At 36.8% G+C, this 70,565-nt stretch overlaps 8 protein-coding genes, 1 non-coding gene and 3 pseudogenes across 10 annotated transcripts; 5 read left to right on the top strand and 7 right to left on the bottom strand.

The window, feature by feature from the left end:
* The first annotated feature begins 459 nt into the window (after positions 1-459).
* LOC143583441 (uncharacterized) lies at positions 460-3,598 on the top strand. The gene is made up of 4 exons (XM_077065744.1): positions 460-605; positions 1,675-1,736; positions 2,759-2,957; positions 3,123-3,598. Exons 1-4 carry the CDS (start codon positions 474-476, stop codon positions 3,486-3,488), a joined length of 759 nt encoding a protein of 252 aa, XP_076921859.1. The 5' UTR covers positions 460-473; the 3' UTR covers positions 3,489-3,598.
* A 7,045-nt stretch (positions 3,599-10,643) lies between these two features.
* On the top strand, positions 10,644-11,952 carry LOC143583440 (protein transport protein Sec61 subunit gamma-like). Its single transcript, XM_077065743.1, has 3 exons — positions 10,644-10,814; positions 10,912-11,029; positions 11,833-11,952. Exons 1-2 carry the CDS (start codon positions 10,721-10,723, stop codon positions 11,025-11,027), a joined length of 210 nt encoding a protein of 69 aa, XP_076921858.1. The 5' UTR covers positions 10,644-10,720; the 3' UTR covers positions 11,028-11,029; positions 11,833-11,952.
* A 916-nt stretch (positions 11,953-12,868) lies between these two features.
* On the bottom strand, positions 12,869-14,610 carry LOC143583449 (large ribosomal subunit protein bL27c-like). The gene is made up of 4 exons (XM_077065750.1): positions 14,548-14,610; positions 14,179-14,473; positions 13,256-13,357; positions 12,869-13,164 (listed from the first exon to the last, which is right to left on the bottom strand). The coding sequence occupies exons 2-4, from the start codon at positions 14,467-14,469 to the stop codon at positions 12,970-12,972; spliced, it is 588 nt and encodes a 195-aa protein (XP_076921865.1). The 5' UTR covers positions 14,470-14,473; positions 14,548-14,610; the 3' UTR covers positions 12,869-12,969.
* Positions 14,611-29,794: 15,184 nt separating this feature from the next.
* Positions 29,795-30,646, top strand: LOC143583439 (arabinogalactan O-methyltransferase 1 pseudogene; annotated as a pseudogene).
* Positions 30,647-31,833: 1,187 nt separating this feature from the next.
* On the bottom strand, positions 31,834-31,916 carry TRNAL-AAG (transfer RNA leucine (anticodon AAG)). The gene has a single exon. It is a non-coding gene; the product is annotated as a tRNA-Leu (tRNA).
* Positions 31,917-34,053: 2,137 nt separating this feature from the next.
* On the bottom strand, positions 34,054-36,241 carry LOC143583438 (ribonucleoside-diphosphate reductase small chain-like). The gene is made up of 2 exons (XM_077065742.1): positions 35,728-36,241; positions 34,054-34,642 (listed from the first exon to the last, which is right to left on the bottom strand). Exons 1-2 carry the CDS (start codon positions 36,230-36,232, stop codon positions 34,158-34,160), a joined length of 990 nt encoding a protein of 329 aa, XP_076921857.1. The 5' UTR covers positions 36,233-36,241; the 3' UTR covers positions 34,054-34,157.
* Positions 36,242-37,348: 1,107 nt separating this feature from the next.
* Positions 37,349-41,745, bottom strand: LOC143583426 (uncharacterized). The gene is made up of 10 exons (XM_077065735.1): positions 41,614-41,745; positions 40,900-40,977; positions 40,081-40,193; positions 39,615-39,668; positions 39,494-39,518; positions 39,289-39,411; positions 38,879-39,045; positions 38,700-38,769; positions 37,885-37,983; positions 37,349-37,758 (listed from the first exon to the last, which is right to left on the bottom strand). The coding sequence occupies exons 1-10, from the start codon at positions 41,743-41,745 to the stop codon at positions 37,702-37,704; spliced, it is 918 nt and encodes a 305-aa protein (XP_076921850.1). The 3' UTR covers positions 37,349-37,701.
* A 3,671-nt stretch (positions 41,746-45,416) lies between these two features.
* On the top strand, positions 45,417-48,972 carry LOC143583425 (uncharacterized). The gene is made up of 4 exons (XM_077065734.1): positions 45,417-46,055; positions 48,279-48,337; positions 48,414-48,635; positions 48,762-48,972. Exons 1-4 carry the CDS (start codon positions 45,417-45,419, stop codon positions 48,970-48,972), a joined length of 1,131 nt encoding a protein of 376 aa, XP_076921849.1.
* A 2,703-nt stretch (positions 48,973-51,675) lies between these two features.
* On the bottom strand, positions 51,676-53,133 carry LOC143583437 (pentatricopeptide repeat-containing protein At5g56310 pseudogene; annotated as a pseudogene).
* A 1,241-nt stretch (positions 53,134-54,374) lies between these two features.
* LOC143583436 (sulfite oxidase-like) lies at positions 54,375-57,767 on the top strand. Its single transcript, XM_077065741.1, has 12 exons — positions 54,375-54,475; positions 54,685-54,800; positions 55,324-55,386; positions 55,471-55,507; positions 55,606-55,687; positions 55,771-55,889; positions 55,977-56,072; positions 56,163-56,273; positions 56,370-56,471; positions 57,151-57,198; positions 57,269-57,484; positions 57,556-57,767. Exons 1-12 carry the CDS (start codon positions 54,401-54,403, stop codon positions 57,670-57,672), a joined length of 1,182 nt encoding a protein of 393 aa, XP_076921856.1. The 5' UTR covers positions 54,375-54,400; the 3' UTR covers positions 57,673-57,767.
* A 1,554-nt stretch (positions 57,768-59,321) lies between these two features.
* Positions 59,322-61,241, bottom strand: LOC143583424 (SWI/SNF complex component SNF12 homolog pseudogene; annotated as a pseudogene). Its single transcript, XR_013144164.1, has 2 exons — positions 59,750-61,241; positions 59,322-59,558 (listed from the first exon to the last, which is right to left on the bottom strand). The product of XR_013144164.1 is annotated as an SWI/SNF complex component SNF12 homolog pseudogene (transcript).
* A 1,757-nt stretch (positions 61,242-62,998) lies between these two features.
* Positions 62,999-64,523, bottom strand: LOC143583435 (F-box/kelch-repeat protein At3g27150-like). Its single transcript, XM_077065740.1, has one exon. It carries the CDS (start codon positions 64,375-64,377, stop codon positions 63,139-63,141), a length of 1,239 nt encoding a protein of 412 aa, XP_076921855.1. The 5' UTR covers positions 64,378-64,523; the 3' UTR covers positions 62,999-63,138.
* Between the last annotated feature and the right edge of the window lie 6,042 nt (positions 64,524-70,565).

The raw sequence follows: 70,565 nt of genomic DNA, 5'->3' as shown, positions 1-70,565 counted from the left end.
GCTGTCGTGTCTTCGGGCGAGTGTTCACGAGCATTGACCTTAAGTGAAGGTTTTTCCTTGATCGAAAGACGAGTGTATCCCAATGTGTTGAATTTAGTCAGTAGCCCATTTAAAGAATTTGTAAATCATTCAAAAAGAAAACAAGACACATAAACACAAACCGACAAAATATGTGTCCATACGACTTACTTGTACAGGCCTATACGAGTCATTACGGATAAAGGCCGTGCCGCCGTGGTGTTCAAACATCTCGTGCCGAATCGACTTAGGTTATGTGGGATCCCTAATCCAGTTCGTAATCAATATAACCTGACAACTGGATCGCACAAGTAATCTCGCGAAAAGAGCCGTTAGACGACTGGATTTTTTGGCCCGACCCACAACACCCGTTCCCAATAATAATAATAATAATAGGCGGTTTGAGGCATCAGTTTCTTCCAATCTAAAAATCAATCCAAAATTTCAGTGCAACGATGATGATGGTAGACAATCATATGCAAACGCAGTCAGAATTCAAGTACTGGCTTCCAGTTCTTCGTCGATTCGGACCGGACGATCCTTTTTTCGCTTCTGGAAACATTGAACGCGAGCTTCTTGCCAAACAGGTACCTTGATATCTATTTCTTAACTTCCCCTGGTGATTTTAGGATTTGTTAAATTTAGGGCTCACCAATAATTAATTAGCTAAATGTTTAATGACCTGGCAATTTCTGTTACAATATCTGAAATAGTTTTACACTTTTGATGCTTAAAGGAAACTCATTTGACATAACAAAATTGATAGCCAACTTATATTTCTAGGAGGATGGTATGTTGTTGTTGTTAGTATGGGCATGTATGCTAACCGAACGAACACGAACAAGGGCGTGTTTGTGGTTGTTTCTGTAACTTTAAATGAACCGAACAGTTAATCGAAAAATGAGTATGTGTTGGTTCGTGTTCATTGGTTTAAATCTAACTGAATGGAACATAAATGAACAAACATAAACGAGCATATATGAACAAACGAAAACAAAGATAAATGAGCACACCTAAATGAAAACAAATGAACAAATATAAAACATGAAGTACATGATTCATCCAAAAAAAAAAACAAAAAACACATCAAAATTGGTTGTTTAAAAGTACATGGTTTATTCCAAAAATGGATCATGATTCTATCAATTTCTTGCTATTGGCATTAAAACAAACATAAAAAATGGATCATGATTCTATCAATTTCGAGTTGGCCACAGGGAAACAACCCTTGACGCGCAATACTGTTGCGACAGGAGGAGGTAATTAAAAGAACGTTCATGAACATAAATGTACGAACTAAGCATGTTTGTTCATGTTTATTTGTTTTTTAAATAAGCGAACCTCCCGTTGAATGGTTAACTGAACGTTCGGTTCAATTACAAGCCTAACTATGGGTGCAATTGTACTGATCAAGCCCAATAAGTTATAAGATGAATACTTTCTGGAAACACTGCCTCTATATATCTGATTATATTCAGTCTACAATCCAATGCTTAGATTGATTGTATCTGATTGTTTTCCCCTGTTTTGTAATACAAAGTCATAACTACCCATGTATCTCTAGTTACTATGTAGTTAGTTTGCCATCTTTCATTGACCTGCTTGATGATAAAATGAGCTTTGATTAAGATAACACTCTTTCTTATTGATGTCCAGGTTGCATTGGATTTTACTGAAGAGCAAAAACAGGAGCTTAGAAATTTGGATAATGAGGACAGGTACTGTCGGACTTTTATTTATTATTTGTTATCTTGCTCTTTACTTCAACTATACTGGCATGTTAGTTAAACGAAAAATTGCATAATAAGTTACAAGTATGATTGACAACTGCCAAGTCTTGGTTTAGGTCGTCTCTCACTGGATTGATGGAGTTCGTCAGGTGTAATTACAAAAATAGTAGAAACTATGATAAAATGGTGATTGGGCCAATATGCACAGGGGATTATTTCCCAGCCCTACACCTCTTATAGTCTCGTATGTGTTTTGAGTGTCGTCTATATATCTGTTTATTCCTAGGTGACCCACACATACCTGCCTATTATCACATGAAAATCGCAATCTGTTTATGAATGTCCAATGTCCTGTAATTACTAAGAATTGATAGCAGCAGGTTCAGGTCCAAAGATTCTGTTATTTTCTCGTTATTGTGGAACATTTCAAGCATTTGATTGATGGCCAGATGTTTTCCTTAAACTATGTGCACATTAAACTGATGCAATATTCTGGGATCTATGAATCAAAACTCGATTAAAAGTTGTAAAGTGTAAATGGTTAATTCATTCTTGGTAACACATGCTTAAGCTGGCACAATTGCACAACCGACCCATGAGTCCATTAGCTTAGGATACATGACAAATTGTTTATCATTAGTAGTTAATATAAATGTTTCATGAAAGTTTCTTTTCATCCACATCAGCAAGTCAAGGAAAATTTTTAATTAAATGATCATGGCTTCTTTCAATGTATTGGACTTTGTAGCACAAATGCGAGTCTGATCATGGATATATAAATAAATATTTATGCATGATTATAGTTTTATACATATAATCTTTTCCGTAGGTGTAAAAGAGCAGTAACCTTGGACAAAAGAAGATATGGATTACAATTTATTCTCATACATTCATTACACACTTTCTTAACTTTTAACTGTTTCACACACTGCTACATCCGCTAAATGATGCATAAACATCAATATGATTATCTGAGACATTGTTTTATCTACTTGTTTTGTTTGGCACAGTGAAGTGATCTGTCCAATTGTTGGTTGTGGAGCCAACTTGAGATCCTTGACAGAGTTTGAAGATCATTACAATGCAAGGCATACAGCGTCTTGTTCTGTCTGTTCAAGAGTATACCCTACATCTCGCCTGCTTAGCATACATGTGTCAGAGGCTCATGATTCTTTCTTCCAAGCCAAAGTCGCAAGAGGTTATGCTATGGTAATTATTCATCTTCTGTTACTGTTCACTATTACTGTTTTGGGTCTAAACGGGCTGGGGCGGGTCAAGCTGATTTTTTTGCCCATTTTTTGATTTGCCCATATTTTGTTTCATATAATTTGTTTAAAGCTGTCGCCTCTAAATTGTGGTACTTTTGTGGAACAGTATGAATGCCTTGTTGAGGGATGTGGTGTGAAGCTCAAAAGCTACAAAAGCCGGCATCAACATTTAATGGATAAACATAGCTTCCCATCATCATTCGACTTCTTTAAGAAGGCCCAACCGTCAAAAAAGGAAAGATCAAAGAAAAACCAACATAAACAACGCAATGCAACATTTACCGCTGAAAAAGAAGGATTCGGTGCAAGTGCGATGCAAGTAGAAGAGGGGACCTTGAATGACCTTGTTTCAGGTGTTTCCAGATTGACTACTTCTGATTCCACCACTCCTTCGACTGTCAGCTTTGGTCGGCGCCATACTCGTGGCTTGACGTTTGTTCCTCGCGCTGTTCAGCGTGAGGCTAAGAAATGATGTTTTATAGTATGTTAAGCTAGTTGTTTTGGTAGGGAAATTACGGTTGGTTACAAGGGGGTGTTTGCTTCACCGAATGTTTTGTAACGAATGGAAGATCAAAGGTAGCGGAACTGGAATGAAACTCAATGTGGTGTGTTGAAAAGGATGTTGATTTACAATGCATTGTTTTTAACCATTATGATTGATGCATTGGTAAACATCCGAGCCCCTCCGGTAGATGTCTCGGTTTTGGATCTTGCCTTCACTGGTTTTCTACCATAATCTCTTGAAGGCATATCGCTATGCCCATAATTATCAAACGCGATAAGCGCTCGAAAGTGTTGACAAAAAAAGCGCCTGATTTATAAAAAAAAAGCATGCATTATAAAAACAAAATTTTAACTAAAGTAAAACATCTTAATAAGAAAACAAAGATTCATTCTTGAAACAGTTCATAGTATTTAATTATATTTATCATAATTTGATATATAGAATAATAATAGTTATATAAGTATATATTATGTTATTTATATACTTATTAAAGCGTATATAAATAAAATATTAAATGATAAATAATAAACTAGTTGAGCCTTTAATTAGGGGGGAGTTTTAGTTTTTACTTGAGAATAAGAAGAGGGGGGTTAAATGCCGTTTAATAAATAATACGCATGCCATTTGAGAAGTGGAACATGTGGGCGCTTTAATATAAATGCATTGAAATCACATTTAATGCGCTTCGCCCAATAAATGCGCTTAAGCGTCTTAAGCGGTCGATTTGATAACTATGGCTATGCCTAGCAAAAACTACAATTTACATGATTCTGTTGGTTAGCAGGGTATTGGTGGAAGATCCCATGAATTTTCTAGTAATGAATTCTCGTGGTTATGAGAAAAAAAGGAATGGTAGCTTACATGGGGTCAAAGGGTTCCGACTTCCGTCCCTTGGACTTGTTTTGACCGATTCGTTTTTGGCCTTTACGAATATAAACCCTGGATTTGTTGATAAACGAGTTACACGTGTTAAAAAAAAGTCTCTAATTGGAATATAATTCGATTAATCCTTTGAATATAAGCTAAATTAATTCTTTATGGTCACACGTTCAGCCCAGTAAGTAGAAAGTATGGGAAGTACCTTAACGATACGGTCTGGTTTTTCTTAAATAACAATAACAAAAAAACAAGGTAGCAGTCGTTAATGTGGTGAGTGTACATTTTAATCCATTCAGGCATTGCCAGCTAGGATAGGATGACGATACTCCCATCCACGTTCAACACCCAAAAATATCAAGTGACTTTCGAAAGAGTCTCTTACTATTGAACATTGGCAGTTTCGGTCCTCTATTTAAAGATGTTGGTTTGTAGTGGAAAGTATTTATTAAATGATTAAATTAATATACAAAACACTCCATCCAAATCCTAGACGAAAGCAAGCGTATGGAGATTCAACATTGATCCAATATTTATAATATAATATAATTACCTATAGACTTGTATTATATCATTCCCTAAGTTTCTAAAACTCGTAACTATATTAGTTTTAAAAATTCTAATGTGTTATTATTCAATAGGATTATTTTAATCTAGTCTATTTTTAAACCTTATAAATAATGGTTCATGGAATCATCACTGATAAAATATACAAGAATGGATTTTCCTTGTTCAGTAAAAGCAGATAATGAAATACCACTTTATAATGATGAAGTGATTACAACCATAAGAGCTTATTATATTCAAGAATGTCCACAACAATTCCACCCTCACTCTTTTCTATTCCTCCTCTGTCTCTCTTCTTACTCCCTCACCGTCCACTTTCTCTCCCCACTCTTTCCTTCACACAAGCTCCAACTCATCCGATGACATAATATAAATCTCAATTTTAGATCGACTATAACAATGTTAGATTATCATACTCTAAAATAACTTTGGTACAATTTACTACTTTAATAGTTACATTTTTTTTAACTACTTCATGTACTTGTATTTAGTCATGCTCAAAGGAAATTTAGAGTTTAGACTTTATTTAACAGGGTGTAACACAAAATATAATTTTAAGTCCACAAATCTACATCTATCTACATGAAAAAAATTCATGTAACAAGCAGATTCTTATTTGCACATTCGATACTTCAAAATTTGAACGGGCATGAAGAAATCAACGATACTTTTTTATCTTTTGAGTTGTTATTCCGGATCGGTCTGTAAGTTATTTGGTAAATGAATGCTTGCCTCCTTATTCTCATTCCATTGAATATATAGATACAAAACAAATCTCCTATCATAGATGGAGATATCATCAAATCAATCATACTAATCTATACCATAAACATCTCCTAGTATTATGGATGGAGATATTAACAAATCAATTATACCAATCTATACTATAAACAATATTATCTATTACACCCCCGCAGTCGAAGCGGGAGGAGGGCGAATGCTTAGACTGGAGCGAAAATCTTCGAAAAGAGTCCGAGGTAGTCCTTTGGTGAAGATGTCAGCCACTTGGTTTCTGGAAGGGACATGAATAACTCGAACTAGGCCCTTTTGAACATGCTCACGGACAAAGTGAATATCCAGCTCAATGTGCTTGGTTCGTTGATGTTGAACCGGGTTTCCGGAAAGGTAGATGGCACTTAGGTTATCACAATACACAATCGATGCTTTGGATAGGGGCCGATGAAGTTCAAGAAGTAGATTCCGAAGCCAACATAATTCGGCCACGACATTAGCAAGTCCACGATACTCAGCCTCAGCACTGGAGCGAGAGATGGTTGACTGACGTTTAGAGGACCAGGAGATCAAGTTGTCGCCCAAATAGACACAGTATCCGGAGGTAGATCGACGGGTGTCGGGACACCCAGCCCAGTCAGCGTCGGTATATGCTCGAAGATATAGAGATGAAGTGGAGGAGAGATGAAGTCCAAACTCGGAGGTGCCTTGAAGATACCGAATGATGCGTTTTAAAGCGTTCCAGTGAGAAACCCGAGGAGAGTGCATATGTATGCAAATCTGTTGAACAGCATAGGTGAGGTCTGGTCTGGTGAAGGTGAGATATTGCAATGCACCGGCTAGACTTCTATAATTAGTAGGATTATCAAGTAAGGGCCCAGATTCACTGCTCAGTTTGCTGTGGGTGTCAACGGGTGTTGTGGAAGGCTTGCAAGAATCCATGCCGGCACGATGGATAATATCTTTAGCATATGCTTGTTGGGATAAAAATAAACCGTCACCCTGTCGTGTGACGGAAATGCCCAAAAAATGAGATAAAGGACCTAAGTCCTTCATGGCGAATTCCCCTGCAAGGATGGACATTAGCTGCTGGCGAAGTGAGTGAGATGAGGTGGTGAGGATTATATCATCCACATATATGAGTAGATAAGCAATGTTACGGCCGTGGCGGTATAAAAATAAGGAATTGTCTGATTTGCATTGAGTGAACCCTTGTTGAAGAACGAAGTCAGTGAACCGCTGGTACCAAGCTCGGGGAGCTTGTTTAAGTCCGTAGAGAGACTTCTTCAGACGACAGACATGATCTGGATAATCCCGGTGGCGGAACCCCATTGGTTGATACATAAAGATTGTTTCTTGCATGTTCCCGTGAAGAAAGGCATTAGTTACGTCCAACTGATGAATTGGCCAAGAGTTAGAAAGTGCTATAGTAAGGACGGTCCGAATGGTGGATGGTTTAACCACGGGACTGAACGTTTCACCACAATCGACCCCAACCTGTTGACCACGACCATCGCACACCAGTCGTGCTTTGTACCTCTCCAAAGTGCCATCTGACCGAAACTTGTGTTTAAACAACCACATACTACGTATTATATTCATGCCTGGATGCCGAGGAACCAATTCCCAAGTCTCATTTTTAAGCAGTGCACTAAACTCAGTTTTCATGGCATTGTGCCATTCTGGTATGGACAAGGCAGTTGTCGGGGATTTGGGAAGGGGGGCGATAGTATCTGTGTGGAGGTTAAGAACCTGTTTTGGTTTAGAGATGCCATCCATGGCACGTGTGCGCATGGTGCGGGTGGGGGCCGGCGGGGCTGGGGGTATGGTAGGAGAGATAGGTGGGTTCGGTTGTATAGGTAGGGAAGAGGTGGCTGTTGGTGGGCCAGAAGCAGGTGGGCTGGCTGGGGGTGGGCCAGAAGCAGGTGGGCTGGTTGTTGGGGTTGAAGATTGGCTTTCAGATTGGAGACGAATAGGTGGGCCGGGGGAGGGTCCGGTATGCGGTTGGCCTGGTTGGCCTGGTGAATTGTCCGCAGGAGAGGGAGGAATAATATGAGACCAGAATGAGGGGTGTAGAGGTGGTGTTAGGAAGGTGTAGTCGGGAGGTGAGGTTGGTTTTTGAATAGAGAAAGGATATATGGATTCCTCAAAATAAACATGGCGAGATATTAACATTTTGTTGGTGTTGAGATCGAAGCATTTATACCCGCGGTGGTTCAATGGGTAGCCGAGGAATACACAAGGTTGGGAGCGGTTAGTAAGTTTGTGGGAGGTGGTGGGAGGAAGAATGGGGTAGCATAAGCACCCGAACACACGAAGGTGGTCGTATGTGGGTGAGACATTATAGAGGAGGGTGGTGGGAGAGAGGAATTTGTGAGTTTTCTTGGGAAGGATGTTAATAAGATAGGTTGCGGTTTCAAGGGCGTGATGCCAAAAGGATGGGGGAAGAGATGCTTGGGCCAAAAGGGTACGGATCATATTATTAATGGTGCGGATTTTGCGTTCCGCTTTACCATTTTGAGATGACGTATGTGGGCAAGAGAAACGAAATTGTAAGCCATTTATGCGACAAAAGGTCATGAAATTGTTGTTAGTATATTCAGTGCCATTGTCACATTGAAATTGTTTTAGCTTACGTTCAAATTGAGTGGTAATCATGTTGTGAAAATTTGTGAAGGTAGCATACACATCGGATTTATGGGGGAGGGGGTAGGTCCATAGAAAATCGGTGTGATCGTCTAAAAATAATATATAATATCGATGTCCACCGGTACTCATAACCGGTGAAGTCCACAAATCACTATGGATAATGTCAAATGGCAAACAAGATTTATTAAGAGAATCATAAAAAGGAAGTTTGACACTTTTGCCAAAAACACAAGATTGACAAAGTGCATTGTTTGTTTTGCTAAAATTAATAAATGAAGACGACTTCAACGAGTGCAATAAGTTGTCGCCCGGGTGTCCAAGGCGTTGATGCCAACGGTCTTGGGTTGTAGCCGTGAGAGCTGTGGGGGAGTGCAAAAACTTGGTAAAGTTGGCGGTGAGGGGATATAGGTTGCCCGAGCTATTGCATCGTAGGATAGGTGCTTGCGTCTTCAGATCCTTCACAACAAAACCAAACGGGTCAAATTCAATAGAAACGAAATTGTCCGTTGTAAAGCGACTAACGGATATGAGATTTTTAATCAGGTTGGGTGAATAGAGGACATTATTGAGTTTGAAAGGTGGGTAAGGTGGGGGTAAGGTTTGATTGCCTTGTCCAAGTACCGGAATGCTCATGCCATTACCAACTATAATAGATTTATTAGTGCAAGGATTAAAAATAGACGGGGAAAGATTACCTGACTGTTGCATATGCCCGGTAGCGCCGGTGTCCATGAAACCAATCGGATCACCTTGTTGATTCAAAGACAGTGTATATAGAGCCTGCGCGATGTCCGTGGGGGATGGTCGGTAGGAGGCCAAGTGAGCCTGAGCAGGGGCCGGTCCTAGAATACCCGGGGAGTTGTGTGGGCGTGGTGTGGAAGGGTAGGGGCAGGGTGGTTGGCTATTGGTGGTCGGGTTTCCGGGGTGGTGAAGGAAAGAGGACCATTGGTTAGTGGCCCAGTTGTTGGGGAAGATGATGTAAGGGTGTTGGTGTTGGTTTTGGTGAGGTTGCGCGCTACGGGAGCGGTTGGCTTGAGAGTGCGAGGACCGGCCGCGGCCTCGTCCCCGAGATCTGCCACGACCACGGGAGAAGTCCGGGCTGGTTCGGGCTGAAGGGTTGTCAGGAGATGGTGAGGGAGAGCGAGTTTGAGTGTGAGTGTGGAGGGCTGTGGCGGCTTGGGAGGCATGGTGCATGGCTTGGTTAGCTTTGGTTGTTTCATGCATGCATAATTGAGACCTGATTTCAAAGAAGGAGGGTAGGGGTTTGGTATTTTGCAGGATGGTGCTAATGGTTTCATATTGTTCCGTGAGACCGGAGAGGGTTTGGAGCACTAAGTCCTGTTCATCGACAGGGGCATCCACGTTGGTTAACTGATCGGCGATGACCTTGATGGCTTGGCAATATTCCTGCATAGAAGAAAAGTTTTCAAGACGAGTGGTTGCGAACCTTTGTTTGAGGAAGAGAGCCCGAGTGGCTTTGTTGTCTTGAAAAATATTCTCGATGGCCGTCCAGGCTTCAAACGCAGAGGTGCGCTTTTTGATGATGGTTTTCAAGAGACCGGGAGAAATTGTGCCATAAATCCATTGTAGGACAATGGCGTCGAGGCGTTCCCATGAGTCGGCTGCAGGGGGAGGGGGTGGTGCTTGCGTGTCTGTTGAAGTTGAGGAGGTTGGGTTGGTGGGTTGCGGGCGTGGTGCCAGGTGGTCGGCCACCAGGAAAGCCGTGCAATGGTTCCGAAATAGCTCCGACCAGATGTTGTAGTCGGAAGCATCGTTGTCCAGGGTAATGGGGACAGATGTTCGGATGTTGGAAACTGTGGCAGCCGGGTGCAGTTTCTGATCGGCCATGGGACAGCGCCGAGGAACGAGAGAGGAGAAGGGTGGAGATGATGTAGGGGAGGCGGCGGAAGGGGTAGGGTTAGGAGGATCGGGAATAGGTTGATACCATGTAAGTTATTTGGTAAATGAATGCTTGCCTCCTTATTCTCATTCCATTGAATATATAGATACAAAACAAATCTCCTATCATAGATGGAGATATCATCAAATCAATCATACTAATCTATACCATAAACATCTCCTAGTATTATGGATGGAGATATTAACAAATCAATTATACCAATCTATACTATAAACAATATTATCTATTACGGTCTCCAAACAAAAAAATGCAAAAACTCAACGTCTAAAGATCACAACCATATAATGTTTAAACCTTAAGGGTTATTTTGTAACTAACAAAATAAACAAGGGATCAAATTGCTTCTACATTCAACTCTTAAACGCGTATAACCCTTCATCTAGTCTCACAATTTCATCAATTCAAATCCCTAATTCTATTTACAGATCCGATTCAGATCCAGTATCTCGTGCTAATGGACGCTTTGGATTCAGTTTTCGAGCCATTGAGAGAGTTCTCAAAGGACAGCTACCGTCTAGTCAAGAGGTGCCACAAGCCTGATCGCAAAGGTACAAATTACACAGTTTCAGCTTCAATCGGATCGATTTAGTTCGTGATTTTGATGTGAATTAGTCGATCTAATATGTTTGATTTGGTTGTTTATAGAATTCTCGAAGGTTGCGGTTCGTACGGCTATTGGATTCGTGGTGATGGGATTTGTAGGGTTTTTTGTTAAGCTGATTTTTATTCCGATCAACAATATCATTGTTGGATCTGTTTAGAGGTAAGTTCGGATTCTATTGTGTAATTTTACATCTTATTTGTGTGCATTTGATCAGTAATTCGTGTTAATTGCTGTTAATATTTATATCTGATTGTAAGGTGATTTTGATTGTAGCGTTAATGCACTTAGGAACCATGCTATTGTTTAACAGGAATTAGATAAGTAGATTGATTGGGGCATAATATGATAGATGTGTTATTATATTGATCTGTATATTGTTGCATGTATATATTTGTGGAAACAGAGAATCAAATTACAAATTTAATTTAAGGGGATCAACTAATTGAGATGTTGATAATTTAAGGCAAGTGTCTTGTGAGTTGTGTATGTATTAGGGTTTTTGGTTGTTTGGAGAGCGCGACACACTCCGTGACAGCAAAATTTATATGCATGTTATAGTTTATTTTCATATATACCAAAATTTGTCATCAAAGTGTTGGCCCTCCAAATTGGTTCAAGCTCTGTAATTGTACAGTCATTTGGATTTGTATAATTTCTGTTGGCATTTGTTAGTGTGGTCTCAAAGGTTCTTTGACCTAGCGATCTATGGTTCACCGTTTGAAGTAATTGTTGCTTTTACTAGAAGTAATTGTTGCCTACATTCGATGCATTTGATTGTTGACTTATAGTTATATTACATGTTACCACGTTGTGTTCCAAAGTGACATTAAGAGTTTTGTGTTTAGGATCTTTGGTGGAGCATATGATTTCAAATATTTAGTCGTCTATGTTAGAACCGACTGTCTCTTATGCTGGATTGGTTGACGGCTGTGAATTTAACTAGTGTGTTTTGGGTGTATCAGGTCATACAAGTGCAAGGAATCCATGGAGGCGTGTGCAAAATCGTTAAAGAGAAGTATGATGTATTGTAGGGAACTTTGTTTTTCTGGTTTAATAGAATGAGACTTGTCCTTTGATACTTAAATGTTGAACTTAAATTAGATTTACATCCTTTGCCTTTTGTTCTACTTGCTGCATCCTTCTTTGTTTTTTTAAGTTTTTTTAATTTTATACCAATTCTTTGTAAGCTTGTTTTTATGGCTAGTAAAGCTACTAAAATACCATTTGGGTTTGGTTCTGTTCATGCTAGTTCTAATCATGTTTAGTATTCAAAATTGAATAGAGGATAGCTGATTTTCTAGCCTTTGAAGGTGGAAACAAAGCAGCTATGGTTTTCAAGAAAGATTAGTATTTACGGACAGAACAAAACCATTTTTAGCTTGTTCGTGTTTTGTCATCTTGCTTTTGTTTGGTTGTTTTAATACATGAGCAGATTATTCCCTATTACTTAGGGAAGGCAAACGAACATAAACTCATCAGGTAAACCTGTGAAATATTTGGGATGGGTGTACGGACATGGAATCATGTAAAATTTTAGTAGTTTTAAGTTTTTAACGCTGGGATGACTATGAGTTTATGATATTAGCAATACCAGAAGTAAATTACTTGAATATGCATGTTTACAAATTACACAAACTATGCAATATTAATAACGTACACATTTAGTTTTTCTTATTTCTAATCCCAAGAGGGTAATCCTTATGTCGTTAATGTGTATCACTATAAACATGCGATTGGTATATGACACTGTTTTACAATCTGTAATGAGACAACGAATCTGCGATTACCAATACCTTTCCCAACCCCGTTCGCTGGTGGCTCAACACTTTCTATTGATTTAGAACTTCCCAAGAAACGAAACTCGACCACCATAACAAGTCATAAGAATAAGGATTGTATAATAAAAACAGAATATGCCTACAACAGGTCAAACATTCATCGTGTACATGACAAGTTAATATGCCAGCTTTGCTTCAAGGTAGAAGAACTTAAGTACTTACAGGCACATGTAGACAAAAATAATAATAAACATACAAAAACAAGTAGTGATGTTTCTAAAATCTTAATTAGCCCATTGATGAAACATTCGTGAAAAGGAATCAGCAATCCGGGTTTTCAACAGCTGCTTCAGTAGCAGTAGCTGAAGCCAACACCAACAGAGGCTCAGCAACCCCGCCTTCCCTAAGCTCTTTTCTTGCCTTTCGGCGTTCGCGTTGCAACCTAAATGACTCTCTCTTTCTATTCCTGTAGCTGTTCGGGTTTTCAGGCTGCACTTCACGTGGGTAAACGCTCACCTGGTGTTTGGTATATATTTACAAATTGTGTCAAATCAAAGTGGCTATAACCTAATAACAATTAACCAAGTGTTTCAGAACTTAGATCTACCTTCTTCCTGTCAGGACCAAACTTCTCAAACTTGACCAATCCATCAATTAGTGAAAAAATTGTGTGATCTTTTCCAATCCCTACATTCTTTCCCGGATGGACCTGAAAATATTGACAAGATATCAAAAGTTCAAAACATGTTCATCCCAAGAACGCATACTGTAAGAATTCAACTAAATTTGTGCATGCAAAAGCAACTATATAATGATGTGATCTGATGCAGGAGCATCAAATTCTAACCAGACTCGAACCTACACACAATGGTGACCTGTCCTAGTGGTTGGAAGGCTTTCTTTAAATTTCTAGTACATTATCTTTACTTTTTCATTTTTATTATTTTTATGCTTATCTTGTTTCCATGTTTGTCTCTTCTATGCTTTGTATAAGTTGTTGAAGGTTGTTTAGTTTCCAGTTTTGAGTTGATTATGTTTTTGAGAAAGTCCGACCCTTGCCAACCGAATCATTTGGTTCGGATTGTTTGAATAAAAAACATATTGTTTTTGAGCAATTTGAGAATTTTGAGTATTCCCGTCGATTCAATACCATAAACACCTGCAATATGCAACTAAATCCAAACCGTCAACTGAAACATCTATGATAGGCTATTATAGCCACACAAGCTTTATCTTTTTAGTGTCTATGTCTTTAACCTAAGAAACCTGGTTTTTGCTCAAATTATTCTTACCAGCTATTACTAATATTATGGCTACATAATTTAGCCAATTACAGTACATACTGCAACTGCAGTTTAATTCAATTCAATTCAATTCAATTTCACATATAATTCAACAATTCCAACAAAATTCCTGTATATTAACTTCAATTTGCATACTTACTTTAAAATTAGGGCTCAATTCTTGAATTCAAACCTGACTTAATCTCACAAAACTACAATTAAATTCAGCTAAACAAAGCTCAATTACCTTCGTTCCTCGCTGTCGGATAATAATCGCACCAGGCTTCGCGACCTGGTCTCCGTAAATCTTAACACCAAGCCTCTGACCTCGTGAATCACGGCCGTTCTTCGTACTTCCAGCTCCTTTTTTATGCGCATTCTGTATCGTTAACGGAGTTTTTACCGGTAACTGAAATGAAACCTTGCGAGCCAACGGAACAGATCCCAGTTCGCCTTTGAAGAAAGAAGATGATGAGCTTGAACCGAATGAGAGTCCTTTGAATGCTCCGACTAGATTGAAACTAACAGTTGCCGCCATTACTCTGCAAAGTAAATATGATTTCAGTGTCCAGTTACTGATTGAACTAAACGCTAGGTTAGGGTTTGGTGTTCTTACTCGGCGAGAACGATGAATGATTGCCTTCAATGAGGATGAAAATGTGAATGCGCCTTATCCCTTTATGTGTGTGCGTTTGTTTATGAACGTATAAATACCCTCATCTTGCCACGTTTGCTGCTCTACACTATCCAATAGTTGGGGCTATTAGCCGACAATATATCTAACCGTGTCATTTTTTTCAAACTCTTTGATATCTTGAAAATTCTTAATTTTAGATTAAGTTAAATTTGCTAAATTTCAAAGTTTAGGGACATAAAATAAAAATTCTGAAATTCTGACACCTTGCGCTACGCGACGGGACAATCATAGACCCACCTCACAAAATCGATACTTGGGCGGCGTCACGCTATGTGATGACCAAACCCATTGGATCATCGCGATGCACGATGACCACGTTAAGTAACCGGGTACCCGTGTCAACACGTGGCATGTTTTGACAGGCCATGTGTCACCACGTGGCAGGCCGAAAAAAATTGTGGCGTTGCGTATCGCGACGGCCATGATCTGGCTCCATCGCGATACGCAATGGAAGCCAAATTTTGGCTATCGGGGGGTTACGGGCTTTAGCCATTCTCATCCCAAAATCACTTCTCTGAAACACACGCATAGCCTAAGGAGGCGTGCCTGATCGTTACAACGAGCCGACGCTCTGTTTTCTCGAAGTTCGTGCAAGTATCGAAGTCCCGACGCCCTGTTGATTATCTAAGCATGCCATTATTCCAATACAAAGACCCTGCCAACAAGCTGCTACTCTTTTTCTTATTATTATCATTCCCGAGTGTCCACTAAGGTTGGAACCATGTTTAAGTTATTTTAAGTTAAATTAAAAGTAGCTTAGACACAATCAAGGCTATGGCCTTTAACCTTGAAAATAGTTTTAAACATTCATAAAGATTTTCATAACGTTACTTCTTGAAGAAGTAATGTCAACAAAGTATATTTTGGAGGGCATGTAGTAACTGGAAGGGGGGTATCACTATTAGTGAGTTTCTTGCCAAAAGAAAGTAATTCGTACAAATCTCAAACAACCGCGGGACCAGTTTACTTACATGGAGAAACTCACAAACGTGTTAGAACATATGAGGCCAAAACATGCTATTTCATACGTTACATAAATACAAGTATGTTTAAAATGATTTCAAAGACAAAGTTAAAAACTTTATCAAGGTTATACCATACTTAAGGTCTATAATTTAATTAAGAAACACCATCCGGATATTTATACAAACCTATTTATTTATAGGTTAACATCATTCATGAAGGTTTTCAAACAAACACCCACGGTACAGGTGAATACATTAAAACTTTACAAACAATCAAAGCATATTTATACTCTATAAGATTAACGAGTTGTTTGTCTTAAAGAGTCAGCCAAAATGTTTACATGATATTACATGATCTATAAAACGTTATAATACAAGATAGAAAATGAAAGCAACTTAAACCAATTACACATGTGTCTGGATCAAAACATATATGTTTAGCCTAATCATGCAAGGCTACATGGCCGCAGGCTAATAGTTAAAGTCAGTTCTCCATACAGGGACTACGTAGCTCGGAGAACTCTTGAATTGTGTGTGTAGGGCATTGGTACAAATACCAAAAATAGACTTTTCAGTTGAGCTTGTACAGAATACTAGTAATTTTAAATGTTTTAGATTCAAAACGTTTCACCAACATATAACTGACCTATTTTTCCCCACATTATAGGTAACTAAGTTTAGTAAGCAATAGCAAGGATTTGAATCATCACGAAGATAGAAGCTCACGTTATAAGATGACTCAGTTTTGATAATGAAATCCTTGTAATATAATAAAAATATTGTGTAAACAAATACTCGGGTGTTTAATTCCTAAGTAAATTTACATTGTATAAATTTAAAGTCTTTCGCTAAAATAAACGTGCAATTCTGATATATTTACAAAACATGTATCAACTGATAGTCACACTTCTAAGTCCTAAGTCGAGGTGTGACAAACACGAACCTATTTAGTAACATGTTAACCTGTTAAGGGACATGTAAAAAGACACAATGAATAATACATGCGTAACGAAATCAAGAATTTTAAAACGAGCATAAAAGTCTTAATTAATAGATAATCAATAACATATTTGAAACAAAAACCACAAATCCATAACATACTAGAAACAAAAGACGGCAAATATATAACACACTTGAAACAAAAAACCATAGAAGCAAATCATAATATCCATAAAAAAAAGATAATATTGGTTTATGATGTGCATTAGTGAAATGTCATTTATAGGTATTACTTTAGGTTTAAGACTTTATATATTTATTTTTTTAAATAAAAGTATACACAAGTTACTAACAGGTTAGTAGGTCCTTAACCTGTTAGAACACAAATGTAAACATGTCATAAACAGGTCGATCTGTTTAATACACGAAATCTGTTAAGCTCAAACCCAAACATGTTAAGACCCGTGTCGTGCCGTGTTAACAGGTTCGCGTCATAAATTGACAGCCCTACCAATAAAGGGGGGATATATACCGGTTAACCGACCCGACCTGAAACCGAACCGGTTTGTAATTTTCTCCAGCAAAACCAGTTCCAGACGGGTTAACCGAACCGAAACCAGCCAAAATTGAGAAAACCCGGTTAAAACACAAATCGAAACCGACCAAAACCCGAACCGAAACCGATTGTAACCTAGTCAAGAAACCGATCTCAACCCGAACCGAAACCAATTATAAATCGTTTTTGACTTTTGCTGACCAGACCGAACCGTTTTAAACTGATTTGTGCACCTCTACTATCCAAGGAACGTCGGCTTACACCAAATTGGCAAATTCCTTTATTCGCGACAATTTCGTTTATGTTTGTTCGTTTAATCTATGAACAAATATGATGAAGGAATTTCATACGATTGACAAAATGAATGAATACGAATAAAGGCTGTGTTCATTCAGTTGTGTTCGTCTACGCTCGTTTATTTATGTTCATGTTTGTTTCATTAACAGTTTTTAATTTTTTAATGAATTTTATAATTTTAATAAAAAGATTAAAGTAAAATTAGCAACTGTAAAACAAAGGAAATATATATATATATATATATATATATATATATATATATATCCTATATAGGGAGAGGATCAAGAGAAAACTCATTTTTAGGAAGAAAACTTAAAAACTCTTAAAGAATTATTTTTAATTAAATATAAAAAAAATATTTTCAAATTTCTGTTTTTGCCATTATTCTTATATTTTGGTCCCCTTCACTCGAAAAAAATAAAAAAAAAATAAAAAAACCCGTTGTAATGCACATACGTATTACTACGCGAAACTGTTGCATTACACATGTGTATCACTATCTATTTTTAAGTTTAATAGTGTTTAGTTATATTTATTCAACATTTGTGTATTGTATATGTGTAATAGTGTTGTATTATATGAAAAAAAATTAATAATAAAATAAAAATCGATGTAGTGCACATGTGCGTTAATGTTGTATTACACATACGTACTAATGTGTAATCGATGTGCATATTAGTCTTATATTGCATATATACAACAGTGTGTATCAAATATGTGCAGTAGTGTTGTATACTTGCAATACAAACACTTTTGCATACATGCAATGCACACCATTACACATGTGCACTACACAGACGAGGTTACCTACAAGGTGGGGTTTTTTTTTTGAACCAATAACCACATATAAGAATAATGGAAAAAACAAAAACTTCAAAAAAAAATTAAAAAAAGTTAAAAATAGTTTTTAGGTATTTTTAGGTGTCACACCCGACCAATGAAGGCGGAAACGTCGAGGCGCGACATGATTGTTCATTGCACAATGACACTATAAAGTTAGAATATTTAAACAACTCATTTAAATCCATATCATCATAAATAACACAACAATTGTTCATACAAAATGCCAAATAGATAGATAAACAAATAACTTGTTCTTTTATTTTCTAATATCATAAAGCCAAGATAATAAGTTTCTTCAAGTAATCCAATCAAGCTAACATCAAACCTGTAACATTGCATAAAATAGAGTTTGTCAATACGAAGGTTGGTGAGCAATTTTCATAGTTTTGGACAATAAGTATATAGTATGAAATCCACAACTAGTATATGAAAACAATAAATAATAGCAACAATTTAGAAAATAAAACCGTCAATAAGAATACATTGACGAACCGTCAATAAGAATACATTGACGACAATAATGAAATCGTCAATAAGAATACATTGACGACACCTTTCTATATGGGGATACCATATATACTCGGAATTAACGTATGATCATACTTTGATGAGGCTACCCGCCTTAGCATTCAAGAGGCTACCCGCCTTAGCATTCAAGAATTTGCACATAATCATGTAAAGCATATAACACCAAATCGAGCATTTATTTAAGTAAACATATACAATACGTGTTGTGGTTTAAGACTCAAGTATAAATCATTTGAATTTGAATAAGTATGCAATGCCACCCCCAAAACGAAAGATGGAAAACGGGAGATGAAAAAGTACTCACATTAACAAGTAACTTGAAAGATAGTGTCGTGAATAATCGGAGAGATTGGTTTAACGAGCAAGACATGTATTAAACGGGTCTTGTGTTAGTAGGTAGTCTTTGAAGGGTTTAAAATAAAATACATGACAAATAAAGTAAATAAATAAAGTTTAGGATTTAAAATGTAAATATTTGAGAAATTAAAGAAACGAGTTTTGTAAAATAAGTTTACTCGAAACCGGGTCTCGGTATTCTATTCATTAGTTTTTTTCTTTTTTTTTACTCAACCTATGTTAAGTAATAATGTGGGTTAAAATGCGATATTGCAAAACCTTTGGTTATAAGAATACCAAAACGAGGTTTAAACGAGTGTTCGAGTTTGTCGGTTCGAGACTTGATAATTGACCAAGCTCACAGTTAACTTCCCAAAATAATAAATGTTATGAGATAACTCAATAAAATCAAAATAGACTTAACCAAGTATGTAGTTCTATTGTGAAGAACCTTAACGTTCGTTAAGCGAGTATACGACCTTATCGGTTCGAACTTGTTATAAGATCAAGTTGGTTACCGACATGCCAAGTATGTTTAGAAATTAACTAAGATTGATTTAAAATATAATCTTGAAGAAAAATATGAGTTTTGGTGGCTAAAAACACACTTGTGTGTCTTAAGCGAGTGAACTCGGTTTAGTTCGGTTTTTTGGTTCGGTCCTTGACTCGAAATAAGACCGAGGATGGTTACCACATACCCAATTACCATGGAACTTGTAAAATAACTTATAAATAATAATACTCAAGTTTTACATTCAAAAAGTTAACAATAAAACTTTTAAACAAAAGTTCGGTTTTTGGTTCGGTCCTTGACTCGGAATAAGACCGAGGATGGTTACCACATACCCAATTACCATGGAACTTGTAAAATAACTTATAAATAATAATACTCAAGTTTTACATTCAAAAAGTTAACAATAATGCTTTTAAACAAAAGTTCGGTTTTTGGTTCGGTTCTCAACTCGGGATGAAACCGAGGCTAGTCACCACATACCCAATACCATGGAACTTGACAAATATGAAAAATAAACTAAAATATGTAGAATTTAAGCAAGTATAACAATTTATATGGTTAGATTTGTTAAATATATAAACAAGGACTACAAAGTCCTCCATGTAACCTTGCCTTACTAGTCCAACATTTCAACCGGCCGAACCGGAGAAATGAAAGACCGAAGGTAAACAAGGAGTGTATATTATATATATGTTGTAACATCAAGCTTTAAGTATTGAGAAGTTAGTTAAAATGAAAGATTAGCTTATGAAGAACAACCTTAGAATTTAAGAATTTGAGAGAGAAATGAAGAAATGAGCAAGCACAAATGAAGAAGATGGGTGTGTATATATAGGGTAAGTTGAATGGGTCTTTCATAAAGGGTGTTTCATGAAAATGGGTTGGTTATAGACCCAAGAAAGCACAAACTACAAATGGGTCCTTCAAGTCTCCATTTTGGTAGTTTTAATCCCTGGAGTTCGTTTTGAGCGTTTTCGGGGAATTTTAAGAACCGAAAAGGGTGTTTTTTTTTATCCAACAACTATAAAACAAATATTTAACATACAATTCATCATTTTGATAATATCGAAAGGTTCGGGATACAAAACGGGTCGGGTTTACATTAAGAATACAAGTATAAAATAACCCGAAATTGACAAATGTCATATTAGGAGTTTTTTAGGTTTCTCTATAAGAGGAGTTTTCACTGGATCCCACCCTATATATATATATATATATATATATATATATGTAGGGTTAGGTTAGAATAAAAACCCATTTGAGTTATGAAAACTCTAGAAACTCATTCTCAACCACATGTTTTTAATTAAAGATTAAATCATGTGGTTCACAATTAAAGTTAATAAAAAATGTTAAAGTTTTCTTACACTTCTCTCTCCTGAAAACATATATATGAATTACTAAAAAAATGTTAAAAAAATAGCAAAACATTTTTTTATGTTTTTAATGTTTTGTATTAAATGTTACAACATATATTACATGTTACAAAAAAAAAAAACGATGTTACATAGGGTTTCACGGGTTTTTCTCAACTCAAGAGGGTTTTCAAACTATACTTCTCCTATATATATATATATATGGGTAATATGTATTTAATTTATGTTTAAAATTAACATATAAATATACGAATGTTAGAAAAAACACCAACAAAAATCTGATGGCCGGAGCGAACCGTTGACACTTATTATTCTCAGTTAACAAAATCAAATAGACGCTGAATTTTCATTTTAATTTAATTATTACACATTTCACATATTCAATAATTCGTGTGCCATTAAGGATTAAACCATCCTATTTATTTGAGTACATGAAGATATTATACACACATATGTTCTTACTTCTTAACATGACACTACATTTTAGTAGCCTTCTATCCATATCATTTGATAAGTACATTGAAGCTAAGTCCCGAACTCTTTCGAAGCGGTTAAAATTCGTACTCATACAATGATACAAATAGCTCCTTAATCATTTCCCTCTTGCACCTATCATGCAACTTTATAACTTTTTACTCCTTTCCTTAGAATCCACAAATCTTCATATTCATAGACTCCCCGCTATGTTCGTGAGTTATACTTAATGGAGGAAAGGAAAGGAAATGGATGGAAAGAATGAGATGGTTGTGTTCCCAAGAAGGAGAGAAAGGAAAGAAAAGAAGAATACGTGTGTTCCAGATATTCATTTAAAGAAAGAAAAGAAAGGAAAGAAAAAGGTAGGAAAATAAAGAGTAAATTGGTGGAGATTGGTTTCTTTCCAAATTGGAAAGAATAGGAAGGAAAGAAAGTTGGAAAGAAAGGAAAAAGGAGAGAAAAGAAAGAAAAGAAAAGGAAAAACCTAACTTTCATTTCCATTCTCTCCATAAGTATACTAGGGAACACAACGTAAAAGTTTACTCCCAACACATCAATATCACATTAGTCATCATTTTCTTATATACTTGGCACTTGCACAAAACCCTCACTAGTTCTACCTATGATTTTTTCTCATTAACAAACACAATAATGATCACCATTCATATTAACATAAACATGTTCCTCGTCATTATCTTTACCCTTTGATAGTCATCATCTTCTCCACTTTGTATAACGTATAAGAAACTCTTAAGTAAATAAATGTTATCAAAATCATGTAAATTCAAATTACCAACCACATTAACAAAATCTGTTTCATGTAAATTCAAATTTCCAACCACGTTACCTCTATTTCATGTTTTATACTACAATTTCATGTGTTTATATACCATTCTATGTACTTATATTCCTATTTCATGTATTTATACATTCATTTCATGTAAAAATCTAAATAAAAATTTTAGCCAATAGTTAATTTTGGTTATTAACTGAAATTACCGAACTGAAAACAAAAAAAATTAACCGAGTAAATCGAACCGGCTAACCAAAAACTGTCTGTTAAATTCGTTGAGGCTAGTAACTTCGTTGAGGTTATTAACTGATCAGCCGAACTGTGACATTTGTCAATTTCGGGTTATTTTATACTTGTATTCTTAATGTAAACCCGACCCGTTTTGTATCCCGAACCTTTCGATATTATCAAAATGATGAATTTTATGTTATACATTTGTTTTATAGTTGTCGGATCTAAAAAAAACACCCTTTTCGATTCTTAAAATGCCCCGAAAACGCTCAAAACGAACTCCAGGGACTAAAACTATCAAAATGAGACAACGACGATGGGCTGAATTACTTAGTGACTACGATTGCGAGATTCGCTACCATCCCGGTAAAGCGAATGTCGTGGCTGATGCCCTTAGTCGAAAGGTTAACGTCAAATCCGTCTTGCTTCTTAGCTTCACCATTCAAACTGATCTCCAAGCCAAAATCTATCAAGCCCAACGTACCTCCGTTGACGAAGGCAACATGTACGACGAAATGTCATGTGGAGCCGAGCTTCAACTCGAAACAAAACCCGATGGCTTATTGTATTATCTCAATTTTTTATGGGTTCCCGATCGATATGACCTTTGTACTTGCATACTCGACGAAGCTCACAAGTCACGATATTCTGTTCATCCCGGTGCGGATAAAATGTATTTCGATCTTCGTTCTACCTTTTGGTGGCCGGGTATGAAGAAAGACGTAGCAACGTACGTTTTGAAATGTCTTACTTGCTCTAAAGTCAAAGCCGAACATCAAAAACCCTTTGGGTTACTCGAGCAACCACCGATTCCCATATGGAAATGGGAAGACATTGCTATGGACTTTATAATGAAACTACCCACAACTCAAAAAGGCAACGATAGCATTTGGGTGATTATTGACCGATTAACCAAGTCCACTCACTTTATTCCAATTCGAGAAAAATACTCCGTTGAGCAACTCGCCCAAATCTACGTTCGCGAAATCGTGTGTCGCCACGGTTTACCTTTGACCATCATCTCCGATCGTGATGCTCGATTCACGTCTCATTTTTGGCGATCATTTCAAGAAACCTTGGGAACTCGTCTTGATCTTAGCACCGCTTATCATCCTCAAACGGATGGACAATCCGAACGTACAATTCAAACACTTGAGGACATGCTTCGAGCGTGTGTACTCGATTTCGGTGGGAATTGGGATTCTCACATTCCTTACATTGAATTCTCTTACAATAACAGTTTCCATTCTATCATTGGTATGCCTCCTTTCGAAGCTCTCTACGGTCGCAAATTTCGTTCCCCGATTAGTTGGAACGAAATTGTCACACCCTCAAAATCCACTAACGGGGTTTACCGTCAGAGGGTGTGAACTAACAGGATCGGATTCATTAGTTATAATCAAACCATAAAAACGTTTACGAGTAATTAAATGCGGAAGCGTAAAACCATAGAAACCAATGTTGCGTCACGCAGGACGACTTAAAACCCAATGATAACAGTTTAAAATAAGTTTGCATAATTAAAAGAGTTTCAAGCAATGCATGATCCTAAACCGCGCGCCCGCCTCGGCTACCTGAGAATAACATACTAAAAATGTCAACACGGGGTTGGTGAGTTCACAAGTTTATATAAAATAAAGCGTTTAGCATTTGCGTTCAGCGTTTTGCGTTAAGCGTTTTGCGTTACCAGATAGTGTTATGTCAATTATATATCTATAGGTAGCTAGCCTATAAAACAAGTATTACTAAGTGTTCGACACCGAAGCTGACTGTTTATCATTTGCCTTGCCACTAGGTCTATCCCGACCATGGTATGTGTTTAGCCAAGATTACACCCACTCGACCTCCAGTCGATTTTAGCGTTGGGTGGGGTTTGTCAAACCCAGTAGTACTACTCAACAATGACTCGCTATTATCCAATATTAAACGGTTCGATGTGAATGAAGGACTTTAGTATTGCGTTTGCCACTTAGTATTTACAAGTGATATATAATTTATATTAACAAAATCTTAAATGCGTTTTCGGAGTATGTTATCTCCCCCAAGTGAAAAGCGTTTGAAAACAGTTTAAAAGGGGTAAGTGAACTCACTGTTTGCGAAGTATTCCCAAAATAATTCACCAAGATGCGCGTCACAGAAAAACTCTCTCTAGCGTTCTAAAACAACAAGGAGATTCTAAGTGTCGGAACTATTATCGAGTCTCTAGACTCGGCACATAATACCTTTGCAAATATCACGTTTCGTGTTTCGTTTGTGAATCGTGTGTGACTTAACAAGTACATTTGTGATACGATACATGTGTGAACAATTATTTACGTGTCATGTATTAATAATGTACATCACTAGCAACTATTCCCCACAGGGGCAATTTGGTCAAAACACCACAATTATTTAGCAAGTATTCCCCGCAGGGGCAATTTGGTCAAAACATAACAATTAACTAGCAATTATCATGTTTCATGCATTTTCACAAAATTCAGCAGCTAGTTTCACCGAGACAGAAATTCTACTTGAATGATTATACTATACCACCGATCATAGCATCTCAATTAATTCATCAAAAATCATCACAAAAGCATACATGTATTAGGTTTCCAGAACATATTTTATTTTATTTTTATTCCACATATGTTTCTCACAATGATCAAAACATTACAGCAAACTCATAACAGTCAAATTCATGCGCAACAGAATGTTATTTGAAATTCCCGTTAAACTAAAAATTCAACAAATGCAAGACCACTTGGGTTAGGTTCCTAACTCAACAAGTCAATTTCCAGAAGTGGAACCAACCCAATTGGTCTCGTAGTTCATGAGATATAATATTTACAAAACAACCTAACAGCAGGTCTAACAACTCAGCTTTGCACAACGTTTTTGTAAAATCATAAAGGTTAACTTTTACACGTCCAAAAATTGCAAATTTATATTATTTAGAAACTAGACTCAACCTAGTTTACTGTAGTATCAATTATCTCAACCAATTTTCACATTTACACCCCGTTACAGTCAATTGAACATCAACAACACAATCTGTCCAGAAACTGTTTGCATCCAAACTCAACATATTAACTATCTATGGACCATAATCCGTTCATATAACACTCTAGACACCATAACCACTATCCATGCATATCAATTACACCATACATACATGGTTAGGGTTTTATTCGATCTCAAAATCAAAGACAACAATTAACATGCAATAGCACCAATACTAGCTATCAATTCAACAATCAATACATCTTTCAATCAAAACAAGACACATGAACACCATCACATATGAAAATCAGACCTAGGGTTTATAATTAACCCATTAAAACCGAAATTAAACATAGAGGATGCATGGGATAGTTGTTTATACCTTCCTAGCACCTTAATCTTCAATCAAACTTGAACAATCTTGATTGTATGTGTGTGTATGAGGCCGATCGCAAGGGGGGGGGGGGTCTAGAGGCTGCCGTCAGTTTGGGAGAGAAAGGAAGAGGAGAGTTAGGGTTTTAAGTTTATATTAATAATAATAATATAATACACTTTGGTCCCTTAACTTTCAAATGTTACTTTACTAGCTTAATTAACTAATTCTAGCACATTGAGTTAACGTTATATAACATGTTATCACATAACACATAAGTTAACACATAATTATCACATAATTATTGTTTTGACGTTTTTCGTTTATTCACTAATCGTTTGCGTCAACTCGTTTGCGTTTCGGTGCAATTCCCGAAAGACTACACATGTAGTAAGTGTTAAGCGTCATTTAAACCCTAGTTTAAATGTAATGAGATGTGCGTTATAGATTCAGTGATCTTTAAGTTTGAATTGACGGTAACCTGAAATTAACGATTGTCACAGAAATCGGTGAAGCTCAAATTACCGGCCCGAAATGGTCCAAGAAGCCACCGACCGTATCAACCAAATCCGCAAGAACCTACTTGCCGCTAGAAGTCTACAAAAGAGCTACGCCGATAAACGGCGAAAACAGATCGAATTCAATGTCGACGATCTCGTCCTTCTCAAGGTATCCCCTTAGAAAGGAGTTGTTCGTTTTGGAAAGAAAGGAAAACTATATCCCCGTTTCGTAGGCCCATTCAAGATTCTTGAGTGAGTCGGAAAAGTAGCCTACCGACTCGAACTACCGGAAGAACTCACCGGTGTTCATCCGACCTTTCATGTTTCAAATCTCAAGAAGTGCTTAACCGAAGGTAATCTCCATATACCTCTCGACGAAGTACATGTCAATGAATCAATGATCATGGTTGAACGACCCGTTGAAATCATGGACCGCAACGAAAAGAAAACCAAGGGAAGTCGCATCAAGTTAGTTAAAGTTCGATGCGAATCACGGTGTGGCGCGGAGTTTACATGGGAACGAGAAGACTCGATGAAGGAGAAATATCCACATTTGTTTACATCATCTTAATTTCAGAAAGAAATTTCCTAAAGTAGGGGATACTGTGATATTTGTCAATTTCGGGTTATTTTATACTTGTATTCTTAATGTAAACCCGACCCATTTTGTATCCCGAACCTTTCGTTATTATCAAAACGATGAATTTTATGTTATATATTTGTTTTATAGTTGTTGGATCTAAAAAAAACACCCTTTTCGGTTCTTAAAATGCCCTGAAAACGCTCAAAACGAACTCGAGGGACTAAAACTACCAAAATGAAGAATTGAAAGACCCATTTGTAGTTTGTGCTTTCTTGGGTCTATAACCAACCCATTTTCATGAAACACCCTTTCTGAAAGACCCATTCAACTTACCCTAAATATACACACACGTCTTCTTCATTTGTGCTTGCTCATTTCCTCATTTCTCTCTCAAATTCTTGAATTCTAAGGTTCTTCTTCATAGTTTGACTCTCAAGGTCAAACTAAGCTAATCTTTCATTTTAACTAACTTCTCGATACTTAAAGCTTGATGTTACAACATATATATATAATATACGCTCCTTGTTTACCTTCGGTCTTTCATTTCTCCGATCTCGGCCGGTTGAAATGTCGGGCTAGTAAGACAAGGTTACATGGAGGATTTTGTAGTCCTTGTTTATATATTTAACAAATCTAACCATATAACTTGTTATACTTGCTTAACTTCTGCATATTTTAGCTTATCGTTCATATTTGTCAAATTCCATGGTATTGGGTATGTGGTGACTAGCCTCGGTTTCATCTCGAGTTGAGAACCGAACCAAAAACCGAACTTTCATTTAAAAGCTTTATTGTTAACTTTTTTAATGTAAAACTTGAGTATTATTATTTATAAGTTATTTTACAAGTTCCATGGTAATTGGGTATGTGGTAACCATCCTCGGTCTTATTCCGAGTCAAGGACCGAACCAAAAACCGAACTAAACCGAGTTCACTCGCTTAAGACACACAAGTGTGTTTTTAGCCACCAAAACTCATATTTTTCTTCAAGATTATATTTTAAATCAATTTTAGTTAATTTCTAAACATACTTGGCATGTCGGTAACCAACTTGATCTTATAACAAGTTCGGACCAATAAAGTCGTATACTCGCTTAACGAACGTTAAGGTTCTTCACAATAGAACTACATACTTGGTTAAGTCTATTTTGATTTTATTGAGTTATCTCATAACATTTAATATTTTGGGAAGTTAACTGTGAGCTTGGTCAATTATCGAGTCTCGAACCGACAAACCCGAACACTCGTTTAAACCTCGTTTTGGTATTCTTATAACCAAATGTTTTGCAATATCGCATTTTAACCCACATTATTACTTAACATAGGTTGAGTAAAGAAAAAGAAAAAAACTAATGAATAGAATACCGAGACCCCGGTTTCGAGTAAACTTATTTTACAAAACTTGTTTCTTTAATTTCTCGAATATTTACATTTTAAATCCTAAACTTTATTTATTTACTTTATTTGTCATGTATTTTATTTTAAGCCCTTCCAAGACTACCTACTAACACAAGACCCGTTTAATACAGGTCTTGCTCGTTAAACCGATCTCTCCGATTATTCACGACACTATCTTTCAAGTTACTTGTTAATGTGAGTATTTTTTCATCCCCCGTTTTCCATCTTTCGTTTTGGGGTGGCATTGCATACTTATTCAAATTCAAATAATTTATACTTGAGTCTTAAACCACAACACTTATTGTATCTGTTTACTTAAATAAATGCTCGATTTGGTGTTATATGCTTTACATGATTATGTGCAAATTCTTGAATGCTAAGGCGGGTAGCCTCTTGAATGCTAAGGCGGGTAGCCTCATCAAAGTATGATCATACGTTAATTCCGAGTATATATGGTATCCCCATATAGAAAGGTGTCGTCAATGTATTCTTATTGACGATTTCATTATTGTCGTCAATGTATTCTTATTGACGGTTTTATTATCTAAATTGTTGCTATTATTTATTGTTTTCATATACTAGTTGTGGATTTCATACTATATACTTATTGTCCAAAACTATGAAAATTACTCACCAACCTTTGTGTTGACAAACTCTATTTTATGCAATATTACAGGTTTGATGTTAGCTTGATTGGATTACTTGAAGAAACTTATCATCTTGGCTTTAGGATATTAGAAAATGAAAGAACAAGTTATTTGTTTATCTATCTATTTGACATTTTGTATGAACAATTGTTGTGTTATTTATGATGATATGGATTTAAATGAGTTGTTTAAATATTATAACTTTATAGTGTCGTTGTGCAATAAGCAATCATGTCGCGTCTCGACGTTTCCGCCCTCATTGGTTGGGGTGTGACACGAACCATACATATACACCCCTCGGTTTAAAGAAAGCTACAAAACATTAACACTTGAATTTTATTAATTAAAAGTTGTAACATGTTTTTTTAGCCTTTTTCTTTTTTGTTTCACATAGGAAATATTTTTATTTTTTTTTGTTGACGTTGAGTGGCGACGTGGATTTTATTTTTATTATTAAATTTTAATATAATTAATATTTTTTTAAAATTTTATAAATTTAACTACATATGTTGCAAATTCCGACCCTAACATCTTATCCTCCATTTGTTTCTTGAGGCACAAAAAAATAGACGAGACTCGATTTGAAAATATAATGACTCGATTTGAAAAAAAAATTACATAATTATCAATTCAAAAGTTACTGCTTACTTCAGATGTAATAATAATTATTTCATTCAATAGTTATATAATTCTTTTCTACAATATATATTTCTAATATGATTATATGAATGTTAATTACCATCAGAAAATAATTTCGAACACATATCATTAGCATACTATTCACTCCACCAAACCCTAACCTCACCACCAATCACAATCCTCTATCCAATTATGAGAAACCTCATCATCGTCGCAGAAAAGCCACTATTCTTCACCATCCTCATCGCCGTCATAATCACCGCCGGCCTCACCATCACCACTCTCCACCGCACCGGCGGCGCCAACCCCACTTCCATCCTCTGCACATTCGTCAATCCTCAAACCCAATCCCACACCGAACCCCTCAAACACTCCACCACCCACATCTCCGCCATCCTCCACTACGCCACCACCAAAACCACCGCCCAACAAACCCTTCCAGAGATCAAAGTTGCCGCTGACGTCATCCAAACCCTAGCCCCATGCAACCTCCTTATTTTCGGGATCGGCCACGAATCCGTCATGTGGGCCTCACTCAACCCACGTGGCACCACCTTATTCCTCGAAGATGATCTTAACTCCGTGCATAGAACCCTTAACGACGCGCCGTCATTGCGCGTGCACCATATCGAGTACTGGACGCAGCTCTCAGACTCTGATTATCTTTTAACGTCGTACAAAACATCCCCCAAATGCCTCCCTCCACGCGTGTTCCTGAAAGGGAACACGCAGTGCAAGTTGGCGTTACACAACTTGCCAGAGGAGGTGTACAAGAGGGAATGGGACGCGATAATAATTGACGGTCCAAAAGGGTATTATGGGGAGGCACCCGGGAGGATGGCCGCAATATTTTCTGCGGCTGTGATGGCGCGAAATAGAGAAAGGGCGGGAGATACGCATGTGTTTGTGCATGATGTTAATAGGAAGGTGGAGAAGGAGTACGCGTTAGAGTTTTTGTGTAAGAATTATTTGGTGACGTCGGAGAGTAGGCTTTGGCATTTTAAGATACCGCCAGCGGGTAAAGATAGCCTCACGTTTTGCTAGGACGGGTGTGTTTTGTTTGGGTCTGGTATTATTGAGCGCTTTGGACGCATATAAAAAATCTCTCTGCTTTTTTCGTCCCATGTCATAATACATATGACATGGGGATGTGAAAATAACGAAATAACTATTGTACTTGGGATTGGTCAAATGCAGAAAGATCAAAAACTCGGTTCTAAGTTATTTTAGATGAATTTGAAGTTTTTATAGGAATCGTTGTTCTAATATGTATTGTGATCCGTATGACTCTTAGTTGAATCAAGTCGATGTTAGAATTTTAGGGTCGGGTGAGGTTTTATTAATAAATACTACCATGAGAATGCTATATATGTTAGTATAGCTAATTTTAGTTTAAGAATGCTAATTATAAGATCATTATATCTCTCTCACTTTTAGTTTCAAGAGATCCTTCATTCCATCATTGTTGGACAGTTAAAACAGTCTATTGATTAACGGGGCATGCTTTTAGTCACTCTATCATGAAAACTAGCTTTTAATTTTATTCTCAAATATTTGTTATGTGGTCATTTTCAAAACTATGAGTCCAACAAAAAATTCGGTGCTATATGCTCTCTAAAAGATTTAAAATTCTGGTGTCGATCACTTGAGCCCAATCTCCACCATTGCCTACACTTAGGTACGCAGCGTTCGCTCCTCACCATGTGTGATTCTTGGAATCCTCCTACATATAATTAGTGTTTCAAATTAATAGTGCTGTTTGTGTAGAATAATTTCTTCTATTGTACAAGTTCTAAATTAATTAGGAAACATATTTGAAAAAAAATGGTCCAATCTTTTGAATGTTTGATGATGTTGATTCATAGTAATGAAGCCCGAATATCGTGCTTATTTTGGTTCCTAGCAGTTCATTCTTTGATGTTGTTCTCGTTGTTGTTAGGTTAAATTGTGCTATAATCTTCAACATATGTTTACTTGAGGTTTTGAGATGATAAAGAAATCAAATATGACAAATAAGTGACACATAAATCATTTAACCAAAAAGTGTGATTATATTGGTACGTGGGTTAAGATATGCACTCTCATCAAAATAGATAGCTTAACGATAGTAACCAACACATAGACTTCACTTTTGCACGTGAGGTGTTCAAAGTTCATATAAAATATTTCTAACCGATTGAACTTGAGGTTGTCCTAATTTGAAGCTTTGGAAAAAAGGAATAAAAAAACGTTGTTGAAAGTGGGATTTGAACCCTCACGCCCTTTCGGACCAGAACCTTAATCTGGCGCCTTAGACCAACTCGGCCATCTCGACTTGATGTTATTCGGCTTTCAAATAATTCTACTATTTGTTTGCATTTTCATTTACTGTTGCTTCTTGCTATACTTTAAGTTATAAAAGGAGTTTTATGGTTATATAACTTATCAAAGAGAATATTTACACGGTGTTAATAGGTGTATAGATAAGACAGAACAAAGTTGTTTAGTTGTGTTTAACTTACAATTTTTTTTCAAAAAGTGTATTTTAGAAAAAAAATTAGGTTAATGGGTTGGTTAAAAAGAAAAAAAAAAAGAAATAGATTAATCTGCTATCTCTAATAACAGTTTAGGAGGAAGTGAAATATTTAATCCGTCATTACAAAAAACAACTTACCTGACAAGCTCTAATCCACCATTCCCAATAACGGTTTAGGAGGAAACCCATTTCACCCCGTTAACCGACGTTAGTTTTAACAAACCAAGTTAACCCAATTAGTTTTTTTAACAAACCAAACTAACCCTTTATCATAGTGTTTTTAACTTACATTGAATTTTGAATAGTTTTATAAAAGTAGATGTTTTACAAATTGAAATGTAAAGTACATGTTTTATAAAAGCAGTAATAATATTAAAAATATGAAAGTACATGTTTTTAAGTTACATTGAACTTTGAATTCCCTTTTTACTTTGGATTTATACACGCTTCCAAACCAACACTGCAAAGTTATTGTTCGGGCACGGTTGAGTAGTGTACACATCAATGCCAAAATAATAACTTTGCAGTATTGGTTTGGAAGCGTGTATAAATCCAAAGTAAAAGGGGAATCCAAAGTTCAATGTAACTTAAAAACATGTACTTTCATATTTTAAATATTATTATTGCTTTTATAAAACATGTACTTTACATTTCAATTTATAAAACATCTACTTTTATAAAACTATTCAAAATTCAATGTAAGTTAAAAACACTAGGATAAGGGGTTAGTTTGGTTTGTTAAAAAAACTAACTGGGTTAACTTGGTTTGTTAAAACTAACGCCAGTTAACGGTGTGAAAATGGGTTTCCTTCTAAACCGCTATTGGGAATGGCGGATTAGAGCTTGTCAGGTAAGCCGCTTTTTGCAATGACGGATTACATATTTCGCTTCCTCCTAAACCGCTATTAGGGATAGCGGATTAACCTATTTCCTTTTTTATGCCAACCCATTAACCTAATTTTTTTTCTAAAATACATCTTTTTGAAAAAAAATTCGTTTAACTTATGCTTAAAACTTAAAAGTGAACTCAAGACATATAAATTGAAAAATAATTATTATGCATTCAACATAATACATACTATATATTTTTTATTGGTCTCGAAGAAGGTTGGCTTTGTGGCTTGGAGGGCGGTACTCAACTGCCTTCCAACCTTTGATGCTTTGGCAAAACGTAACACTCCGGTGAGAACGACTTTATGTCCGATTTGTGGGGAGATGGAGGAATCAGTGGAACGCGTGCTCGTTTCTTGTGGTATTGCTCATGCCATGTGAAGTGTGATTGCGCTATTGTGTAAGCTACCTACCATCCATATATTTGTTTAGTTATGGGGATGTGATGGACCTACACAAATACTATTCACTTCTGAAGGATTGAGCAAAAATATTACAAGCTATTTGTTTGGTAGCCACTTGGTGTCTTTGGAAGTGGAGGAATAGGCTAGTCCATTCCAGAACCCTGATTCATCTTTCGAACTTGGTGGAGGAGATAAAAGTAATGGGTTTTTTTTGGATAAAAAATAGAGGCTGGAAAGAGGATCTCCCTTCAGGTGTAATGGGGGTAGTGTGCTAGCTACCTTGTCAATTTTTGTTTTGGTGTTTTACTTTTTTGACCAATGTTTTTTTGCTTGCTTCTAACACCTTACTTAAAGTGTTAATGAAGTTTTTTTTGTTGATCGTTCAAAAAAATATTATTGTAAGTATAAATTATATTGCATGGTATAAAGTATAAACAGTCACTAGTTAATAATGCTTATACACATGATCAAGCTCTAGCTTATACCACTTATTGAAAGAATTTTAATTTAGCTTTAGCCTATGTTCTGCTTAGTTTACCTTTTATAAAGCCATATGTAAATTTATAGCATATAGTCTTGGTAGAATAATACATACTTATACTTGATCAAATTGTATAAATCAAATGGTTGCATATATAAAAATAAAAACTCCAAAGTGTAACAAGATATCATTACTACAAACTACAAAGCAAGATATAAATTGCTTTAGGTGTATGATAAGTGATAACACTGAACAAAACCCAATTTAGAAATCATCATCCATCTTGAACACATGATCATCCGACTTCCCACCAAGATTCGACATCACCGACGCCTTCTGGTACTCCCCAACCCTCTTCTCGAAAAAATTAGTCTTCCCCTGCAACGAAATCAGCTCCATCCAATCAAACGGGTTCTGCACATTATACAGTTTCCCATACCCCAACGCATTCAACAGCCTATCCGCCACAAACTCGATATACGTACTCATTAGATTCACATTCATCCCCACCAATCCACAAGGCAACGCGTCACAAACAAATTCCCGCTCAATCTCCACTGCATCAGACACTATTCCTTTCACTTGCTCTTCACTTAACTTCATCTTCAACAAACTGTAGATCAAGCATGCAAAATCACAGTGTAAGCCTTCATCCCGTGAGATTAGTTCGTTTGAGAAAGTGAGTCCTGGCATCAGACCACGTTTTTTGAGCCAGAATATAGCACAGAAGCTGCCAGAGAAAAAGATACCTGGTGCAAATAGAACACCAAAGAATTGAATAACCAATGAACACGATCAAATATTATTCAACTATTAAAAGCATGGCCGATTGCAGATAATATTCTGAATTTAATTAGAAAAAATTCCAATTGCTATAGACCTAACCAACATTTAAACAAACTGTGATTACTGCCTAACAAGTAACCAAAACATGGTTAATGATCATTTCTTTCATAATTACCAAAGTACCCTCAATGACCCAAATAATCTAATTTTGCTTCACAAGAACCATTGACCCCAAATTGTCAATTTTATCCACAAGGTTCAACAAAATGTAACAAAACCTAAAATTCCCCAATTCTCTATTGTAAACAAGTCAGACCTGACCTTTTATCCATGTCTATCAACATTTTTGTCTAATCATATAACAACAGAGCACATTGCTAAATCTGATCAAACCAACTAAATTTGAGTGCAAGTCATCCAAATCTTTTTTGTAAGTTCCAAATTTTCCAACAATTTGGTACCCATACCAAAAATGCTAGTTTAGGTACGATCTAAGCAGTTACTGCAGAAAAATATCAAATATCGGTTATCGCAAAGAGATATCGGTAATTTTAATATCATGTAAAATTCATATATATAGCAATTTAACACTAATAATTCAATATATTCTCATACCATTAACAAATTAACCTTTTGCAAATTGCAAAACACTGATAATCTTAGCAAGTAAGAATTGATTAAGACTTAAAATAATAACATTGAACACTAAAAGTTGATAATTAAGACTTAAAACACTAATATCAGGAATATCGGTGATATATCGGTCAAATATTAGTCCAAAATGCGGTCAAATATCAGTAAATATTATTGATATTATCGGTACAGATGTTCTAAACCAATATCCTGACTTAAATATCGCCAAGAGACCGATAACCAATATATCAATGATATATGCATACGGTACAATATGCAGGCAAAAAATCAATACATACTGATACAATACCAAATTTCTTAAAAACTTAGTACCGGTACAAGTACCAAAATGCTCATTTCAGTATATGTACTCATTCACCATAAACTTTTATACAACAAATTATAATAACAATACCTTCAACGCAAGCAAAAGCAATAATCCGCTCCGCAAACGTTTCGGATCCATCGATCCACCTTAGCGCCCACTTGGCCTTCTTCTGAATGCACGGAATCGTCTCAATCGCCCGAAACAGCCTACTCTTCTCACTGGAATCCTTAATATACGACTCCAAAAGCAAACTATACATCTCGGAGTGAATATTCTCAATGGCGATCTGAAACCCGTAGAACGCACGCGCCTCGGCGATCTGGACCTCCTTCATGAACCGTCCGGCGAGGTTCTCGAGAACGATGCCGTCCGAGGCGGCGAAGAAGGCGAGAACGTGAGAGATGAAGTGGCGTTCGTCGGGTGTTAGGGTTTCCCATTGACGGTGGTCTTGTGAGAGGTCGACTTCTTCGGCGGTCCAGAATGAGGCTTCGGCCTTTTTGTACATTTCCCAGATTTGGGGGTATTGGATTGGGAACATGCAGAAGCGGTCTGGGTTTGGGGCGAGAAGGGGTTCTTCTGGGACTGAAGGCATGGTTGGTTGTGGTGGATTAGGGTTTGGTGTGGTGGGATGTGAATGGGTGGTGGTTATATTGGGGATTTGCAGGCCGGGTGGGTTTGAATTGAGAGCGGGTGATTTTTGGGATTTGGTGAGTGGTCTCGCGGGAAAATGGGCATCAAAAGTTGAAATTGGAGCTTATTTTGATGGGGATTTTAAAATTTAAAGGCATGGGATCTTCATTTCAAAGGGTGGCAAATGAGTTGGGTTGGGTTGAAACGGGTTATAGGTTGGAATGGGTTTGGATCAAAATGAGTCAGTTGGAAAAAAGGTTGTTTTGGTTCCGGCCAGAACAGATCCGGGTCCGAACGAGTTTCGGGTGGTCGGTTTTTTTTATTTTTTGAACGAGGACAACAAAGTAATTATTTTAGTTTTTGTACTTTTTTTATTTTTATTTACATTTTGAGTTATGATTTTTTTTATTATTATTTTAATTTTTTTAGGGGTTTTTATCATAAAAAGATGTTTTGTGTATATCTTTCGTACGTTTGTCAGTCATGCATGACATGCACATGTACCACGGGAGTGGTGTATGAAGATCACAGCCGTTTTCAATTGGAACCCTTGAATTCAACAAGTTTTCGTGTTTGTTTAAAGAGGTATTGCAAGGAAGGTTTTTTGAAAATCAGTTGCGGTTAAATACGTGATAAGAGTTTATAGACCGTTAAAACCGATCAAGCAATCTAAATTGATTAGTTTGGCTGGTTTGAGACTTTTAAGGTTCAATTTATAGTTAAGAGTTAAGTTTAGCAATTCATTTCAGTTTAGTTCAGAGTGGAAACCTAGATGGCTAGAACCGACAGTGTAAGGCTAGAAACTGAACCAAGTATTTGCTTTAACTATAATTTATTTTCATTTATGATTAGTTACTAATTGTTTGTATTTACTTGAAAATTATATATTTCTTTTATTTTGGGAATATTTAGTTTGCGTGAGTATAAACATTTATGAGCAATCTTTTATCATTATCTTTAAATTTTCAACACACAAATTATTTTTAAAAAATTTATAAACAGGTTTAAAACATAAAATTGAACCATTTTATTTGTGGCAGTCTGACCGAGCAAACCAACCTGGCCAGTTTGGTTTATCGTTGTTCGAAACCATAGTTAGTGGTTCAGCCCAAAGTTCACGTAAAAAAAAATTGGTTGAACTTGTCCTTAAGCAGCACTGGACCACTGGCATCCAAAGGCCATCGTCATTTAATTGGAGGCGATCCTCAATAAAACCAAAGCAAAATGTTAAGGTCTAGACTCCAGACAGAGATTAAGCAATGAGAACAAAGTTTGCACTTTTAAGTTAAAGGACCGAATATACAAAAAGTGACCAACATTCAACAACAAAATTAATTTGCGGCCTATCAAAAGCTGAGATGGTACTGATTCTAAGTTTCAAACTTTACAACTATAGCATGGAGTTAACTGTTAGCTATGCAGCAGATGATACTAATCTGTTTCTTCAACATCATCATTTGGATCAGACATCCACGGTTGTTTAGGACCCTAAAACCAATTAGCATACATGAATCAGATTTGCAGTAAAATTTATGGAAATCATTCTATCTGGTCAGCATCAATGCTTCATTGTTATAGTCAAAGTTCGGTCAAAATTAGTGTTGATATGAGTACCTTCCCTTGACGAATAATGGTTGGGGGAACATGAGTCATGTCCACTACAGTAGATGGGTTAGCCATTCTAACACCAGCCTCGATCACAAAATTAAGCCCCTGAGGTTGACAAGATGGATGGATTAGTTAATGAGTCAAAACTGGTCCTGGTTTGGTTGATCTACAAACACCAAATGGTTCACTTACTTAAATATATTAATATTTAATGTTGAAAACTATAATGATGATCATATAAACAAGATATATGGTAAAAATTTTATTCTTTTATATGAAATGATAGTATTCATTTTTCACCTATTCCTCCTTTAGCTTAATCTTTTAAACTTTAACCGATTTGAGAACCCGTTTATATGTAAAAGGGTTGAAATTGCAACCTGTATCTCATGAAATAATGGATTCCGCAATATAAATATTGGACCAAATAGTCAACTTTATTTTTAAAATCATCATCATCATCATACTCAGTGTATCCCACCAATAGCAAAGCTATGGTAGGGTTTGAGGAGGGTAAAATGTAGACAGCCTTACCTCTACTCCATAGGAATAGAGAGGCTGCTTCCGGTGAGACCCCCGGCTCGATAGTGGTTTTGCATCAAGCCTTGGACATAAGGCACATAACACTCAACCAGATGATGCTTGATTAACCTTCTGCCACTTTTAACGCTATTTTCACGAAATTAGTAAGATAACGTCAAAATTAGTGCAATTTCACTTTTGCCCACCCAAAGGCCCACACATATATACATTATATGCGTGCACCGCAAACAGGGCGAATTTATTTTTAAAATGAGTGTGATATTTTAAATAGAAACTACCTCTGGTCCGTATGTATCAGCAATTATAACTGGGTCGATTATCCATTGATTTTCCTGGGGTGACCTGACACTGAATAAAACATGCAAGTCTTTTAACAACTGCCATAGGAATCAACCAGATATAAACTGCTAAAAATATTAAATATGTAACGAATGGAATTATGATAGAGAAATCTTACCTTGTGGAAATTAGAGGTGCACCCATCTTATCCAATACAGCTTGACATACAACATCATCTGGTATACGGACACCCAAACTTTTTCTAGATGCGTATTTAGGAACGCTAGGCCCATATTTTACACATTGTTTTGGTAATGCTTTGCTTGCAGTTAAGATAAAAGTGTACTGTTGCATTAAGATTAACAAAGCACATTAAAGAGATTTATGATAATAAATATTGTTTTCGCAATCAGAAGTAACAAAATAATTCTTTTTATAAATGGACCAAGAACTTTTGTTTATGGGTCAACCCAGCCAAGACTTGTTTTGACTTGTTACATAACCTGCCCAACCCACCCATCTGTCACCTCTAGCATGCAGGATAAACTTATGTGCAAATATTTTAAAAAATAACCAAATTGTACTTACAGGTCCAGGCACGCAATGCTTTACAGCCCGAAAATAGTCTGAAAGGCCATTACTGTTCCCACGAGGAAACCCAGTTGTATATGTGTCTATGTCATGTAGCGAACGACACAAAATGCTAAATGGCTGCAAAAGTGGTACGATGGCATTACACATAAGAAACAAACGAACAGAAAACAATAAAAAGAATGAAATAATAAAAGTTTGCCTTTGTAGCTTCTACTTCTTTTAGTCTGCATTAAAATATAAAAAAGAGAAGCTACAGTTACTATTTATTCCTTAATAATGTGGAAGAGAAGAGGAATCGGGTGGGTTACAAAAGCATTTACCTTCGAAGACGTTCAATGGCATCATGGTTAGTCATATCACAGACCATTGCATACCTATCAAGAGCGTAAAAGTTCATGAAAAAGTGGTGTGTTTCACTTAATCTTGTCCTAAAGGTAACTGAATGTATTCCAATCTTTAATAACTACGCTTATTTCATACACATTCGGTTCGGATAAGATATTGCAAGTAACTGATAAACACGACCATTGCAACAGAATGTGTGCACGGCTTCTAAAAATGTGATTCTGTGATAGCTATGAGTATGTACGCAAACAAATGAAAGATACACGGCCGCTAATGTGTTAAGCATATATTTACTCCATGTAGGCTCAAATAACCAATAAATATTTAGGAACCACTTAATTCACTAGTGAGTACATATGTGAAATCATTAGGAAGGGTGGTATACCAACTAGTGAATTAAGTGTATAAGTGAATTCATCGATGAGTACACCTGTAACTTACACAGTGTCAGTGGGAATGACCCCAACGGCTCCACTTTTAAGAAGTTCAACAGCCGAATCCAGTTTCCATGTGTCTGATCCTTCTGGATCAACCTCAATATAGAGCAATCCATCCTGCTGAAATTTCAACAATATCATAATTAACTTTCACGTAAAGCATAAACGGTTTACAAATTCCTTTCACAATCAGGAATAGAGTTTCAATATAATGCATCCTACTTATTTACATACATACTTTCTGAAAACTTGATTCCCAAATCCCATCATGTTAATAAATAATAAGTAATAACCATTAATCATCAAATATACTCATTGTTGTTCATGGTGAAACAGTTTTGATCACCGAAATATACAGAAAATTAGTGCTTCAATAATAGCAAACTTCGGGGTGTAAACGAGCCAAGCCAGAGCTCCACTAGGCTCGAGCTCAGCTAGTTTTGAGCTATTTTTCTAAAGCTTGAGCTCAGCCTGTGAATTTTTTTCAAGCTCGGGCTCAACTCCTTATTATATATCAATTCATTTATATATATTTTTACTTATTTTTATATATTTTTCTCAAATCTTAACGAGCCTAAGCATTCTTTGCGGCTTGGGCTCAAAAAAGCTCTTCTCGTTTCGAGCTTTTTATCGATCCAATTCCAAGCTCAAGTAGCTCGCACTCATTAGCATTTAGCAATTCATATGGTCAATTTATTATATAAATACATCCTCCGGCTAGTTTAATATGAAACTGATATTATATACTTAACAAGTGTCAACTAAATCAGTGTTGTAATTAATTTGAGCAACTGATCGGAATAGAAGAAGTGGTTAAGGTTACCTTGGGAAGACGAGGGACAGAGTACTTGAGGCGTTTAGGGCTTCTCTTCACAACAGCTGAAACTCTGAAACGATTAGCCTTTTATGATGGTTGGAATGACACGTTGGAGGTGGAGGGACTTAGAGACCGCCGGAATGGAAGCGGTGGTGCGGCGGCGCAGGTGGTTGTTTTCATTTGCAGCGCCGTCGCGACGCCCACCATGGTTTTGTAATTGTATATTGTAATTGTTGTCGAGAAGAAGAAACTAGAAAGGGCTTTGGTTTCGTACCAAATAGTAATACAATGAAATGCTGAAATTGTGCCTTGATGGTGACAAACAAAACCCGTTATTATTCCTTGTCTGCAAGGTATATCCGGGTTCCATCAAACAAAATCTTAAAAAAGACTCCTATTTAACTTCTTTTTAACTAGTTTAGAGTTTCCGAAATCTAAATCTTAAACAAAATCTTAAAGGGGGTTGCGGCGCAGCTTGTTGCCCGTTTGCCTGCCACTTTATTGTAATCGTTTTATAGTAAATTATATAAAACTTCGATTTAACTTCTTTTTAACTAGTTTTTTTTTCACATATTTCATCTTTTGTTTCAAGTGAAACTATAACGAATCAAATTTTGTTAAAGGTCATTCTCTTCTACCTGGATTGGTCACTTTTTTTCATTTCCATTCAAAAATATTTTTTTTAACAATGGTAGGGGTGGGTGGCAATCTCCGATGCACGGAAACGCCGGTGGAAGTGGAGTCCCCGTCCCGGGGACGGAAACGCCGGTGAAACGCCACCAAAACGTTTCCTGGCCGTTTCCGTAAAAAGAGAACGGGAGGTAATACGATTCCGGGATTTGGGGACGGCATGTTTAGAGTTTCCGAAACGTTTCATTATTAGATCTAGGGTTTTTTTTTTATTAAACTGTTCAACTTCCATTGATAATATTATATATATTAAAGTTTGGCACTCACGGCAGAAAACTTAAAAGTTATAAGGCTGAGGGGTGTGGGGCGCTAACCTGGGCGCGAGAGCCCCTCCGCTCGCGCCTCGGGGCGCTAACCCCACACCACCGGGGCGCGAGCCGGGGCGCGAGCGGGGCTCGAGCGCGGAAATCCAGGCAGGCGTGAGTGTGGTCGCGGGAGAAGAGAGAGAAAAAGCCGGTGGGCCCGCCCAAAAGAGCCGTTGGAGCTCCGATTTTTTTAAAAAAAAACCCTTAAAACCTCTATATAATACCCCAAATTACTCCCATTTCAACCATATCAAAACACAATTTCACCTTACAAACCCTTATATAATATCCCAAACTCCTATATAATACCCAAAAATCTCTGGAAATTGGTACCCAAACCTAGATTCAGATTATATTGACGACGATTTATGGTCGTCACCAGACCAACCGATGTTTTATTCGGGGCCGCAAGAAACATCCGGCTTTCAACCATCCAACATACAACCGTCTCCTAACTTTGTTGTTCCAGAGACACAAGAATCACACGGTGATGCTACGGGAGCAAGAAGACGCGTCCACCGGAAAAAACAACTTGCAACGGACAGGCCGGGACCGGCTTCGACTCCGAGGACGAAACGGAAAACCACTCTGTGGTCATCGGATGAGAAGGAAGCCTTGTGTCGGGCTTGGATAGTCATTTCTGAGGATCGGCGTTGCGGTAATTGTTTTAACGTTTTTAAAAATGATTTTTAATAAAAAAGTTAAATAAAAAAGTTAACTGGAAATCTAATTTAATTATTCATTTTGCAGCCGACTACCAAAAAAACAAGGTTTTTTGGACAAAGGTTAGGGAGACGTTCTATACGCTCGTTGGGAGTACAGAGCGAAACGCCGATATGATTTCGGGTCGGTGGTCCGAAATCAGAAAATTTGTCGGCTTGTTTACTAATTTTTTCAACAGGAACGCCGGTCGTATGAGACCAAGTGGCAGTGATGATTTGGCGGTTTACAATTTCACTGTCGAAGAGTGGAGGCAGGAGTGTTTGCGGAGGTATGGGACGGTGAAGACGTGGGACGATTTAAAGTTGTGGGAGAGGTTGAAAAGGTGTTCCAAATGGGTTGAGCTTGTGGCGCCGGACCATAATGCGGAAGTAGGGCCGAAACGGACTAAAACTAGTTCGTCTGGAGCGTATAGCACTTCCGCCGGGTCGGATTGCCGCGTTGGATTCGACCTAAACATTGCGGGGGAGGAAACGTCTTCACCGCCGAGGAGGCGGCCATTGGGAAGGGACGCCAAGGGGAAAAAACCGGCTGAGGGGGGAGCCGTAAACATCGTCGATCTTGTTGAATCCCTCAATAAATTCAACAAAACCATGGAGGTGGTCTCTAATGACAAAAAGGAAAAAAGTCGAATGAGAGATTTGGACTTCCTTACAAGAGACTTCACTAGCTTGTGGCGCCGGACCATGATGCGGAAGTAGGGCCGAAACGGACTAAAACTAGTTCGTCTGGAGCGTATAGCACTTCCGCCGGGTCGGATTGCCGCGTTGGATTCGACCTAAACATTGTGGGGGAGGAAACGTCTTCACCGCCGAGGAGGCGGCCATTGGGAAGGGACGCCAAGGGGAAAAAACCGGCTGAGGGGGGAGCCGTAAACATCGTCGATCTTGTTGAATCCCTCAATAAATTCAACAAAACCATGGAGGTGGTCTCTAATGACAAAAAGGAAAAAAGTCGAATGAGAGATTTGGACTTCCTTACAAGAGACTTCAGTAACCTAAATCCGGTCGATCAAATGCTGATGGAAAAGCAAAAGGAACGTATCCGAAAGAGGTTGATCGAAGAAGACCAAGCCGAAGAATAAGAATAATGTTTTTTTAGTACTTTAATTTTTATTTTATTTTTAGATATTAATGTGTTTTTTTTTAATGTGTATTTTTTTTAATAATTTATGAGTTTTTTTAATAATACGTTTTTTGAATATATTTATAAAAAAATTAAAAAAAAATCCGCTGGAGCCCCTGCTGGAGCCCCTCCACACCAGGGCCAGGGGCTCCAACACCCCCCTTATCCAGTTTCTCTCTCTGCCACACGTCACAATATTATTGGCTGGAGCCCCCACTCGCGCCCCCGTTAGAGCCCCCCACACCCCTCAGCCTAACCCTTTGGCTTCCTTGTCGCAAAGAATATTATAAATTTATAATTATATCATCTTTATTCTTCAGTCTTCACGTTACAAGTCATTCACTTACAGTTTGTTTATAATAATATAATATTATTCTTCAATCTTCATTCTTCAAACATCATAATCGATTATTAATTTATGGCTTCTCAAGACACAACACAAGGAACATCATCTACTACTGTTTCAGTAGATGAACCACCATTGTGGGATTACGTAACTAAAATTGAAAAGCAAGGTACGGCAGGAGGAACATGGAAATTCAAGTGCAGCCTTTGCGGTGAGCCAATACAAGGATCTTATTCAAGGGTTAGAGCGCATTTGCTTGGTATAAAAGGTAATCTTGATAGAGTTTTATACGTTTATAGTTTTATGTTCATCACTTCGAATCTGCTTTATCATTATTATTGTGTTTTTTTGATTTTATTATTATTATTATTTTCATTATGATGGTAAAAGTGGTTTATTTGATAACTAGTTGAACTATTTTATGATTTATCAAGATGTTCAATTGTGTGTCAGGAGAATAGATCTAGTGGATCCCACGAAATCGTTTCATACATAAAAATATTATCTAGGAAGTACTTGGGGTTATAATGTTTTAACGGGATAGATAATTATTTATATTATAAATCACACTTTAATGTATATTTAGTAAAATAATATTGATAATGATAAATGCTATTTAATATCATCTTGGTTTCTTTTTAACAGTTATAATCTTTATACACTAACCATCGCTGTCTGTTTTATTATTATAATAATATTATTATAATATTATTGTTTTCTAGATTCACTTATTGTGTTTAACATTTTATTTTTCTGTTTATATAGGTAGTTGGATTAGTATTTGCAAGAAATCAACAGAGGTTGACAAACTTGAGATGAAACGATTAGAAGAAGCGTATGAAGAGAAGAAAGCCCAGTCAAAAGAGAAAGAAGTCGGGTTGCCATGTGAAGCTGGTGTTGGTTTTAAGAAAAGAAAAGGTGGTTCATCATCTATTGAGAAACTTTTTGGTGTTGAAATTAAAGACCAACTCGATCAAGAAATAGCAAGGATGTTTTATACAGGAGGGTTACCTTTTAATCTTGCAAGAAATCCACATTATGTCAGGGCTTTTCGGTTTGCTGCTGAAAACAAAATTGTTGGTTATGTACCTTCTAGTTATAATAAGCTCGGAACAACGTTACTACAAAAAGAAAAAGAGAATGTTCACCGGCTATTGGAACCCGTTAGGTTTTCATGGAAAGAAAAAGGTGTGACTATTGTTAGTGATGGTTGGAGTGATCCTACAAGAAAGCCTCTAATCAATTTCATGGCTACCTCAGGTAGTGGTCCTATGTTTCTAAAGGCAGTGAATTGTTTTGAGGAAGTAAAAAATAGATAGATTTTTTATGCTGAATTGATGAAAGAAGTCATCAATGAAATTGGTCACCAAAATGTTGTGCAAATCATTACTGACAATGCAGCAAATTGTAAGGCAGCTGGAGAGATTATAGAGAGTCAGTTTCCTCACATCTATTGGACACCATGTGTTGTTCATACGCTTAATCTTGCTTTGAAGAACATTTGCTCACCAAGGTATGTGGAAACAAATGTAACACCATATGAAAAGTGCAAATGGATAAAAGAAGTTCACACAGATGCGCTTGCAATAAAAAATTTCATCATGAACCATAACATGAGACTCTCAATTCTCAACAAGTTTTCTCCTATTCGACTGCTTTCGGTTGCCGATACTCGTTTTGCCTCCATCATTGTCATGCTTAAGAGATTGAAACTTATCAAAAGGGGTCTTCAAGCTATGGTCATAAGTGAAGAATGGTCTTCTTATAGAGAAGATGACAATGTGAAAGCAAATTTTGTTAAAGAAAAGATTGTGGATGATGAATGGTGGGAAAAAGTATCATATATTCTTAGTTTTACTGGACCTATATATGAGATGATTAGAGTTTGTGACACCGACAAACCATGCTTACACTTGGTGTATGAGATGTGGGATTCGATGATTGAGAAAGTGAAGATTTGTAAAGCCCCGTTACCGGTAGCCCTACTTTCGTGTTGGATTTACTCATAAACACAGTTCTAAATATCAGAGTTAATTAAAACATTTACGCGGAATATAAAACTTTCATAAAACATTACATAATTCATAACTTGTCTCAAAACATCCTGTGTCTTTCAACATTAAAGCAATAAAATTAAAACATCATAAGTCTTCAGATGCCAGACTCTTGTTCAGTGCCACGTGTCTCCTCAAGCAAGCTGCCTCAATCTACTCACCTGCGTGCATACTAAAAGTCAGCTACGCTGAGTGAGTTCTAGTTAATCACATAATCATACCATACCCATAAAATTATATCCTTTCATTCATACTTTTATACTTTCATACTTTCATACTTCCTTACTTTCATACTTTCTTACTTTCTTTTGTATTAACTTACTTTCATATCTTACGTTATAAAGAGCATTACGCCCTACATTCCTCGAGTATTGTTAGGGCTCGGTACCCTCTTTCCTCGAGTATTATTAGGGCTCGGTACCCTCTTTCCTCGAGTATTATTAGGGCTCGGTACCCTCTTTCCTCGAGTATTATTAGGGCTCGGTACCCTCTTTCCTCGAGTATTATTAGGGCTCGGTACCCTCTTTCCTCGAATATTAGTAGGGTTCGATTCCCTCTTCGTTACCATACAACCATACATCATACCTCGAGTATTAGTAGGGCTCGGCACCCTTTTCGTAACCATACAACCATACATCATACCTCGAGTATTATTAGGGCTCGGTACCCTTTTCGTAACCATACAACCATACATTATCATTTCTTTCTTCTATTATCTCTATCATGTTCATACACATAAACATACATAACATACTTACCTTATACATAGCGTTACAACCTGACAGTACGTGCAATATCCGAAGATCGTTCACGTACCATCAAGCAATCATTCATACATTTCACATTATCCACATAAGGCATACACTTATCTCTTAGGATAAGTGTATTAACAAACATATTGAGTATGCACACAGCCTCGAAAACGTAACACATAAATGGGGCTAGAAACTCACCTGAACACGGTTACGTTCACCGTTAATCGTAATCCCTTTCTTCAGTTGTGCACGGCTGACTGTATAACAAGTACACGTATCAAACAACTATCACTACTCATATCATCTTTCCAGTCTTAACTACTACCCATAACGAACGGGGGTCCGGGGGCAGCGCCCCTGGCAGCGGGGTCTAGGGGCGGCAGCCCCTAGCAGGGTCCAAGGGGCAGAGCCCCTGGCTGGGGTCGAGCTGCCAGGTCAGCTTGGAAAAATTTTATTTTCATTAACTGTCTTAACACATTTTTCATTAGATTTTTAATTTATTTTCTAATCGAACTTAACTTTAGGCGAAGTTAAACCTTAGGCGAACTTAGCTTTAGGCGAAGTTGTCATCAGGCGAACTTAGCTTTAGGCGAAGTTAAACCTCAGGCGAACTTAGCTCTAGGTGAAGTTATCAGGCGAACTTAGCTTTACAGCGAAGTTGCCATCAGGCGAACTTAGCTTCAGGCGAAGTTGCCAGTTAGGCGAACTTAGCTTTACAGCGAAGTTGCCATCAGGCGAACTTAGCTTCAGGCGAAGTTCATCAGGCGAACTTGGCTTGCAGGCGAAGTTCATCGCTTTGAAGGCGAAGTTGCCCAGATGAGGGCGAAGTTGCCCAGATAGCCGCTGTTTCGGTTTCTGTCTAACATTTCGAGCGATTTTAACACCCTTGTTACGGTCCAACATCACCCACTACGCTTCCCGACCATTTTCGGTCGTTTATACACTAAAGGCTCGGATCTTTAAACTTCAAAGATCAAGAATCATACCTTTTTGAGCTTGTTTGGGTCTTGTTTACTCGTTATCACAACTAATCTCTCTCTCTCTCCCTCGGATCTGCCGCCTTTCTCTCTTCCGGCCGGCCGGCGGTTGTAGTGTGTGGTGTGTGCGTGTTTTGGAAGTGTGAAAGGATAAGATGGAAATGAAGATATTTTGGGTTTAGGGGATATTTATATCCCTTAGATCCCATTCTCATTTAACCCATCTCAATAAATCCAAGTCCATGGTCCGCTCCTTACCCGACCTTAATTAATTACGCGAAATCACTAAACATAACTTCCTTTATTCAACATTATAAATTTTAGGATGTTACAAGATTGAAATCTACAAGAAAGAAAAACGCCAAACATCTGAATTAAGTCTCTTTTATGATGTTGTGCATGATATTTTACAGGCTCGATGGGCGAAGAATAACACTCCTCTACATTGTTTAGCTCACTCTTTAAATCCAAGGTATATAATTTTAAACTATGTGTCTATATGTTTGATTTCTATTATATACGTATGTTTTGACTTTTGAATGTTGTAGATATTATAGTGATGCATGGCTACTTGAGGATTCAACAAAAATTGCTCCGCATAGGGATGGAGAAATTTCACAAGAAATGATGAAATGCTTTCGAAGGTTATTTCCTAATAATGATGAGTATAACAAAGTTCTTGACGAGTATGCAAAATTTTCAATGAAGAGTGGTCCTTTTGAGGATTTAACATGCATTACACATATGGGTATTATGGAACCAAAGAATTGGTGGGTTAACTTTGGTGCTCAAACTCCCTTCCTCCAAACTATGGCTTTTAAATAACTTGGACAGCCTAGTTTCTCTTCTTGTGCTGAGCGTAATTGGAGTACTTATGCATTCATTCACTCACTTAGGAGGAACAAGTTGACAACAAGTCGTGCTGAAGACTTGGTTTATGTCCACAATAATCTTCGCCTTTTGTCAAGAAACCCGAATGATGATGTAAAGATGTGGGATGTGGGTGGAGATGCGTTTGATTCGATGGAAGATGCCAGGTTTTTGGAGGTTGCCGATCTTTCTCTAGATGAACCGGAGTTTGAAAACGATTTGATTATTGATAAATGATATTAATTACCTATGGTTGATTTTTTTTTTTGGATATTGCACTTTATATGAATATAAATCTACTTTGGACTTTTTTTTAAAATATATTTGTAATTTTTTATATTTTTTTGTTTGCTGTACCCGCATATTGGATTTTTGATTTTTGCCGTTTCCCGTACCCGAAACGTCCCCGTATCCCGGTCCCGTACCTGTTCCCGGGCTACATAGGTGGCAATTATTTCCCTCGGGTACACCGTTGCCACCTTTCCCATTTTCCCCCACCAGGTACCACCCGGAGAGAGGAGCATGTTTGTGCGTCAGTGCGTGTAGGGGAGAGAGGAAGCAGAGGGTTGGGCGGGTAATGTGACGCGGCTGGTTCAATGAAAGCGGCTAAGGTGGTGGTCGACGATTGGTGGGTCAGCGGGTCACCTAGGGGTGTTCACGTTCCGGTTTTCTCGGTTTTTAGGTCAAACCGTGAACCAAACCGTTGAACTCTTAAACCAAACCACACCAAACCGTTAGTAAGGGTTTGTTTCTGGTTTTTGTTTCGCGGTTTAGACTTGTTTAGGTTTTATAGAAATGTCCAATATAATTTATGATAGGGCTGAGCACGGTTCGGTTTGGTTCGGTTATTAGGCAAATCCCAAACCGAAACTGAAGTAATCGGTTATTTGAATATGCAAACCGTTCGGTTTTCGATTTTCTGGTTTTTCGGTTAATTTCGGTTTCGGTTTGGTTATTTTCGGTATTTTTACAATTATGTGTTGACATTGCAAAAAAAAAAAAAAAACTAAAAAATGAAAATGCATATTTTAAGCTTGTATAAGAACGTGTTAGAGTACCACAGTCCACATATAGATTGAATTCAAAAAACAAAAATAGGCACGTGTTACATGAAACTATACGAATACAAAGTTGCTAAATAGAGTTTAAAAATTAAAAAAGATTAAAAGTTTTGTCTCGATCTTTCATTCATCATCTTATTTATTTATCTTAAAAGTTTAGTTCATTCCTCAACATCTTGATAATTTTTATCATCATCAATCGGTTCGGTTTTTTCGGTTTTTTAAAAATAGATAACCGAATCGAAACCGAAATTTCGGTTTTTAAAAAAAACAAAAAAAATTAACCGTCGGTAATGCTTTAGTTCGGTTTTTTTTCTGTGCGGGTTTTCCGGTTAATTCGGATTCGATTCGGTTAATTCGGTTTTCTGCTCACCCCTAATTTATGATATTTTATTAATAATTTATAAAATTTAACAAACAACTAAATATTAGGTTTTCATTTAAAAAAAATAAACAAAGATCAAAGTTTTGCATTTTCAATTCGGGCTTATCCCATCTTTTCTATTCACTTTCAATATTTATAAATAGTAATGTATATTTATATACACATATATAAAACAAAGTTTTACATATGTCTAGTTATATATTTATATACACATATATATTATAAAACATTTTAAAATACATATATTAAATCATACGGTCCTGTGCGGTTTTATACGGTTGGTTTTCGATTCAAACCGTAAACCAAACCGTTTACTACGGTTTGAAAATTTTCAAACCAACCAACCGAAAGTTAACAAAGAAAACTAACCGTGACACCAAACCGACAATCGGTTTGGGCGGTTTCATGGTTTCAAACCGAACCATAAACACCCTTACCTCCACCCTAATTTATGCTCCCATGGTTTCTAAAAGCTATCATTTTCATCCAAATCACTAACTTCGGTTGTTTTGTTACGTTAAGTGAGGGGTATATGGATCACCTTTATGGAATAAATAATAAAAATATATGTAACATGACCATCATACCCCTCACTTAACGGAATTAGCAATTTGGACAAAAATGGCAAAAAAATAACTTGGACAGAAATTGCAAAAGTGTCTAAACCACATAGACGAAAATGACAGTTACTATCGTAAAAAGGTAAAAGGATAAATAAAATCTATATATACTTTTTTAAATGTGAATGTGTATTCATGTAATTCGTTTTTTCTCCTAAAACAATTTGGAATAAAATGATCATGCTTATATAAGTTGTTGACTAAAACGATCATGTTTATAACCCGAACAGGGTGGACCCACTAACCAATTTGTAGACCTCTAGGCTCCAGCTTACAATGCCTTACATTGATATTGTCCGTATTGGGCCGATATGCTTAAGCCACCGTGAGCCATGACCCACAATTTATGCCTTTGTGTGTGCTTTTTACATAACCTTGTCTATTAATCATCGAAAAGACACATATATGTTTCTTATATCTAGCGCTAAAGTTTAACATTGTTGAAACATGGATTTGTATCTTCTTATGTTACATTCTCCTCTGTCTAGTATCACGATAATATTTGTAATGAGTGCCATGTACCTCATCACTAGGCTCTAACCTTGTACAACACTAAAGAATCATATATCGAGGGCCAAGAACATGTTGTCATTGGGCATGTTTGCCATGACCAAGAACATGCCGTCATCGGGCATATTTGCGTGTTGCGCATTCCTATAACATACCGGTTCACACACAATTTACTTATAGTTTACACTCCCACGTACTTTTGAGTTCATTCCAACTTGAGCTCGGGAACCTATGTTTGCGGTGTCTGTTAAGCAATAATTTTGTATACAGTAGTGCGATTTACGTGTAATAGTTGTTTGTTAAAAGTGATTTCCGCCAGTCATGTGTACAATATTTATGAGAAACTACAATTCACTAATAAAAATATTATACTGTTTGTATTCAAAATTATACCAATCAGTTAATCCTTGTCACCAACAAGACTCCATCCTGGTGTTTTCTTCAAACTCCCATCTTTCATAATCTCTCTCAACCTCGAAACATTGTCCCATCGCCCTGCATCCGCATACATATTCGACAAAACAACATAAACTCCATGGTTATCATGCTCCAACACAAGCATCTTCTTCACCACTCTTTCTGCAACCTCAATGTTTCCATGGCTGCCACAAGCACTCAACAAGGCTCCCAAAATCTTCAAGTCAGCTTTCCATGGCATCCGATTTATCAACTCTTCAGCCTCCGAAACCAGCCCGCCTCGACCTAAAAGATCAACCATGCATCCATAATGCTGTATTTTCGGCTCAATTCCGTAAACATCCATCATTGATTTGAATATTCCCCTCCCAAAATCAAGCATTCCCGCGTGGCAACAAGCTGATAGAACTCCAACAAACGTGCTATCGTTTGGCATCACACGACGCTTCTCTAATTCTCGAAAGACTTCAAGTGCTTCCTTTGCGTGCCCGTGAACTGCCAGCCCCGAAATCATTGCATTCCACGTTATAATATTCTTTTCCGGCATGTTATCAAAGCAATTTCTAGCCAGCATAACTGCTCCATTTTTGGCATACATGTTCACCAAAGCAGTATCGAGAATAACATCCGTTTCAAGTCCTTTATCCGTAATATATCTATGAATCTTTTCTCCGATATCCAAACACCCCCACTGCACACAAGCCGACAACACAGACGACAGGCTTGGGCCGTTCGGTTCGAATCCTTGACCAACCATCTGCTCAAACAATGCCAACGCTTCTTGCGGACGATCATTTTGAGCGTACCCACACACCAACGTGGTCCAAATATTAACATTTCTGTCAGGCATTTCATCAAACATTTGGCGGGCATGTACCAAACCCGAAGAAACCGAATACCCTCTAATCAAATTATTCACAGCATGGAAATCCAAGTCAAACCCGACTTTTATTACTTGTGAATGCATTTGTTTACACGTTTTAACCGATTGTAAACCGAAACACGCCTTAATAAGAAACGGATACGTGTGTTTACCCGGTGTAACCCCAATTCGACGCATTTTGTTATACAATAATATTGCTTGATGTGGGTTAGGGCTTATCGCTAGGCCTCTGATGAGTGTGTTCCACATAAACATATTTGGCTGTTGAAGACTGTTTAATAGTTTGTAAGCGTAGGCTAAATCGCCGTTGTGGGAAAGAGCGGTGAAGGATATTAATCGGCTAGCGGCGAAGTTGTCGTGGATGGTGGCGGAGACGAGCATTTGAGCGTGGATTTGTTGGATTTGGCGGATTGAAGTGCATTTGACTGCGAGTAGAGATAAGTGTGGTCTTGTGTGATTTGGTCTGACGGAGGTGTGTGATGATGGAGGTTGGGGTTTCCAGGTGACTGGTCGCCGGAACATGCTGAGAGTGTGCGAAAGGCTGTTCTCTGTGCTGCATGGGGTTTGTAAATTGGATGAGAAAGTAATTGAGGATGCACACAAGGTGCTCGATGAGAGTCCAGATTAAAAAAATAAAAGGTCATACCTAGCCTTATAATTTTTTTTATTGTTAGGTCGGTAGTTCGAGTCGCTTTCATCATAAAATGTCATGTGCGAGCCAGGGTTTTATCATAGTGGGCATTCAGGTAGTGTTTTCCCCTTAAATTGGTGGCTAGCCGGGTCACCAACAGTGTTTGCGATCACAGGCGTAGGTGGTTCTGCCAATAACTCTACCCGGTGACCAGGCTCTGTTTGTCGTTCAAAAAAAATTAATCGTTGGTCTCTACCAAATCATCCGACTAGTGTCTAGCAATTTCAACAACACCTTACTACATATCTCAACTGACTGATCGATTTAATGTGCGTTCTTTAATAATTATATAGCACGATTACTTAGAATTTTTTAATCGGATCATGAATGCACCAATATACAATGACACACAAACATATATAAGGATAAACAAATGGTACTGGTACAATTTCTTTAAGAAAACCGACCGTAATGGAATTCAACTGAACATTTGGTTCGGTGTCTGCAATTCACAGAGTCATCCCTAGTAAAGGTGTACAAAATCTTTTTTTTTTCAAATCGAATCAGTTAGGGTTTTGAATGTTCAAAATCGGTTTGACCCAAACCGGTTCGGTTTAGATGCTGGTTTTAGCATAGAACTAGTCAAATTGATGTGGACCGGTTCGGTTCAGTTTTAAACCAGTTTTAAAAACGGTTAAATCATGAAATACCCAAGCAGCTATACGAACCGTTGGTTTCATTCAGTTTAGGAACCTGTTTGACACAAACCGGCTTTGGAAACGAAGCAGTCGGGTTTCTGATTAACCGGTACCAAACCGTTTTTTTTAACACCTAATCCCAAGTCATATAATTTTGATGTTAACGAAATGGTATTCGAAGCTTACGAAAAAGCCACTTATATTACAACAAGACAGCCCAGCCCAGCCCACAGAATGCAATAACCGCCGAATGCTAGCTGCTAAACTAACAACGCTTTCCTCACAACTAAGTGACAGCCATTCATCTCACCCTTCATTTGCCTGAAACATATCTACACCGCCCAATAACCTTTTCAGAATCTTGTAGATTCCACATTCACCTTGGCCCGTTCTCTTTTGTTCATCATTGCCATCTTTCACACACACAGCAGCATCCATCCATTGAAGCAAAACACTAAAAATGCCTGGAATCAGAGCACCGTCTAATTATTCTGAAGAACCTCCACGTCATCCCGCTCTCAAAATCAACGCTAAGGCAAGCTAGTTATCCGTTATTGGTTTAATTCGTTTGAAACCCTAAATTACGACTTGAATTAGTGTGTGGAATTGATTTATGAAGCTCGATTGTACTATTATGTGTGATCATTTAATTATTATAACTGTTGGATTAATTAGCGTGCATACACTTTGGATCATATATTGAACTTATCTATACGCTTGGTAGATTGATCAATTTTGGTGCAGGAGCCGTTTAATGCCGAGCCGCCACGTCAAGCTTTGGTATCTTCGTATGTGACTCCTACAGACTTCTTCTACAAGAGAAATCATGGACCAATTCCTGTTATTCATGACATCGAAAGGTCCTGAACATATATATATATATAGATTTTGACGAGTGTTGTAGAATTGGCTAGGCGCTAGTCGACTAGTGATTAATCGGATTGGAATTTTTATATGTATTTTTCAAAATTAAATATATATAATTTCGAAAAGTTACATGTGTTTACATAAATACTTCAAAGTTCACATAGTATAATTCAAACATAAACAATTAAACGTAAACATAACAAATCAATGAGATAAACCAATAATCGGGGTTAACGGGTTAAAACCAAGGTCCGATTGCCTTTAAAAAAAAATAAATAAATAAAGACAACATCCGATTTGGGCCGGCTAGGACCGATTTGGGCCGGCTACCGATTAATGCCACCAAAAGTCAAAACCAGTTAGCTGAAAATTAGTCAGTAGCTCACTGACTAGCGATTAATCATTGTTTAATCCATATTTATACTGCACCGATTCTGACATGTTTATTTGTTCATTATGAGATTTGTTGTCAAATTTCATGTGATATTGACATGTAAGTTTTGTTTTCATAAACAGATATAGTGTCTCTGTTATCGGGCTAATTGAGAAGCCGAAAGAGCTGTTTATGAAGGATATTATGTGAGCAATGATCTCTGTTCTGTTAGATTTATGTTCATGATATTATTTAGTTTTAGAGAGCTTATTATGTTGTTTGGATTACAGGAGTCTTCCAAAGTATAACGTGACTGCTACTTTACAGGTCTTACTTCAATTCATTTTTTAAAAGATGTCACTAGAAATTTAGAAGCAAATAGGCTTTTGTTAACGCAGTTTTATATTTAATTTAACCGCATGCAGTGTGCTGGTAATAGAAGAACTGCAATGAGCAAAACCAGGACTGTAAAAGGAGTCGGGTGGGATGTTTCTGCCTTAGGAAATGGTTAGTCTCCACTCCACAATTTTAGATTATTTTGGTATTAAAGTTGTTGACTTTGTGTTATTTATTTATCTTTTTTCATGCAGCAATTTGGGGTGGGGCAAAACTTGCAGATGTTCTTGAATTAGTTGGTATATCCAAATTTACAAGTGTCACACCAACAGGTGGAAAACATGTTGAGTTTGTGAGTGTTGACAAGTGCAAGGTTTGTATCACTTGTTTAAGGGAACTTTAGTGCTGTTGACTTGTTATTTGCCCGCTGCAACTTATTTATTTCCGCGCTTGATCATAGGAAGAGAATGGGGGTCCTTACAAGGCATCAATTCCATTAATTCAAGCAACAAATCCTGAAGCTGATGTTTTGCTTGCTTATGAAATGAATGGGGAGGTATTTATTACCAAATATGTAATCTTTCTGCATATTAGGTAGTAGATTTTACATTTACTTATTGGTTTGTGTCTTGTAAAACTTTAAAAGATACTCAACAGGGATCATGGGTATCCACTGAGAGTAGTTGTCCCAGGTGTTATTGGTGCTCGTTCTGTGAAGTGGCTAGATAAGATCAACATAGACTCCCAAGTCTGTCAGGTTAGATTGACTGATATTATTATTATTATTATTATCAGTAATATTATATGCCCCTCTTTGTGTTTCTTAAGACTATAGCGTATTGCTAATTTACAGGGATTCTTTATGCAAAAAGACTATAAGATGTTTCCGCCTTCAGTAAACTGGGACAACATTGACTGGTCAACCAGGAGGCCACAAATGGATTTCCCTGTGCAGGTGCTTCTTATTTCAAAAGTTACCAACAACTATGATAGCCTTTTTGTTGTGAATGCCGTAAAACACAATATGTCTTGACGTGGTGTTGATTCCAAGTAGAGGTGGTAAAATTGGCGGGTTGGGTAAAAGGTCAAAAGTGCTATTTTTTGGTATAACAGGCCCGAACCAAAAGACTTTTAGCTAGCGGTATCAAGGTGTTTATTATAAAGTAGGGTTGACTTGTGAATTTGTTGTTAAAAAGCCAGGGTGACCTAAAGCACCGCTATCCTAAATAGTGTGTGAAAATAGAATATTTCAATAAAAACCTTATTTTTAGAAGGAATTTATTTTATGGTAGCATTATAACAAACTCTTTGGACAATGCCCGGCCCACTTTCTTTTAAGCTATTTTCAATATTTTTTCAGATGGACCCATTAGAGATAATACTTAACCCAAATATCCAAATTGACCCATCTATAAATTAATAGGTTGAAATTGGCACCTCTGTATCTCCAAGGATACACAATGCGGTCCTTTAAAAGACAATGCTGATTGTCGCTTTATATTGAAATTTTAATGTTCAGCATCTTGGTTTACAAATCCATTATATTTTATGATTTTATGACAACTAGCATATGCTATCATGAGAGTGGTAAAAATCTAGATTTTTGACTTCATTTTTGGGTTGCTTATGGACAGAGTGCAATATGCTCCTTGGAGGATGTGAATGTGGGGAGGAATGGAAAGGTTGGTAAACTACAGTACTCATGTGTTTAAGTAATGTTAACTTGTCTTGATTTATAAATGTTTTCTGCAGATAGCTATAAAAGGGTATGCGGTTTCAGGAGGTGGGCGTGGAATTGAGCGGGTTGATGTATCCACTGATGGCGGTAAAACCTGGAAGGAAGCTACTAGATACCAAAAACCAGGCATTCAATACATAGCTGATGATGAAAAAAGTGATAAATGGGCATGGGTTCTTTTTGAAACAGAGGCTGATGTACACTCCAATACAGTTATAGTTGCCAAAGCAGTATGTCATCTCTCTTTCTGATTGCATAACTCATTTCCATTGTATATATTTTTTAAAATATTAATGAGCAGGTAGACACGGCTGCAAATGTTCAACCCGAAAAGGTTGAAGACATCTGGAACTTGAGAGGGATTCTAAACACATCATGGCATCGTGTTCATGTGCAAGTGAGGCATTCAAGCATGTAAAGTTATACAACACAGAAGCATGCAATAAGACGATTAGGGTGGTAAAATATTTGATAATCCCTGCACTATTTCTGCAATCTTTTACTACAAACTTCAGGAGTTTTTGTAACATAAATTAATTTTTATGCATGGTCATGTCACATGCCACCTTTTGAAAGTTTCCTTGGTATTGTTTCATTGATGATCAAGTTTTGTTTGGAAAACGTGTGTATTAGTTGTCGATAACAAAATTTTTGCTCTCTAAATCCTGTTAAGAGATCAAACATGTAAAACTCCTAAAAAGCATGTAGATGTCCGAACTAAGCGGATAAGTTTTCAAATTGATTTTTTTTCCAATCCTCATATGTTGCATGTTCATAAACAGAAACAGAGGCCTCACATCTTGTGATGCATTCTCATCCTTGAAGAATTGTATTAGAAAGCGATAGGTGTATTAGTCAATGCATCATGTTCAAGGCTTGATACTTGTTTCTTACTCTTAGCTGTATTACATGAACATGTGTACGTAGTTGGTTAATTATCATTTTTTACAAATTTAAAACCATCGTGAAATATGTCATTAACCATTACAATCACGTCAGCTACGGTCAATTTTTGTGGTGTGAGAGTGGGGTGACGGTGACTCTCACCACAAATTTGCGGGTTGAAGAAATTTGCAGGTTGAAGGGGGCGGCATGGTGTTCACCACACCACTGCACATGCCACCTAGGGGTGCAAACGAGCCGAACCGAGCTCGACTAGGATCGAGCTCGGCTCGTTTAACTTATACAGGGCTCGAGCTCGGCTCGTTTACTATATATCAATTATTTTTATATAATTATAATAACTTTTATATATTTTTTTCTATTATAAATTTATGTATAAAATAATATATATTATTTAGTTATTTTTAATTATTTTTCATATATATTAATTAATAATTATTAAATATATATTTTAAAAAATTATATAAATGGCAAGCTCGTTTAGGCTCGCGAGCCGGCTCGAGCGCGATAAGTGAAGCTCGGGCTCGGGCTCGTTTATTAAATGAGCTTACTTTTAGGCTTGAGCTAGGGCTCGGGCTCGATTAAGCTCAGCTCGATTGAGCTTTTTAACGAGCCGATCTCGAGTAGCTCGCCAGCAGCTCGGCTCGTTTGCACCCCTAAATTGCCACCTCATCCACCTCAACTGTTTACCAACCACAGTATATAGTCTTACTAGCTCTTTAAAATACACAAGTCTGATATAAGAATTAGACAGGCAAGTCCAACCCTAAACCTCCTGTTATCAGTATCGTTACAAGCTGGTGAATAATATACAAAAGAAGTTATGAACCGCTTGGTTTTAAGCTAAACCAATGACAACGACGCAATACTGGTGAAAACAGCCTATGCCTGCATGATCAAGACTGGTGAAAACTGCACGATTGTTTGTAGGTCATTCTATTTTTAGCACACCTTGATCAGTCTAGCTTCAATATACTGAGATAAGTTTTTTATATTTTATTTTTGTCGACAATAAATGTAACTAACGTCACACACCAAAAAGTTCTTACGGACTTTATGAACGCACTTGATATTCTACTTGACATAAATGCCCACATTCTATAAATAAAAACAAAATAATAAAAAGAATATTAATAATTATGAATCCATGATTTTGAAATTTTCATTTGGAGACAGAAAAGAGACGGTACATTTCTAAGCTAGAATACCAGACATGACCAGAAGTAAAGATGCTCTAACTAGTAATATGCAGCCACACTGTTGATACACCGAAAAACGTTTGCTAGCACATTCAAAGAGCAATTACCATTTTACCCATGCTCCATCAGCATATTTCCAAACTAATTATGTGCCATCTTAGCTGGTCTGCGATTCAGATAACGTATAACCGCATCTTCAATCCTACACATTCACAAAACCATAATCACATAAGATTTGGAGCCGACAAAATCACATTTAGACGCATCATAACAGCAACCATAAACGATATATAGTATTAAGTTGCACTTAATATTTAATAAGCCATTAAATAAAGCACAAGATATAAGCATATATAAAGATAATATAATATGAAAAAAAAATGGTGAAATTACCAGGGTTGGTTATAGAAATCAGCCTGACTTTCTTTTTCAGCATTACGATTTGATTCCCCTGCAAGAAGCTTCAAATCTTTGCCCTGAGATTCAATCAAAGCATCAATAAACTCAACAGGTGACTCGCTAAATCCAAGAAAAGAAAGAAAGCCCGTCTTTTGCAATGCTCGTTTATCTTTCTTATTGTTGTACATATTGCCTCGTCACATCCTTCAATTTCTTTGATTTTTTCATTATTAGACAATAAAGCATTCAAATCTTTTTGTACTACAAGTGGCACATCAACCACTACATCATAGCACGCATTGCCAGCTGGACTGTTCCCCGAGAGCTTGATCTTATGCTCCAGGTGTATCGGTTGTGGTGGAGACAAATGGGTTGAAATCTTATGTGATACCATGGAGAATTTCACTTTTTCTTCACCGAACACTTTAAGAAGCGGCGGATCACAATTAAAATAAGACGGATCATCTGCATTTTGTAACTTCCTAGCTTTCACGTATTGCCAGATGGCAGAAATAATTCTCGCTCGGGTATCGACTTCGACTCCAAGAACTTCCATCAACTGAGACGAAAGTTTAAACTTCTCAGGCAGATAACTCATTTCTAACCGTATATTCACACTAAACTCCTTATCACCTTTTCTTTTGACTTCAAACCCTTCATGAGGCGTCGGTGCTCTAGAACCATCCCACACAATCATATGATTATCAGGATATAGTTTTTGGTCCAGTGCGATAGTAACTCTCTTAAAGAAAGATGAAAACTTCGGGTACATCGGGTTTGGTTGTGACATCAAACCAGCCTGATCAGGATCCATTCCTTCTTCCAATATTCTCCCTATTATTTTCATCGTCCAAGAAGGCGGTTCAGCATTCGGCGTTTTGGGAATCATGTTACTTTGGTTAGCAAACGTGAACACATATATTCTAAGCGTTTTCTGAATCGAAGGCGGATCTTTCATAGCTTCTTGGATATCTATCTTCTTTCTCATTAAAGCCGCATCGACCCGTGACTCAAACTCAAGAAGCTGCGTGTATAAAGCCGACGACGGCAAAATCGCCGCCACTCGTTCCTGCAGCTGTTTTCCCGGAGCCTTTTGTTTCTTCTTATGACGGGCAGCTGGCGTAAGCTCCATCATCCGCATCGGAGAAACGGTATTCGCGTTTGACACGCCAGGCGGCCGCCCAAGTGGTTTCGGCGGCACACGTTTGGCCGATCCTTGAAACGGAGGTGAACTAGTAGCCAACGGTCCATGGGACTGATTAAGAGACAGTCCTTGAGCCTGGAGCTGGGCTTGGAATTGAGCATGGTTGGCTTGAGCGTGGGCTGCAGCTTTCGCCTGCGCGTTAAATTGCGCATGTGCGATGGCTTGCGCGTGCGCCTGGGCGGCCGAAAACTAGGAGAGCTGAAATTGTTTTGGCATGAATTGGGAATTAGGGTTTAATGGTGCAGGGTTCTTTTGGGGATTAGTGTTGTTGTTCCCAGACATGAGTTTATATAATTTCTAACCCTAATTCTCACAATGCTGATTCAATTTCCATTCAAATTCCTAAATTGCAAAACATAAAACATACAAATTGGTTAAACAAACACATATGAAATTTGAATTGAAAAGTAATACCTAAAAGAAAGAGTGCAGATCACGAAGTGTTATAATTGAAAGTGAATCAAATTATTAGAAGTGATTATGCATAAGAGATCTGGAGTGGAAGGTATCAGTTTCGAGAGTGAACGTGTAGATCGAGAGTCAGTCATGTATATATCATATATATATCGTATATGTATGTATAATTTATGTATGTACCAGATTTATTTAGCTTCTGTTCCGTCCGGTTCTCGCAGAGCTGTTTAGACCCGGTCCAGGACCGGTTTTAGTGACATTTTTTTAAGGTTTACCATTTCTTTTTCTTTTAAACGACCAAGGTTTTGTTGATGTTTGTCCGTTAAGTTTTTTTATAGGACAAGTAGGCTGTTCACGAATAATTGACCGAACGAAATTTCTTGTTCGTTTTCGTTTGTTAAGTAAATAAACTTGTTAGTGAACGGTTCACACAAACAATGTTTTCTTTTGAGTTGAGTAACGGGAATGGTCAGTATCAATTGTTCAGTCCAGCTATACCACCTACCAAGTTTGTGCCATTGTTTTTTTTTCACATTCATACTCAAATGTTAATTCTTCATATAAGTTATATATTTGTAAATGTTAATTCTTCATATAAGTTATATATTTGTTATTATAGTTAATAATTTGCTTAAATCTATATGATGAGATCATAAGTATTAAAAAGTATTGAAATCTTTAATGAGCAAACATAAACAAACAAACATTAACGTCCGTAAATAAAAACATTATCGAGCGTTCATGAACACAATTAAATAACCACGGTCATTCTTCATATTTGTTCATTTAATTAATCGAACGAAATTCTTTGTTCATGCTTGTTCAATGAACGCTCAATTCATTTACGTCCCTACTCTATGAAAGTAAAAAAGTTTGTGATGTGGATATTCTTGAGCTTGGGCTTGGGCCAATATATGGAAAGAATTGAAGAAATAATAAATAACTCTTCTGTGCCTCTATTGGACATGGTGGTTGGTCTTTAGTGGGCTGTATCTGGTTGGAGTGCAAAATAATCTGTCTTTAATATTTAGTTTTGGCATTTCAAGCAAAAACAAGCTCACTAGCTTGTGGGGACTTGGGAGCATTAGAGCATAATGTCATTAGGTAAGTGTACGAATTGATCTTATAATATGATGGTCTATAACTACAGTAGCATATAGTCCGTGTGATACATGGGTGGTTAAAAAAATAAAATAAAAAAGTTAAATTTAATAATACATATAATAGCATATCTTGTAAATCTAAACCAATTAAAAGAAAGATAAGGTTAACATCAATTCATCATAGTTGAGTTGGTAAGTTACAAGTATTTTAGAAGTAAGATAGTGAGTTTGATTCCCACTAACAACATATTTTCATTTTAGTGAAAATTGTAAAATGAGTGTATAGCTTAGTTAAAGGCCATGTGACAACTATGTATTGCGTTAATATATTAGTTAGATATAGACACACCTCATGTACCCCCCTACATCATTAACAATCTCATACAATCACATTATCTTGGTTTAATTCTTGTTTACATGTAGAAAACAAAGATTAAGATTTCATTTGACCAAATATAATCTTTTTTTCTTTTTTCTTTTAAATAAGCATGAATTCTTCAAACAAGCTTTCAATTTCACCCCCAAACAAGAACTACAGCATGGACAATGTCATAAGTACATCCAAAGGTTGAGTGAAGAAACCAATTACTTCTTTACACTAAAATACAAACAATCTTGACTCTAGAAAGTCAACTGATGTTACTTATTTATCGCACATCTTCTCAAGCTACCATCACACAACAATTCATAATGAAATGACTCAGCTGAATGCTGTTGTCAAGTAATTCCCATTCCGGCAAGCAATCAGACTCCGGGAACGGGCTACACGTATAAATCGCCATTGAGCTTCTAGACGTCAAGATCGTCGACGCCCCGATCACAACTAACTTATTGCCAAATGACTTAAATGCCACGCCCCAACCGCGGTTATAATCAGCCCTCACCGGGACCAAACCTAACTGCTTCCAACTGTTGCTTTTCTTTAAATAAACTTTTAACAGATTTGACGAAGCCTCAATCGAATAAAGCTCGTTATTAACCACCGCGATTAACGGGGGAGAATGAAAACTGAGGACAGGATTATCTTTTAACATCTCCGGAATTCGTTCCCATTCCCCCGTTTTCGGGTCAAAAACCTCTCCACACGTGAGTTCCCCGTCATCATTTCGCCCTCCAATCACATAAAACTTGTCGTCCATGTAACATCCGGAACACAGCTTACGTGGCTTTGTCATTATCGGAAGTGGGGTCCACGACCGGGTTTCCGGGTCGTACTTCTCAACCGTGTTGTGCACCGACTGGGCCCCACCTGACACCGCGATCCCACCCGCCACGTAAGCGTATGTCCCACAAGTGGCAGATGCAAACAAACATCTTGGATAGATCATTGAAGGGCCTTTGAACCATTTATTCACTGCTAATTCATATCTCCAAATTGTTAGCCCTTCGATCTCCCGACCCGACACGAGCAAGTGGGTCCCGGCACATAACGACTCTTTGTCACCCGAAGTGAAGCAAATATCGGAAGGAAGAACCGGGAGTCTTCTAAACGAACCAAACCCTTGATCAAAAGCCCACCAGCAGTTCTCACCACTTGCGAGCATTAAAACCGAAGGCTCATTAAAGCTAATATCGCGTCTGATCTTGAAAAGCTCCCCGGTCTTCACTAAACCCGAAAACCGCTTATTGACAGATGATAATTTCCAGTATTCTGATCTGGGAAATCTAGCTAAGATCAAATTCTCCAACTCATAGTTGAGTGAGGGAATGTAAGTAGAGTAGTAATCTGCATCCTGGGGTTTGACTTCCGTTGACTGTTGACTATTTGCATTGACCAAACATCCATTTCTATTACTATTATAAACCACAATACTTCTCTCATTATTAGTTACATCTTCACCTTCTTCTTCACCATCCTTCTTGTCTGATTCTTCGGCCACCGATTCCTTTTCTTTCGACATGATTCAATCGCCTTTTTTCCTAGAAAATAATCATAAGTTCCATGATTAATTATTTTGATCATGTAACATAAAACTTAATACCAAAAGGGCCTTTGGTCCAATGATATCCAGGTATGATGTAAGTATACGTCTAGACAAATGATGTAGATTTAGAGGGTGCGCGAGTTTCACGTCAAAAAAAAAAAACTTAAAACTTAATTTATGTACAACAAAATAAAGGAAAAACCCATATCGATCGATTGAGTTTCATGTTAGATAAATAAATAAAGAATAAAAAAATGGAAAGTGTAACAAATTTACCTAAAAAAATTGTGCACAACCAAGAACAAAAAATATTGTCATGTTACATAAGGAAAAAAACTTGTTATGTCATATGGGGAAAAAGGACATGATGGAGAGCAATCGAACAGCGATGAAACTGGACGAAAAGCGATATATTAAGAGAAAAAAACAAGGCAAGTGGGAAGCTCAAATAGGCATCATCGTCTTGACTTCTAGAGACACGAAAAGCTAAAGCGATGGAAAGCGAAAGAGAATACAACTTTATTCTCCATGATGATGATTCATTCTCTACCATGATCACAAAACACTAAAGCTTAGAAGAAGAAGAAGAAGATTGCACGTACACTGTTGGATAAAAAGACTCAAACCAAAAAAAACAGAAAATAAAACATGTACGCAACTACTGTATATATACCAAACTGAAAGTGACATATTCGATGGATAGGATAGATAGAGATGTTACCAGTCAAAGAATAAGGTTAAGGAGTTGGATCGAACACGCATCCCACTCGGTATACTTTGCTGTCAGTTGGTCAGTCAGAGATGAAGAAGATATACGGCACGGCTCTTTGGAATATATTGGTGAATGGTTAATGACAAGGTGTGACCAATTGGAGTGCTTATATTACAAATTTACAATTAACAATTTGTATAATAATAATAATAATAATAACATATACAAACAGTATCCTAACTACTACTGCTCCATCAGCTCCACCTAGAATCCCTGCTACCTTTTTTTTCCTTGTTTTTAATATACAATATAAAACTCATGTTTGACTCCCACCACAAGTGTTTTATTGTTTCGATTTTTAATTTATTCTGTAGTTTTTAAAAGATTGAGTTTTGTAATTTATGAGGGGATGACAGCGTAGCTTGTTATTCGCTTACCTTCTATTTCAATGTAATCATTACTTTTTAATTTTCGTATTTTAAAAAAAAATTATTTTGTTAATTTACGAGTTTATTTGGTTGTAATCGAAATTCAAATCGAATTAAGTAGATTTAGACCTAAGCACATTAGGATTCAATTGGTTTTTGGTTTTCCAATTGAATAAACTAAGTAAGTTTTTTTTTTTACTTTTTAAAGTTTTATAAAATAGTTTCTATAATTATTTGTTGCTGTATTGGGTCGGGCTAAACGAAAAAAAAAACTAAAATAACCATTACTTCTTTGTTAATGCAACCATTTATTCATTACTTCTTCAAATAGATTACTTTAAAATTTAAATCTAGTTTCAAAAAATATTTGAAAACTTTTCTTTATTTGGGAGTGTTGAGATTACTTATCCAATTTGGTTATTTGGCAGCTATTTTAGACTTTTTAACTTTAAATAAAAATGTTTAATATATTTTAATAAACAATCTCAAGCACCCTTTGTATTCCAATGACAACTATTTATGAAAACGATTTATTAATTAAAACACGTGATTTAAACGGATATCTATGTATGATTAATTCATAAAACAGGTATATATATAGTATCTTTTGAACCCGCGTATTACATGTGATTTGTCAAATAATAAAAATAAATAAGGTCAGTTATTGGAAAGAAATGAACAAAACTAAAGGTAAAAAGTAGGGCTGGCAATTTATACACGAGACACGAATACTCGACACGTACCTGCACGACCTTAACAGGTAACGATAAGGCCTTAACAGGTTTCGTGTATTAAACAGGTAGACACGAATTTACCTGTTAATTTTCGTGTCTAAACAGGTAAAATACATGTTTACCTGTAAGTACCTGGTTAAATTTTTATAATTAAATATATATATAATATTATAATTATAAACTATTATTATCCTCAAACCCTAACTCACGTTTCCACTTTCCACATTCAGATTTCAGATATCCACATTCACTCCATCGCCGCCGCCACTTCTCTGGACAAACCCCTCTCCGGTGATTCCCTTGCCGCTGCCGCCCCTCTCCGCCCGCCGGTGATTCCTCCGCTGCCACCACTTCCTCACCGGACTTTCTCCTCTCCGCTGTCAGAGCCGCCGCCGCCGCCGCCCGCCGATGCTTCCTCTTACTTGGTAAGTTATTAATCTTTACCTACCTATTATTCCCTAAACAGGTTGTCAAATATGTGTTACTAAACAGCTCTTATCGTGTATTATCATGTATTACAGGTATTAACAGGTTCGTGTTCGTGTTTAGGATACAGGTACACGAAAAGTTTTCGTGTCGTGTACAGGTATACCCATTTCGTATTCGTGTCTTATCGTGTTCGTGTCTTATCGTGTACGAGTATACACGATATGCCAGCCTTAGTAAAAAGAAAATAAAATATATAGTATAAATAATAAGTCCATAATCTTAAATTTATAAATTAGAAAAAATCACTTTATATGCAGCATTTGCCAAAATTGTTTTGACCCATGACCCATGGATGTGTAGGATAAATAATATGAGGAATTAGAAAATTATTTTGACCCATAACCCATAGAGAGATAGGATGAATGGGATGAAATATTAGAAATGAAATTATAACCCATTTGTCAAAATGGTTTTGCTCCATAACCCATGGATATGTAAATGAAGGATAATAGATATTAGACCAGGAATGAATGTGAGATTGTCGCATCATCTCTATTATTTTCTTTTATTAGTATTGTTAGATATGTAGGATAAATAAGATGAGGAATTAGAAAATTATTTTGACCCATAACCCATGGAGAGATAGGATGAAAGATTATAAAGGAAATTATAACTCATTTGTCAAAATGGTTTTACCTCATAACCCATGGATATGTAGAATGAATGAGAAGAGAGATTATACCAATAATGAATGTGAGATTGCCACGTCATTTCTATTATTTTCTTTTATTAGTATTGTTAGATGTTAGATTTATTGTTTTATCACAAGTATTCAAATCATCATCCAATATAATCAAATTTTAACCATGTCTGTTAGTTACCCTGAATAATGCAACAGATAATGTTCATGAAAAAAATGGACCTCAAAAAAACAAAACAACCTTAAAAAGACTGTTCTTTATTGTTTTCTACTTCATGTTCGTGTTTTTACTTGTTTGATCTCTAATCAATATTTTACTTTAATTTCATGACTGTTTAATAGCCCAATTGTGGTTTTGGTCCATAACTCGTTAATAGCTAGTATGATTAATTGAGATGAAATATTGGAATAGTAGAACAGAAAATTGATTATTTTATAACCCAATTGCCAAAAATAATTTTAAATCATAACCCATGAGTAACATGAATTAAAAAGAATAGAAATTATAAATGGGAGATATAAGGGATGACTCTGGCTTGCTAGGGTTCGAGTCCTGACCTCACCCGGTTTTACCGGCTCCTCGCTGTCGTGCCGTTTGGCGCACTTGGGGGTCGGGTTTTATCCGAGGAATCTCTCAATAGGTGGACCGCTACGGGCTCCGTCCGTCCGGACTAGTGGCCGGCTCGGGCTACCTTTAGCCAATGGGGGCCGCGTACGAAGTACCCGGCGTTATTTAGTTGGTCGTTCAAAAAAAAAAGAGAATAGAAATTATAAATTATAATTTAATTTGATTATGACACATCATCTTTATTTTTGTTTATTAACAGAGTAAGATTTTTTTTTCATATTGTCTACACTATCTCTGATTTTACAATATCTAAAATCCATCTAAATATCCAGCACACACATATGATTACCTTTTATCTTTCAATATTATTGAATAAGGGTGTGAAAAAGATTCGAATCCAAAATTTTCATACCTAGGATCTCCGAATTTTTTGTTTCGGACATGATCTAAAAAAAAGTTTGGATAACTCAAATACCCGGAAATATCTTACTTCTCGTTTATGGAATTATCAATGAATCCATCCTCTTCTCATGAAACCTCCTAATAGGCTAATTTCATAATCTGATGACTCGTAACAGTCGGTTAATCTTTAAAATTTGGATATCCATTTGGCTATCCGAGTTATTTGAATATACCCTTGCTATTGACACTGAGTGTAATTTTGACAACTATATTATATAAGCTTAAAAAAACTTAAAAGACGAAGTTGAGGTCCAAAGTATTACGCGCAAGAGGCTTAAGCTTGATAGATGAAAATTTGACACTATTTAAAAACGAATTATAACTGTGAAAATTATCATTATTACTTTAATATGTATTTTTTTTATTTCAGTGTACTTCATTTCTTACGATCTTCTTTTAGTATTCATTTAAAACAGGAACGGTGGTTTTAACAACCAACAAGAAGTTGATATACAAAATCAAGCACGACAGTATCAACTCGTTAGCATTGGTTTATATGAACAGCAAAATCCTAACTCGCAAGATTATTCCGGCCTTTTGGCGGGAACTTAAGTTTGTGTAACACCTTTAATATACTTATTATAACTTCGTGATATTAACAATATTTTTTGTATATAATTATGCTTTTGCGTTCAAATAGGCTATAATGTGATTGTGACACAGGACAAGCCGAATTCACGGCATGTCTTGTATATCATTTGATTGTACCATAATAAATTTAAAGTTTAATAATTATAATAAGAAAAAATTACAAATTTTGTTCTTTTAAATATTCAAAATTATAAAATGGGTCCTTTACAAAAATGAGTTTCAGTTACTATCCTTTATCTGAAATTTCGTCTCGGTTTTAGTCCTTTACACTAACGGATATTAAGTTTTTCAGTTAAGTCACCCCATGTGCAATGCACATGAGGGATTTTCGTCATGTTACTACTTTAGGAATATATGTGTAATAACTCCTTTTCGTTAAGGACAAAATTTGTAATTTTTTCTTATAATAACATCATTCCAAATCCAATATAATTTGTATGAATTTAACTAGCGTTTGTTATGAATGAAAGAGATACGAAATGGATGTAATTAAGGAATGAAAGAAAAATGGTGTTTGATAGGCTAAGGGAATGGAATCACCTATTACATTGTCTATTCCATTCCCTCTAAAATACCACAAATTCATTTCCTCCCGTTATCCACTCTTTGTGTTTTTTTCTTTCATTCCATCTCATCTTTCACCCCACGTCAACTCCACCACCTCTCACCACTACCACCGACCATCACCACCCACCACTACCGCTACCCACCATCGTAGCCACCCACCATCTTCCACCACCACCGCTAACACCACTATCTCCATAGCCCCGCTCCCTTCATTATCGACAATCACTACCACCGCCCACCACCACCCATCAATTACTTGCCACCGCCAACCACCGTCACCGACCGCCTCCCACCTCCTGCTACCACCACCCACCACCACTACTGCTAACCACCATCACTGACCAACACCGCCACTACCACCCACTATTACCCCACCTACCACCACCGCCACTCACCACAAATTTTATTTTACCCCCTCATCTTTCATGCTTACTTGACAACATAAAGTGATAATTCATTCAATTGATAGTTACTACATGGTAACCAAACAAGACATGGAATAATAATTATCAATTTCATTCTTTTGTCAATTCCATTTCTCCGTCCATTCAAATCCCTCATCCAATCCATTTACTCGTATATTTCATTATCACATTACATATCAAACAGACACAGATAAATAAATAAAGTGATTAAGGATTCAAACATTTTGATGTGTAAAACCATAGAAATCTAATACATCATTATATTTACCTCATAATCTAAGTTTTTAATAGCTCTGTGCATGATTGTCAAACAGCCTCGTGGTGTTATGAGTCACTTAGCTAATTAATCTATAAAATTTACAGCTATGAGCCACCTAACCTGTTAATGCGTTTATTTTCTACATTTATTCAAACGAGTCATTTCATTCGTAGTTTTCCCTTTACTATATCGAAAAGGCGAGATTTGATTAACATGCTACCATCCTATGAAGTGTTAACTATCTATTTATAGATAAAAGCCATAAATCTGAAAAACGTACAATCAATAT

Source organism: Bidens hawaiensis, unplaced genomic scaffold (assembly GCF_021521415.1).
Source record: "Bidens hawaiensis isolate Kalapana, Puna unplaced genomic scaffold, B.hawaiensis_p1.1 tig00032397_1, whole genome shotgun sequence".
Classification (NCBI taxonomy): Eukaryota; Viridiplantae; Streptophyta; class Magnoliopsida; order Asterales; family Asteraceae; genus Bidens; species Bidens hawaiensis.
Note: the sequence above shows the minus strand (reverse complement) of the source record. Positions and strands in the feature narration are given on the sequence as shown.

Excerpts from the sequence above, each read along its gene's own strand:
- LOC143583441 (XM_077065744.1), top strand. The coding sequence starts at position 474 with ATGATGATGGTAGACAATCATATGCAAACGCAGTCAGAATTCAAGTAC. Across the intron at positions 1,737-2,758 it reads AATTTGGATAATGAGGACAG|TGAAGTGATCTGTCCAATTG; the intron begins GTACTGTCGGAC and ends TGTTTGGCACAG. Across the intron at positions 2,958-3,122 it reads TCGCAAGAGGTTATGCTATG|TATGAATGCCTTGTTGAGGG; the intron begins GTAATTATTCAT and ends TTTGTGGAACAG.
- LOC143583440 (XM_077065743.1), top strand. The coding sequence starts at position 10,721 with ATGGACGCTTTGGATTCAGTTTTCGAGCCATTGAGAGAGTTCTCAAAG. Across the intron at positions 10,815-10,911 it reads CCACAAGCCTGATCGCAAAG|AATTCTCGAAGGTTGCGGTT; the intron begins GTACAAATTACA and ends GGTTGTTTATAG.
- LOC143583449 (XM_077065750.1), bottom strand. The coding sequence starts at position 14,469 with ATGGCGGCAACTGTTAGTTTCAATCTAGTCGGAGCATTCAAAGGACTC. Across the intron at positions 13,358-14,178 it reads TCCGACAGCGAGGAACGAAG|GTCCATCCGGGAAAGAATGT; the intron begins GTAATTGAGCTT and ends CAATATTTTCAG. Across the intron at positions 13,165-13,255 it reads TTGGTCCTGACAGGAAGAAG|GTGAGCGTTTACCCACGTGA; the intron begins GTAGATCTAAGT and ends ACCAAACACCAG.
- LOC143583438 (XM_077065742.1), bottom strand. The coding sequence starts at position 36,232 with ATGCCTTCAGTCCCAGAAGAACCCCTTCTCGCCCCAAACCCAGACCGC. Across the intron at positions 34,643-35,727 it reads TGCTTTTGCTTGCGTTGAAG|GTATCTTTTTCTCTGGCAGC; the intron begins GTATTGTTATTA and ends TATTTGCACCAG.
- LOC143583426 (XM_077065735.1), bottom strand. The coding sequence starts at position 41,745 with ATGCCGTCCCCAAATCCCGGAATCGTATTACCTCCCGTTCTCTTTTTA. Across the intron at positions 39,519-39,614 it reads GCCATTGAACGTCTTCGAAG|ACTAAAAGAAGTAGAAGCTA; the intron begins GTAAATGCTTTT and ends ATTTTAATGCAG. Across the intron at positions 38,770-38,878 it reads GCACCTCTAATTTCCACAAG|TGTCAGGTCACCCCAGGAAA; the intron begins GTAAGATTTCTC and ends TGTTTTATTCAG.
- LOC143583425 (XM_077065734.1), top strand. The coding sequence starts at position 45,417 with ATGAAAGAAGTCATCAATGAAATTGGTCACCAAAATGTTGTGCAAATC. Across the intron at positions 48,338-48,413 it reads GCTCACTCTTTAAATCCAAG|ATATTATAGTGATGCATGGC; the intron begins GTATATAATTTT and ends TGAATGTTGTAG. Across the intron at positions 48,636-48,761 it reads ATTATGGAACCAAAGAATTG|GAGGAACAAGTTGACAACAA; the intron begins GTGGGTTAACTT and ends TCACTCACTTAG.
- LOC143583436 (XM_077065741.1), top strand. The coding sequence starts at position 54,401 with ATGCCTGGAATCAGAGCACCGTCTAATTATTCTGAAGAACCTCCACGT. Across the intron at positions 56,274-56,369 it reads TAGACTCCCAAGTCTGTCAG|GGATTCTTTATGCAAAAAGA; the intron begins GTTAGATTGACT and ends GCTAATTTACAG. Across the intron at positions 56,472-57,150 it reads AAATGGATTTCCCTGTGCAG|AGTGCAATATGCTCCTTGGA; the intron begins GTGCTTCTTATT and ends GCTTATGGACAG.
- LOC143583435 (XM_077065740.1), bottom strand. The coding sequence starts at position 64,377 with ATGTCGAAAGAAAAGGAATCGGTGGCCGAAGAATCAGACAAGAAGGAT.